The sequence below is a fragment of the Spinacia oleracea genome, chromosome 2 (genome assembly GCF_020520425.1).
Source record: "Spinacia oleracea cultivar Varoflay chromosome 2, BTI_SOV_V1, whole genome shotgun sequence".
Taxonomy (NCBI): Eukaryota; Viridiplantae; Streptophyta; class Magnoliopsida; order Caryophyllales; family Amaranthaceae; genus Spinacia; species Spinacia oleracea.
Genome location: NC_079488.1, coordinates 53965780 through 54037868, shown reverse-complemented (window position 1 = coordinate 54037868; position 72089 = coordinate 53965780). Strand labels below are relative to the sequence as shown.

Here is a 72089-nt window from a genome sequence, read left to right as displayed (position 1 = left end):
AAAGTACGTAGTTTATGAGAACATACCTTAGTAAGATCTTGACTATTAGCATGATTCATTATTATGTCGTACATAAAACGCATGACGTAGTAGCCACAATCTAGTGATCCCGGTTGTTGAGCACACTAAATGCATTAAAATAAATAACACAAGTAAAATTTCTATCACATTGTATGTTATAATTTTGAAAAACTTATTTCTTAGGTAAATAATAAACTAATTATATATATATATATACCTGTGCTGGAATCCATGTTAATTTAGTTCCCTTAGATTGTCCACCTAGTCTCTTGTAACTCCGAAAAGCACTACACATTCGATAAAATATGCAATTATATATACTTTGTTTACACATGTAAATGCAAAGAATATTTTACATGTAAGTGCAATTATATACTTTGTTTACACATGTAAATGCAATTATATACGTAGTAGTCACATTTAAGGCTAATTGGGTCGTACGTTCTAGGTCATTTTTAGGCAAAAATGATGTTTTTGAACCCAACTTTGAACCAAAGAACCTAAGGAATGTTTTCAAACTTATTACACGTCTCATATGCATAGTTATAACTTTCTAAGGCCCTTTACAATCTATTATTTCACATTTAAGGCTATTTGGGTCGTCCTAGGTCATTTTTAGGCAAAAATGATGTTTTCGAACCCAACTTTGAACCAAAGAACCTAAGGAATGTTTTCAAACTTATTACACGTCTCATATGCATAGTTATAACTTTGTAAGGCCCTTTACAATCTATTATTTCACATTTAAGGCTATTTGGGTCGTCCTAGGTCATTTTTAGGCAAAAATGATGTTTTCGAACCCAACTTTGAACCAAAGAACCTAAGGAATGTTTTCAAACTTATTACACGTCTCATATGAATAGTTATAACTTTGTAAGGCCCTTTACAATCTATTATTTCACATTTAAGGCTATTTGGGTCGTCCTAGGTCATTTTTAGGCAAAAATGATGTTTTCGAACCCAACTTTGAACCAAAGAACCTAAGGAATGTTTTCAAACTTATTACACGTCTCATATGCATAGTTATAACTTTCTAAGGCCCTTTACAATCTATTATTTCACATTTAAGGCTATTTGGGTCGTCCTAGGTCATTTTTAGGCAAAAATGATGTTTTCGAACCCAACTTTGAACCAAAGAACCTAAGGAATGTTTTCAAACTTATTACACGTCTCATATGCATAGTTATAACTTTGTAAGGCCCTTTACAATCTATTATTTCACATTTAAGGCTATTTGGGTCGTCCTAGGTCATTTTTAGGCAAAAATGATGTTTTCGAACCCAACTTTGAACCAAAGAACCTAAGGAATGTTTTCAAACTTATTACACGTCTCATATGCATAGTTATAACTTTCTAAGGCCCTTTACAATCTATTATTTCACATTTAAGGCTATTTGGGTCGTCCTAGGTCATTTTTAGGCAAAAATGATGTTTTCGAACCCAACTTTGAACCAAAGAACCTAAGGAATGTTTTCAAACTTATTACACGTCTCATATGCATAGTTATAACTTTCTAAGGCCCTTTACAATCTATTATTTCACATTTAAGGCTATTTGGGTCGTCCCAGGTCATTTTTAGGCAAAAATGATGTTTTCGAACCCAACTTTGAACCAAAGAACCTAAGGAATGTTTTCAAACTTATTACACGTCTCATATGCATAGTTATAACTTTCTAAGGCCCTTTACAATCTATTATTTCACATTTAAGGCTATTTGGGTCGTCCTAGATCATTTTTAGGCAAAAATGATGTTTTCGAACCCAACTTTGAACCAAAGAACCTAAGAAATGTTTTCAAACTTATTACACGTCTCATATGCATAGTTATAACTTTGTAAGGCCCTTTACAATCTATTATTTCACATTTAAGGCTATTTGGGTCGTCCTAGGTCATTTTTAGGCAAAAATGATGTTTTCGAACCCAACTTTGAACCAAAGAACCTAAGGAATGTTTTCAAACTTATTACACGTCTCATATGCATAGTTATAACTTTCTAAGGCCCTTTACAATCTATTATTTCACATTTAAGGCTATTTGGGTCGTCCTAGGTCATTTTTAGGCAAAAATGATGTTTTCGAACCCAACTTTGAACCAAAGAACCTAAGGAATGTTTTCAAACTTATTACACGTCTCATATGCATAGTTATAACTTTCTAAGGCCCTTTACAATCTATTATTTCACATTTAAGGCTATTTGGGTCGTCCTAGGTCATTTTTAGGCAAAAATGATGTTTTCGAACCCAACTTTGAACCAAAGAACCTAAGGAATGTTTTCAAACTTATTACACGTCTCATATGCATAGTTATAACTTTCTAAGGCCCTTTACAATCTATTATTTCACATTTAAGGCTATTTGGGTCGTCCTAGGTCATTTTTAGGCAAAAATGATGTTTTCGAACCCAACTTTGAACCAAAGAACCTAAGGAATGTTTTCAAACTTATTACACGTCTCATATGCATAGTTATAACTTTCTAAGTCCCTTTACAATCTATTATTTCACATTTAAGGCTAATTGGGTCGTCCTAGGTCATTTTTAGGCAAAAATGATGTTTTCGAACCCAACTTTGAACTAAAGAACCTAAGGCAAAAATTTTGGCAAAAATGGCATTTTCATATGCATACTTTACTTACTTGTTTAGTGGCTCCTTAATCATCAAATTTCTCTTCTTCTGTTGAGAATCAAATATGTAGACCTCACGTTTAGACAAGCAAAGAACTAAAAGCATCCAGTGACTCCTACATACAAACAATAAACGTATGTAGTTAGAAAAAAAAAAGTTAAATTTATAACAATCAATTAAAAACGAAGTTCAAAGTAATTTTCATACTTTTCGTAGTATGGACATAAGATGAATGTCTTAGAACTAAGTGCACTCATGGACCTCGTGATGTACAATAGAATTCGATCTGCATCGGACTTTAACATGGTGGCCGAGATCATCTCCGGGCACATGAATCCAATACTATTGGGGTGACAATCATCGTGAAAACACAACTCACTCAAAGCCCTATAATATAGAGTGTAAGAACGTTAAGACAATCATAAAAATCAAATTTAGGGGCAAAATATGAATTTAGGTAACTCACGTAGCAAAAACTTGTATTATTGATATATTGAGCCATGCTCCCGAGAGAAGTTGATCGGTGTCTTCAACGGTGACACTAATTTCAAAGTCCTTTTCCATATTGAATGTCCTTTTAGTGCAATGTACCTTAACGTGCTCCCCTTCTTTTAATCCCAACATCATAGTTTTCATCACATTGCACTTACCACTCAAATTTTGCACTTTATAATTTTCAAGGAAATAGGTTTTTGATTTAGTGTTGGACGCTTTTGTTCCACTTCCCCCAACCACTATCTCTTTCCCTTTGTTCCCTTTCCCTTTAGGCTCTTTACTTGTAGGCTTGTTTACCTGAGGTATGATTTTCAAATAACGATATACATATTAGTGAGCATACATGGTATAATAGTTCTACTTCAAATTATCATGCATATGTTAGTTACCTCCTCATTCGTAAGCGACACCAAATGTTTTGGCCACTGAGTGAAGGTACCATGAGCTTGAGCAAGTTTCTTAATATATTGAGAAGGCACGGGGACGGGAGCTTCTTTGTACGCGGGCTCAAAATCATCAACGCTCACTTTCACGTTATCGGACGTGACGTCGTTGTGGTGATCAAGGAGCAACTCTGGACATATGGTACCATAGGCAACAAAGACTTTCTCCGAGCCTATGTTCAGGTATAGATGGCACGGGACAGGTTCCTTATTATTTATTTTGAACAATAACGCAAATACAATGTAACATGTTAGAAAAGTTCAATAGAATTAACTAGAAACAAAGTACTTGAAAAACACAAATTATCATACCGTAATGTCGGCAAATGGATCTAAACCCCCGGAACGACAACTACTATGAACATTTGCGTCTATCCTCATATGGCTTGGTATTTGGACACCAAGTTCTTTAGCAAATGTGATAAATTTCTCCATGACCATGGCATCCATCTTGGAGTTCATCTCTTGTATTGTCTCATCTTTGACCCTTTTGGTCACTCTTGCTTCCATTTCCTCCATCTCCGCATCTCCATACCGTCGAAAGCTACGCCGCTCTCCGGTCCCCCACACAGCTTTGATGCCTACTCCACCACCAAATGTTAGTGGTCTCCCTTCTTTAGTCTTACCAAGTGCACGAGATAAGACATCATCTCGTGCACTTTTGGGAACAAATTCCCCTTCATCTTGTTTCCTTTTCCATTCATCCTACATGAAATCAAATGGTTTTGAGAAAAGTTCAACACTTGGTTTCATATTTAAGAACATATATGAAATTAGAGGAATCACAACATTACGCAAAATTGTTAAATGAACTTACAATATTTTCTTTGACCTTTTGTGTGCCCTCATCCGGCAAGTAAGGATTTCCTTTCTCATCTGGTTTCGATCTTGCAAGAAGCCATAAACATGTCCTACTCGGCAAACTTGAAGAAATTGTAGACGCAGAGGAACCTTCAGATGACGAAGAAACTGAGGGAATGTACCCTTTTCTCTGCCATTCACTTGTCATTTCAGCATATGATTTCTGTCCCATATGATGAGGATATATGTTGAAAGATTGACTTTGTCTTGCTTTCTCACTTATTTCCTAATTTTAGGGGGGTAAAAGAAATTATTACAACAAAATAAAACTTAGATTATAACAAGACTTTAAATAAGAATAATTTTTATACCTCAGCTTCTTCGGAGGTACGTATCTTCACAAATTCCTTCCATATATCCTTAGTTATATAACTATACAAATCATATGGCATCTTTTCATCTTTTGGCCTTTTCCTTGTACCCCGAATCCAACCAGTCGTCAATCTTGATTTGAATTCCCTCCAACGCTTATCACAACTCTTTAAGACAACTTCTTTCTTAGTTTCATCTGTGATATGAAATTCTCTCTAAATGAAAGAAAAAGAAAAGGAACAAGAAAGTCTTTTAGCACATGAAAAAGACACGTAGATATGTACAACTGAATTTCCAAAATAAAACCGGTTACCTTGACGTCTTCCCACAAAGTGTCTTTTATTCCTTGTGAAACATCTTCCCAGGTTCTGATCAATATTGAAACCTTTGCGCGACTTATCTCGCCAATGTGATTCTTGTAATCCGTTGCCCATTTCCCTGTGGGTCGGTCCAAGTGATCCCATTCAATTTTTCTTGGAACCCCGGGCATGGATTTTATTCCTTTTGTAGGGCCTCTTGGCTTCTTTTTTTGCTTTTGGGGCACTTGATTTGGTGATTTGTTAGAAGGACCTGAATTTGCGTGTTGATCTTCATCCATGCCTGACGCTACTGCATTGGAAAATCATTAAAATTACATACCTTCAAAAGCAGGATTTTAAAATAAAAATAAAGTTCTGATCAGTTCTGTGCACTGATCTGCACAGCTCAGATCAGAACTGTGCAGATCAGTGCACAGAACTGGTCAGAACTGATCAGTTCTGTGCACTGATCTGCACAGCTCAGATCAGAACTGTGCAGATCAGTGCACAGAACTGATCAGAGCTGACCAGTTCTGTGCACTGATCTGCACAGCTCAGATCAGAACTGTGCAGATCAGTGCACAGAACTGATCAGAGCTGACCAGTTCTGTGCACTGATCTGCACAGCTCAGATCAGAACTGTGCAGATCAGTGCACAGAACTGATCAGAGCTGATCAGTTTTGTGCACTGATCTGCACAGCTCAGATCAGAACTGTGCAGATCAGTGCACAGAACTGATCAGAGCTGACCAGTTCTGTGCACTGATCTGCACAGCTCAGATCAGAACTGTGCAGATCAGTGCACAAAACTAATCAGAGCTGACCAGTTCTGTGCACTGATCTGCACAGCTCAGATCAGAACTGTGCAGATCAGTGCACAGAACTGATCAGAGCTGAATATGAAAACCCTCAACCCTCCTTTCACTTTCACGTGAATATGCAAACCCTCAACCCTCCTTTCACTTTCACGTAAAAACTAAATTCTCCTCCTGCTCCCTCACGCTGTTGCCGCCGCCATCGAGCCACCACCGCCGGCGTTCCTCCCTCCTCCGTCGTTCCGGTACTCCGTCTCTCTTCCCCTCCTTCTCTTATACTTTCCTTATCTCTTTCGTTTTGATTTATTTAACCATGGTTCTGTTTGGTTTTCTCCTTGCTCGCAGCCACCGTGCTGCCACCCGCACAACGACCGAGTGCCACCACCACTTGCGCCCCCATTCTGCGCCGCGCCCCAACCATCGCTGTTGCCTCCGCGGCCAGCATTGTTCTTGCTCCTTCTTTCGTTTCCTTCGTGATTGCCCCTTTCTCACGTCGCTGCAGACGCACCACCACCACCAGCGCGCACAGCCAGCCGTGCGACGCCACCAGCCACCGCCAACCTGCTGCCGCGCCACCTTACCGCCGGCCAGCACTTCCTTTATTCTCTCTTTTTGGTTAATTTCTTTAACCCTATAACTAATTAATATTTTATTTTTGTTTATGTAATTTAATTAAGGTTTTCATAATTTAAATTATTAGTTTGATAATTTATATTTAGAATTCAGATTATATATTATAAACTAATTTGTTTTCAGATTTGCTAATTATGTTTAAGTTAGTTTTAATTATGTTATTAATTCAATTCATGTTTTCTTGAATTAAATTTATAGTTTTATGATTTAATTATGAATTTCATATGAATATGTTTTGCATAATTAAATTTTTAATTTTCAGAATTATATAATTTGATTGAAATAAGGGTTTGAATTATTTAAAGTATGAATTTTAAGGTTTTAATGGTTTTAAATCATGGTAGGACGATTGTGGATTATTAAATTTATTGTTTTGATGTACTAGGAACGTAGATTGACCTTGGTGAAGTTTTTAAATGAACTTATATTGCTGAAAATTTTGAAGTACGATGTTTGCAAAAAAGTTTTCAACGAATTTCAATCACTAATTCAATAAATATGATGCTAGGAAATCAAATGTTTAACTTTTGATATTGGGGAAAGTTCTAAATATGTTTAGGATGCATTTAGAATGCTTTATTATGGTTGCCAATGATTAGAAATTGATTGGGATTACTTGTTGGTTGTTTTAGGCGGAGAATTCTCTTTAGGCGACTTTTGAAAGTGTTAAAGTGGCCTATCAGTTTGTTCACACAAGGTACGTACATACCTGTGTGCTTGGAATGTGTGCTAATTGTTGAAACCATGTTGAATTTGTTGTTGAACTTGGCTATGTTGAAATTTCATGTTTAATACTGTTGGACGGACATATTGAACTTATATTGCATTATGAGAATTGTAACATGTTAGTATGGATGATTGATACAAACATGTTGGTTGGGAACACTAGATTATTCTATACGTTGGTTTGGATCGATTGATTATTGTTCCCTTTCTAGCTTTTCACTACTTTATGAGGGCGGTGGACCTTGTTTAGTAAGTTGAAACTTTATACCCATATACAGGGTTGATCATGGTTAAAGGAAAGGTTGGTTAAATTGGAATGAGTCTTGATTGATGCCTTTATGATCACGTACTTAATTCCAAGATAAAAACAGTTGTGAACGAATGTGGATTATATGCCTTATGTGATTGTTGAGTCATAACAGAGTCTCAATTTGTAAATCATGTAAAGTGAAACTGAGTAGCAATAGCTTTAGACTGTGCACGTCTAAAGTGACGGACAAACAGGAGTTGGGGTTCATGGTGGTAGCCCATGGCCTTTTCTGGGACCGGATTGATCACCGTGTTCTATTTTTATTCAAACGTTCCTCGTTTTTAAGTTGAGCTGATTCTTTAAGAGGAGTCCGCTTGCTTGATATCGCAGGTCAGTGAGGTTACGGAGTCGCGCCCGTACCTCGTCTTCCTTAGTGAAGACTGTTGGACGGACAACTCGGTCCATTGTCTATTTCAACTAAAATAATATTATTGTTATAAGTCTAGCCTAGTCTAGTCAAGTATGGTCGTCAAAATTATCATGTTTTGTCTGCCCTTATTTATGTTCATTAGTATCATGTTAGGGTTGTTCGTTTAATAGTATCTTGTTAGGATTATTATTGTTTTAGTATGTAGTACTCAGCTTTGCTGATTACGTGCTTTGTTTGTGTGTGTTGATCATGGCTATGCCTTATTGATCCTGTGATGACCCATCTTTGGTGAGCAGTCTCTAAGGATCAATAAGCGTTGCCCATCTACAGGTTTGAAGATGATGCATCATTGGGATCGGGATTAGAGAGCTTGTAGTTAGATTTGTTTTGTTAAATGATTTGGTTTGTTAATTTGGATTTGAAATTTGTCGTACTCTTCGTATCTCCTTATTTCCGTTAATTGGTTTTGGGACTTAATATGTAATCGATTATTTTGGAACCTAAAAGTTAGTTTTATGTTTTCCGCTGTAAAATTCTGAATAAGCAGTTACGTTTTCACACAGGCGATAATGCCTTGATAGTTCTCTACGTTTTATATTAAAAGGTTATTTTAGAAAAGAGAGAATTGTCGGGGTGTTACAAAGTGGTATCTAGAAGCTAAGGTTTTACTTTAATAAATTTTTAGGCGCCTAACTATCTAGTTATTTAAAATAAATTTCTTAAATATCGAGCTTCTACGTATTATAGTGTTCAAAAATTGGTACTTTTTTTTGGGGGGCCGATTTCCTTTTTATCTTGTTTGAAAGTATATAATATTTCTTATTTAAGTTCGAACTCAAATTATTTATTCGAATTAAAGTGACTTTCAAAAATTTTATTCTTTTTCTTATTATTTATTATTCAAAAAAAAAAAAGAAAAATGAGTACAATTTTTTTTAGAAGTTCAAATTTTTTCTTTAAGTTGTTTCAAGAGTTAGAATTCGTTATTTAGGAAATATAAATCTTTTTCGAATTAATAACTTTATTTTCGAATTTATTCGATACGCATTTCCTTAATTTATTTTACTTTATCTATTTTATATTTATGTTATTATTTTATGTTATAATTTTCTTATATTATCGTTCTTTTACCTTGTCATTTAAATTATTTCAATGCTTTAGTTTATGAGAGATGGGTAGTATAAGAAGGGCATATAAGATAGAATTATATGTGCATTAGTAGCTAGTCAATGCTAGCATATGAAATTGATTGTTATGTACGTGCGTGTGCTAATTGTTTAATGTTACATTTAAATGTGCATAAAGAATTGTTTGCTTCCACCAAACTTATTGCATTATTGAACTTTGTTTATGATTTGGTTGGAAAATCGTTAGTGAGACATGTAATTGTTTATTTCAGGAATAAAATGTTTCTTTCCAAGTATACCAACATAGGATCTTTCGAGAAACTTGATATAGAAACCCCTGACATTTACGTGAAGAAAATTGTGTTTGGATGTGAATATCATGCTAAAGTTCAAGGGCAACCTATCTTAATGAGAAAGGATACCATAGCAGCCACTATCATTAATTGCTTACCTAACAAATTTCCATACCTAGAACTCAAGGAAAAGTTTAAAGACATGCATTCTGATAATGGAACTCCAAACTTGGCTAAGTATGTGACTTGGGATGGTAGATGGAAATATGACTCAGAAATTCTGACCACCATTATTGAGGCGGCAGAAAGTGGGTTTAGAAACGGTAAAATCGTAGGGAGTCATGTTGGGGATGCAGTTACAGAAGAACCTATGGGAGTAAGTGTAAATAATGACCTAGAGGAAAAATGATGTAGCTGTGGATAATGAGAATTTAGGTGTTGAGGCAGAGAATCCTAACCCAGCGGCCCATGAGCTAACCATTGAGATTTCTAGTGATTCAGATGCAGAGCTCGAAAGTGAACAGAAGATTGCAAGTGAGCCTAATCAAAATGAAGACATGGAAGAAGATGAAGACCCTGAGGAAGAGTTTGATGATCTTGAGATCTAAATTTCACTCCGCAAGTCTCAGGAGCAATGGATAGGCAAGAGGCCACAAATATTTTGAAGTCATAAATAGTTAATTAGCTCTTTTATGTTTTAAAGAATAAGTAGCAAAGCTACAACAGTTTAAGGTTAAAATTTATTGAAGTTTGAAATGTTCTTTATTATTTTGAAGGATGTAATAAACTTTTATGGAGTTAGCAATAAAAGTTAAAGTTTTCAAGGAATTGTTCTTTATTCTATTTTGAGGATTCCATAATACCCCAACCTTTAGGTAACACGTCATGGATAAATTTTTCTATTGGTTGCATACTTAGTGTGAATTGTGGATCAATTTAATTGCCACAATAATATTAAATGATTTGAGTACATAAAGGAAGTGAGGGTCAATCTAGACCCTCATGACCAATATGATTCAAAATTTTATGCCTTATGTGCAGTGTGTGAATGTCTTTCGTGGATGATTGAGGATGATTATTTTTCAATGATTATTGCAGCTTGTAGACGATCGTTGCACCTTCGTAAACAATTGTCGTGCCTTCGTAAATAATGTGTATTACTGTGAACATCGTTGGTTGAGGCGATCTTTATGATCAATTCAAGTATTAAATTGTATGGGATAACGTATAGGTGATGTTTCAAACCTAAAGTAGAGTATACTAATTGCAGGTCGCGTTCTAGAATGGCCAACAATAATGATCTAGCCGTTGCTATTCGCCTCTTGGCGAAAAAGCTGACTCAGGAAAGAACTGAGCGCCCCAATTCTGCAGGGGAAATGTTTGAAAGACTTGCTAGGGTTAAACCACCATACTTCAAGGGGCAATCAGACCCTACCTTCTTAGAAAATTGGATTAGGGAGTTTGAGAAACTGTTTGAGGCTGTGAGTTGCCCTAGGAGTATGAGAGTAGGTCAAGCTGTCATTTACCTAAAAGATGAAGCCGGCCTGTGGTGGAGAGAGAATGAAACTAGGCTAAGTACTGCCGAGGGATTTCATTGGGACTCATTTGTTGTGGTATTGAGGGAAAAGTTTTATCCTCCTTTTATAACAAAACGAAAAGCGCAGGAATTCATAAACCTTGGGATGGGGAGTATGACCATCGCTGAATACTATAGAAAATTTATAGCGCTGTCGAGGTTTGCACCTGAGGTTGTAGCCACAGAGGAGATAAAGGCTCAGAGGTTTGAGCAAGGGTTGACTGATGAGATCCAGTTGGGATTAGGTGGAGAGACCTTTACATCTTTAGATAATGTGTATAAGAAACCGCTCATATTTATGGTTTGCAGTCCAAAAGGGACAAGAAAATTGTTGTTGGGGAGAAAAGAAAAAAGTTTAATGCTGGGGAAAACCAAGAGAATTTCAAGAGGAATATGAATCAGAATAGGAATGGGAATGGAAATAGAAGTTTTCAAGGAATGAACAATCAGGGGCACAACAATAGGAACCAATCTGAGAGAGTGCATCACTGTAAGATGTGCAGTAACAACCATCCTGGTAGAAACTACAAGGGAGAATTAGTGACATGCAACTATTGTCAGAAAAGGGGGCATAGGGAGTATGAGTGCTTCACCAAGCAGAAAAAGGAACAAAATGGTAATGGAAGTGGAAATCAAGTGAGGTTTAACCAGTCTGGAAGTCAAGATTCAAAGCCCGGAGGGGCACAAAACAATAAAGGAAACTATAATAAGCCTGCAAATGATAACAACAACTAGAATAAGGCTCCAGGAAAACTGCCTGTGATAAGTCAAAATGAAGCTGAACGACATGCTGACTTAGTTTCTGTTACTTTTCTATCAACTCCGTGCTAGTTAGAAAGTTATTTGATCCGGGGAAAGCTTATTCTTTTGTTTCGTCATCTCGTATTAAGAGTCTGAAGTTAGTAGATTTTGAGGTGATTGATTTACCTGTTAGTATACCTACTGGTGTAACCTTAAGGTGTACCAAGTTATTTAAGAACTTTCCTTTGAAGATAAAAGATTGCGTTTTCTTTCTGACTTGATAGAGTTTAATGGAAACCTAGATGTAATTCTGGGAATGGACTGGCCAAGTTTTTGCAAGGCTAAGGTAGATTGTGAAATTCCGAAAGTAAGTTTAAGGAACCCTATGGGAAGGTTGACCTCATGTGGATGTTTTGAGAAGTCCAAGAACCTTTAGTGATTTCTGTAATGCAAGTGGGGAAATTGATGAATAGAGAGTGTGAACTATTTTTCTGCAGTATGTTAGAGGTGAGTAAAGAAGTTGGAGTGAAAATTGAGGATGTTCCCATTGTGATTGGAATCATTGATGTGTCTACGAGAGGAATTGCGAGTATGTCACCTGCTAGAGCCCTTGAGTTCATTATAGAGTTAAATCCTGGAACGACACCTATATCCAAAGCACCATTTGCCTAGGATAGATGACATATTGGATTAATTGAATTGGGCGAGTGTGTTCTCGAAGACTGAATTGTGTTTGAAGTACCACCAATTGAGAATAGCTGATAAGGCCTAAGATCTCATTAAGATTCGTATTGTCATTATGGGTTGAAAGAAATGCCTTTTGGGTTAACCAATGCACCTGCCATAGTATGGATTTGAGGAATAAGATTTTCTACGAATTCCGAATTAAGTTCGTTATTATGTTATTGATGATATCCTGATTTATTCAAGGAATGAGAAAGAGCATGAAAAACACTTGAGGATTATTTGGAGACTCTTAGAAAGAATCTAGTTTTATAAATGAAGTATACAACCTTGAAGTTATGTGTGTATAAGTGACACCGACGGAAAAGTGAAGGATTGAATTGATTGAAAACTACGTTACGTAAGGGAATAAATATAAGAGAAGATTTGAGTGGTCCAGGATCGTTTGAAATCAATTGTTGTCTTGAAAAGATGGGAATGTATGAATTGGTGAAAGTGCTAAGAGTTAAGCCCAAGAGTTATACATCCATGAAAGGCGTAATGAGGTTCAGTAGAAGGGAAAAGTTGATCAGAAGGAGTCTCTGTAGATTGATTGAATTTTCGAGCATCAATAGTTACCATGTGAGCATTACGATGTCACATGTTGAGGCATTGTATGGAAAGAATTGTAGAAGTCCTACTTGCTGGAATGAGTTTAGTAAGAATATTGTATTGAGGACATAATTCGTCGAGAAAGAAATACCCAAAGTTATGCTCTGAGATGAGTTACGAGGGCGTAACTCGTTTGCTTTAAGAGGGGTAGAATGCGATATAAATTCGCGCTTTTTACCTATTTTTATTGCATTTTTATGCATTTTTATGCTTATTTTTAGCAACTTATTCATGTTGATGCAAAGTACATAGATTCTCCGCATAAGAAAATGTGTTCGTGAATATTACAAGTAACTTTAAGTTGGCAAAAGAGTACACATGAGTGGCACAAGTACTTCTCCAATAGGAATAAGTTGAAAACTTTTGAGAAATAGGTGAATTTTCGTGTCAAGTTTTGGGACGAAACTTCTTTTAAGAGGGGTAGATTGTAATCCCCCGTAAATTTATAATTTTATTAATATATTTTAACGTATAGTTATTTATATTTAATAGAATTTACGAGTTTTAATAATAAATATATAATTAACGAATATTTATTTTAGTTAATTACATTTTAAATATTTTAACGATTTATGAAACTAAAAATAATTTTAGAATTTTATGTTGAAAAGAACTTGAATTACCAAAACACATTGAAATTTGGAAAATATGCCTAATCGATTTTGGATTCAAACGTAAAAGTTCAATTCTAATCCTAGCCCAATTTGATAAAGCCCAACACAAATAACCCCCATCCTAATTTCAATTTTCACGTGAAACAACTCATTGAACTTCACGTGAATATGCAAACCCTCAACCCTCCTTTCACTTTCACGTAAAAACTAAATTCTCCTCCTGCTCCCTCACGCTGTTGCCGCCGCCATCGAGCCACCACCGCCGGCGTTCCTCCCTCCTCCGTCGTTCCGGTACTCCGTCTCTCTTCCCCTCCTTCTCTTATACTTTCCTTATCTCTTTCGTTTTGATTTATTTAACCATGGTTCTGTTTGGTTTTCTCCTTGCTCGCAGCCACCGTGCTGCCACCCGCACAACGACCGAGTGCCACCACCACTTGCGCCCCCATTCTGCGCCGCGCCCCAACCATCGATGCTGCCTCCGCGGCCAGCATTGTTCTTGCTCCTTCTTTCGTTTCCTTCGTGATTGCCCCTTTCTCACGTCGCTGCAGACGCACCACCACCACCAGCGCGCACAGCCAGCCGTGCGACGCCCAGCCACCGCCAACCTGCTGCCGCGCCACCTTACCGCCGGCCAGCACTTCCTTTATTCTCTCTTTTTGGTTAATTTCTTTAACCCTAAAACTAATTAATATTTTATTTTTGTTTATGTAATTTAATTAAGGTTTTCATAATTTAAATTATTAGTTTGATAATTTATATTTAGAATTCAGATTATATATTATAAACTAATTTGTTTTCAGATTTGCTAATTATGTTTAAGTTAGTTTTAATTATGTTATTAATTTAATACATGTTTTCTTGAATTAAATTTATAGTTTTATGATTTAATTATGAATTTCATATGAATATGTTTTGCATAATTAAATTTTTAATTTTCAGAATTATATAATTTGATTGAAATAAGGGTTTGAATTATTTAAAGTATGAATTTTAAGGTTTTAATGGTTTTAAATCATGGTAGGACGATTGTGGATTATTAAATTTATTGTTTTGATGTACTAGGAACGTAGATTGACCTTGGTGAAGTTTTTAAATGAACTTATATTGCTGAAAATTTAAAGTACGATGTTTGCAAAAAAGTTTTCAACGAATTTCAATCACTAATTCAATAAATATGATGCTAGGAAATCAAATTTTTAACTTTTGATATTGGGGAAAGTTCTAAATATGTTTAGGATGCATTTAGAATGCTTTATTATGGTTGCCAATGATTAGAAATTGATTGGGATTACTTGTTGGTTGTTTTAGGCGGAGAATTCTCTTTAGGCGACTTTTGAAAGTGTTAAAGTGGCCTATCAGTTTGTTCACACAAGGTACGTACATACCTGTGTGCTTGGAATGTGTGCTAATTGTTGAAACCATGTTGAATTTGTTGTTGAACTTGGATATGTTGAAATTTCATGTTTAATACTGTTGGACGGACATATTGAACTTATATTGCATTATGAGAATTGTAACATGTTAGTATGGATGATTGATACAAACATGTTGGTTGGGAACACTAGATTATTCTATACGTTGGTTTGGATCGATTGATTATTGTTCCCTTTCTAGCTTTTCACTACTTTTTGAGGGCGGTGGACCTTGTTTAGTAAGTTAAAACTTTATACCCATATACAGGGTTGATCATGGTTAAAGGAAAGGTTGGTTAAATTGGAATGAGTCTTGATTGATGCCTTTATGATCACGTACCTAATTCCAAGATAAAAACAGTTGTGAACGAATGTGGATTATATGCCTTATGTGATTGTTGAGTCATAACAGAGTCTCAATTTGTAAATCATGTAAAGTGAAACTGAGTAGCAATAGCTTTAGACTGTGCACGTCTAAAGTGACGGACAAACAGGAGTTGGGGTTCATGGTGGTAGCCCATGGCCTTTTCTGGGACCGGATTGATCACCGTGTTCTATTTTTATTCAAACGTTCCTCGTTTTTAAGTTGAGCTGATTCTTTAAGAGGAGTCCGCTTGCTTGATATCGCAGGTCAGTGAGGTTACGGAGTCGCGCCCGTACCTCGTCTTCCTTAATGAAGACTGTTGGACAGACAACTCGGTCCATTGTCTATTTCAACTAAAATAATATTATTGTTATAAGTCTAGCCTAGTCTAGTCAAGTATGGTCGTCAAAATTATCATGTTTTGTCTGCCCTTATTTATGTTCATTAGTATCATGTTAGGGTTGTTCGTTTAATAGTATCATGTTAGGATTATTATTGTTTTAGTATGTAGTACTCAGCTTTGCTGATTACGTGCTTTGTTTGTGTGTGTTGATCATGGCTATGCCTTATTGATCCTGTGATGACCCATCTTTGGTGAGCAGTCTCTAAGGATCAATAAGCGTTGCCCATCTACAGGTTTGAAGATGATGCATCATTGGGATCGGGATTAGAGAGCTTGTAGTTAGATTTGTTTTGTTAAATGAGTTGGTTTGTTAATTTGGATTTGAAATTTGTCGTACTATTCGTATCTCCTTATTTCCGTTAATTGGTTTTGGGACTTAATATGTAATCGATTATTTATGAACCTAAAAGTTAGTTTTATGTTTTCCGCTGTAAAATTCTGAATAAGCCGTTACGTTTTCACACGGGCGATAATGCCTTGATAATTCTCTACGTTTTATATTAAAAGGTTATTTTAGAAAAGAGAGAATTGTCGGGGTGTTACAAAGTGGTATCTAGAAGCTAAGGTTTTACTTTAATAAATTTTTAGGCGCCTAACTATCTAGTTATTTAAAATAAATTTCTTAAATATCGAGCTTCTACGTATTATAGTGTTCAAAAATTGGTACTTTTTTTTGGGGGGCTGATTTCCTTTTTATCTTGTTTGAAAGTATATAATATTTCTTATTTAAGTTCGAAATCAAATTATTTATTCGAATTAAAGTGACTTTCAAAAATTTTATTCTTTTTCTTATTATTTATTATTCAAAAAAGAAAAGAAAAATGAGTACAATTTCGTTTAGAAGTTCAAATTTTTTCTTTAAGTTGTTTCAAGAGTTAGAATTCGTTATTTAGGAAATATAAATCTTTTTCGAATTAATAAATTTATTTTCGAATTTATTCGATACGCATTTCCTTAATTTATTTTACTTTATCTATTTTATATTTATGTTATTATTTTATGTTATAATTTTCTTATATTATCGTTCTTTTACCTTGTCATTTAAATTATTTCAATGCTTTAGTTTATGAGAGATGGGTAGTATAAGAAGGGCATATAAGATAGAATTATATGTGCATTAGTAGCTAGTCAATGCTAGCATATGAAATTGATTGTTATGTACGTGCGTGTGCTAATTGTTTAATGTTACCTTTAAATGTGCATAAAGAATTGTTTGCTTCCACCAAACTTATTGCATTATTGAACTTTGTTTATGATTTGGTTGGAAAATCGTTAGTGAGACATGTAATTGTTTATTTCAGGAATAAAATGTTTCTTTCCAAGTATACCAACATAGGATCCTTCGAGAAACTTGATATAGAAACCCCTGACATTTACGTGAAGAAAATTGTGTTTGGATGTGAATATCATGCTAAAGTTCAAGGGCAACCTATCTTAATGAGAAAGGATACCATAGCAGCCACTATCATTAATTCCTTACCTAACAAATTTCCATACCTAGAACTCAAGGAAAAGTTTAAAGACATGCATTCTGATAATGGAACTCCAAACTTGGCTAAGTATGGGACTTGGGATGGTAGATGGAAATATGACTCAGAAATTCTGACCACCATTATTGAGGCGGCAGAAAGTGGGTTTAGAAACGGTAAAATCGTAGGGAGTCATGTTGGGGATGCAGTTACAGAAGAACCTATGGGAGTAAGTGTAAATAATGACCTAGAGGAAAATGATGTAGCTGTGGAGAATGAGAATTTAGGTGTTGAGGCAGAGAATCCTAACCCAGCGGCCCATGAGCTAACCATTGAGATTTCTAGTGATTCAGATGCAGAGCTCGAAAGTGAACAGGAGATTGCAAGTGAGCCTAATCAAAATGAAGACATGGAAGAAGATGAAGACCCCGAGGAAGAGTTTGATGATCTTGAGATCTAAATTTCACTCCGCAAGTCTCAGGAGCAATGGATAGGCAAGAGGCCACAAATATTTTGAAGTCATAAATAGTTAATTAGCTCTTTTATGTTTTAAAGAATAAGTAGCAAAGCTACAACAGTTTAAGGTTAAAATTTATTGAAGTTTGAAATGTTCTTTATTATTTTGAAGGATGTAATAAACTTTTATGGAGTTAGCAATAAAAGTTAAAGTTTTCAAGGAATTGTTCTTTATTCTATTTTGAGGATTCCATAATACCCCAACCTTTAGGTAACACGTCATGGATAAATTTTTCTATTGGTTGCATACTTAGTGTGAATTGTGGATCAATTTAATTGCCACAATAATATTAAATGATTTGAGTACATAAAGGAAGTGAGGGTCAATCTAGACCCTCATGACCAATATGATTCAAAATTTTATGCCTTATGTGCAGTGTGTGAATGTCTTTCGTGGATTATTGAGGATGATTATTTTTCAATGATTATTGCAGCTTGTAGACGATCGTTGCACATTCGTAAACGATTGTCGTGCCTTTGTAAATAATGTGTATTACTGTGAACATCGTTGGTTGAGGCGATCTTTATGATCAATTCAAGTATTAAATTGTATGGGATAACGTATAGGTGATGTTTCAAACCTAAAGTAGAGTATACTAATTGCAGGTCGCGTTCTAGAATGGCCAACAATAATGATCTAGCCGTTGTTATTCGCCTCTTGGCGAAAAAGCTGACTCAGGAAAGAACTGAGCGCCCCAATTCTGCAGGGGAAATGTTTGAAAGACTTGCTAGGGTTAAACCACCATACTTCAAGGGGCAATCAGACCCTACCTTCTTAGAAAATTGGATTAGGGAGTTTGAGAAACTGTTTGAGGCTGTGAGTTGCCCTAGGAGTATGAGAGTAGGTCAAGCTGTCATTTACCTAAAAGATGAAGCCGGTCTGTGGTGGAGAGAGAATGAAACTAGGCTAAGTACTGCCGAGGGATTTCATTGGGACTCATTTGTTGTGGTATTGAGGGAAAAGTTTTATCCTCCTTTTATAACAAAACGAAAAGCGCAGGAATTCATAAACCTTGGGATGGGGAGTATGACCATCGCTGAATACTATAGAAAATTTATAGCGCTGTCGAGGTTTGCACCTGAGGTTGTAGCCACAGAGGAGATAAAGGCTCAGAGGTTTGAGCAAGGGTTGATCGATGAGATCCAGTTGGGATTAGGTGGAGAGACCTTTACATCTTTAGATAATGTGTATAAGAAACCGCTCATATTTATGGTTTGCAGTCCAAAAGGGACAAGAAAATTGTTGTTGGGGAGAAAAGAAAAAAGTTTAATGCTGGGGAAAACCAAGAGAATTTCAAGAGGAATATGAATCAGAATAGGAATGGGAATGGAAATAGAAGTTTTCAAGGAATGAACAATCAGGGGCACAACAATAGGAACCAATCTGAGAGAGTGCATCACTGTAAGATGTGCAGTAACAACCATCCTGGTAGAAACTACAAGGGAGAATTAGTGACATGCAACTATTGTCAGAAAAGGGGGCATAAGGAGTATGAGTGCTTCACCAAGCAGAAAAAGGAACAAAATGGTAATGGAAGTGGAAATCAAGTGAGGTTTAACCAGTCTGGAAGTCAAGATTCAAAGCCCGGAGGGGCACAAAACAATAAAGGAAACTATAATAAGCCTGCAAATGATAACAACAACCAGAATAAGGCTCCAGGAAAACTGCCTGTGATAAGTCAAAATGAAGCTGAACGACATGCTGACTTAGTTTCTGTTACTTTTTTATCAACTCCGTGCTAGTTAGAAAGTTATTTGATCCGGGGAAAGCTTATTCTTTTGTTTCGTCATCTCGTATTAAGAGTCTGAAGTTAGTAGATTTTGAGGTGATTGATTTACCTGTTAGTATACCTACTGGTGTAACCTTAAGGTGTACCAAGTTATTTAAGAACTTTCCTTTGAAGATAAAAGATTGCGTTTTCTTTCTGACTTGATAGAGTTTAATGGAAACCTAGATGTAATTCTGGGAATGGACTGGCCAAGTTTTTGCAAGGCTAAGGTAGATTGTGAAATTCCGAAAGTAAGTTTAAGGAACCCTATGGGAAGGTTGACCTCATGTGGATGTTTTGAGAAGTCCAAGAACCTTTAGTGATTTCTGTAATGCAAGTGGGGAAATTGATGAATAGAGAGTGTGAACTATTTTTCTGCAGTATGTTAGAGGTGAGTAAAGAAGTTGGAGTGAAAATCGAGGATGTTCCCATTGTGATTGGATTCATTGATGTGTCTACGAGAGGAATTGCGAGTATGTCACCTGCTAGAGCCCTTGAGTTCATTATAGAGTTAAATCCTGGAACGACACCTATATCCAAAGCACCATTTGCCTAGGATAGATGACATATTGGATTAATTGAATTGGGCGAGTGTGTTCTCGAAGACTGAATTGTGTTTGAAGTACCACCAATTGAGAATAGCTGATAAGGGCCTAAGATCTCATTAAGATTCGTATTGTCATTATGGGTTTAAAGAAATGCCTTTTGGGTTAACCAATGCACCTGCCATAGTATGGATTTGAGGAATAAGATTTTCTACGAATTCCGAATTAAGTTCGTTATTATGTTATTGATGATATCCTGATTTATTCAAGGAATGAGAAAGAGCATGAAAAACACTTGAGGATTATTTGGAGACTCTTAGAAAGAATCTAGTTTTATTAAATGAAGTATACAACCTTGAAGTTATGTGTGTATAAGTGACACCGACGGAAAAGTGAAGGATTGAATTGATTGAAAACTACGTTACGTAAGGGAATAAATATAAGAGAAGATTTGAGTGGTCCAGGATCGTTTGAAATCAATTGTTGTCTTGAAAAGATGGGAATGTATGAATTGGTGAAAGTGCTAAGAGTTAAGCCCAAGAGTTATACATCCATGAAAGGCGTAATGAGGTTCAGTAGAAGGGAAAAGTTGATCAGAAGGAGTCTCTGTAGATTGATTGAATTTTCGAGCATCAATAGTTACCATGCGAGCATTACGATGTCACATGTTGAGGCATTGTATGGAAAGAATTGTAGAAGTCCTACTTGCTGGAATGAGTTTAGTAAGAATATTGTATTGAGGACATAATTCGTCGAGAAAGAAATACCCAAAGTTATGCTCTGAGATGAGTTACGAGGGCGTAACTCGTTTGCTTTAAGAGGGGTAGAATGCGATATAAATTCGCGCTTTTTACCTATTTTTATTGCATTTTTATGCTTATTTTTAGCAACTTATTCATGTTGATGCAAAGTACATAGATTCTCCGCATAAGAAAATGTGTTCGTGAATATTACAAGTAACTTTAAGTTGGCAAAAGAGTGCACATGAGTGGCACAAGTACTTCTCCAATAGGAATAAGTTGAAAACTTTTGAGAAATAGGTGAATTTTCGTGTCAAGTTTCGGGACGAAACTTCTTTTAAGAGGGGTAAATTGTAATCCCCCGTAAATTTATAATTTTATTAATATATTTTAACGTATAGTTATTTATATTTAATAGAATTTACGAGTTTTAATAATAAATATATAATTAACGAATATTTATTTTAGTTAATTACATTTTAAATATTTTAACGATTTATGAAATTAAAAATAATTTTAGAATTTTATGTTGAAAAGAACTTGAATTACCAAAACACATTGAAATTTGGAAAATATGCCTAATCGATTTTGGATTCAAACGTAAAAGTTCAATTCTAATCCTAGCCCAATTTGATAAAGCCCAACACAAATAACCCCCATCCTAATTTCAATTTTCACGTGAAACAACTCATTGAACTTCACGTGAATATGCAAACCCTCAACCCTCCTTTCACTTTCACGTAAAAACTAAATTCTCCTCCTGCTCCCTCACGCTGTTGCCGCCGCCGTCGAGCCACCACCGCCGGCGTTCCTCCCTCCTCCGTCGTTCCGGTACTCCGTCTCTCTTCCCCTCCTTCTCTTATACTTTCCTTATCTCTTTCGTTTTGATTTATTTAACCATGGTTCTGTTTGGTTTTCTCCTTGCTCGCAGCCACCGTGCTGCCACCGGCACAACGACCGAGTGCCACCACCACTTGCGCCCCCATTCTGCGCCGCGCCCCAACCATCGTTGCTGCCTCCGCGGCCAGCATTGTTCTTGCTCCTTTTTTCGTTTCCTTCGTGATTGCCCCTTTCTCACGTCGCTGCAGACGCACCACCACCACCAGCGCGCACAACCAGCCGTGCGACGCCACCAGCCACCGCCAACCTGCTGCCGCGCCACCTTACCGCCGGCCAGCACTTCCTTTATTCTCTCTTTTTGGTTAATTTCTTTAACCCTAAAACTAATTAATATTTTATTTTTGTTTATGTAATTTAATTAAGGTTTTCATAATTTAAATTATTAGTTTGATAATTTATATTTAGAATTCAGATTATATATTATAAACTAATTTGTTTTCAGATTTGCTAATTATGTTTAAGTTAGTTTTAATTATGTTATTAATTTAATACATGTTTTCTTGAATTAAATTTATAGTTTTATGATTTAATTATGAATTTCATATGAATATGTTTTGCATAATTAAATTTTTAATTTTCAGAATTATATAATTTGATTAAAATAAGGGTTTGAATTATTTAAAGTATGAATTTTAAGGTTTTAATGGTTTTAAATCATGGTAGGACGATTGTGGATTATTAAATTTATTGTTTTGATGTACTAGGAACGTAGATTGACCTTGGTGAAGTTTTTAAATGAACTTATATTGCTGAAAATTTAAAGTACGATGTTTGCAAAAAAGTTTTCAACGAATTTCAATCACTAATTCAATAAATATGATGCTAGGAAATCAAATGTTTAACTTTTGATATTGGGGAAAGTTCTAAATATGTTTAGGATGCATTTAGAATGCTTTATTATGGTTGCCAATGATTAGAAATTGATTGGGATTACTTGTTGGTTGTTTTAGGCGGAGAATTCTCTTTAGGCGACTTTTGAAAGTGTTAAAGTGGCCTATCAGTTTGTTCACACAAGGTACGTACATACCTGTGTGCTTGGAATGTGTGCTAATTGTTGAAACCATGTTGAATTTGTTGTTGAACTTGGCTATGTTGAAATTTCATGTTTAATACTGTTGGACGGACATATTGAACTTATATTGCATTATGAGAATTGTAACATGTTAGTATGGATGATTGATACAAACATGTTGGTTGGGAACACTAGATTATTCTATACGTTGGTTTGGATCGATTGATTATTGTTCCCTTTCTAGCTTTTCACTACTTTATGAGGGCGGTGGACCTTGTTTAGTAAGTTGAAACTTTATACCCATATACAGGGTTGATCATGGTTAAAGGAAAGGTTGGTTAAATTGGAATGAGTCTTGATTGATGCCTTTATGATCACGTACTTAATTCCAAGATAAAAACAGTTGTGAACGAATGTGGATTATATGCCTTATGTGATTGTTGAGTCATAACAGAGTCTCAATTTGTAAATCATGTAAAGTGAAACTGAGTAGCAATAGCTTTAGACTGTGCACGTCTAAAGTGACGGACAAACAGGAGTTGGGGTTCATGGTGGTAGCCCATGGCCTTTTCTGGGACCGGATTGATCACCGTGTTCTATTTTTATTCAAACGTTCCTCGATATCGCAGGTCAGTGAGGTTACGGAGTCGCGCCCGTACCTCGTCTTCCTTAGTGAAGACTGTTGGACGGACAACTCGGTCCATTGTCTATTTCAACTAAAATAATAGTATTGTTATAAGTCTAGCCTAGTCTAGTCAAGTATGGTCGTCAACATTATCATGTTTTGTCTGGCCTTATTTATGTTCATTAGTATCATGTTAGGGTTGTTCGTTTAATAGTATCATGTTAGGATTATTATTGTTTTAGTATGTAGTACTCAGCTTTGCTGATTACGTGCTTTGTTTGTGTGTGTTGATCATGGCTATGCCTTATTGATCCTGTGATGACCCATCTTTGGTGAGCAGTCTCTAAGAATCAATAAGCGTTGCCCATCTACAGGTTTGAAGATGATGCATCATTGGGATCGGGATTAGAGAGTTTGTAGTTAGATTTGTTTTGTTAAATGATTTGGTTTGTTAATTTGGATTTGAAATTTGTCGTACTATTCGTATCTCCTTATTTCCGTTAATTGGTTTTGGGACTTAATATGTAATCGATTATTTATGAACCTAAAAGTTAGTTTTATGTTTTCCGCTGCAAAATTCTGAATGAGCCGTTACGTTTTCACACGGGCGATAATGCCTTGATAATTCTCTACGTTTTATATTAAAAGGTTATTTTAGAAAAGAGAGAATTGTCGGGGTGTTACATACTCGACCCGGTTTGACCGGCACAGAGTTTAAGGGACTTGAATTGACTTATTTAATTTAATAGGTAGTAGTTGATAGTGGGATATTATTTTAATGTTGTTAGTGGGAGGTGGGTTAAGAGGTGGGGTTGGGGGAGAGTAGGGGTTGAATTTTTTATTATTTTTTGAATGGAGTAGGGGTATGTGGGTTAATAAGGGTGAAGTGAGAAATAATATAATATTGTTAGAATATTTCCATTTTTAGAAACAGATCAAGTATTAAGGAACGACCCGATAAGAAAAACAGGTCAAGTACGTATTCCGGGACGGAGGCAGTATTAAACTAGATCGAGAACCTCCTTCTTGGTATAGGGTACATATTGTCCTTGGTTCTTTGTTAGTCGGGCAAATAAAAGAGGTCAGCATGAAAGCCAACTACGATCGATCTGCTATTTAAATAGAATAGAGATCATGCTTTAGAGAAATATCTTGCGGATTTAAATTAGTCCAATAAATAGAGTAGGAAAGTTAGAGAAGGAAAATAATTAAATACTTCCTCAGTTATTTTTAATCATAATGTTGGTCAATTTTACGTAAGTTAATGTACAATTTTTATCATTAATATTGTTTTTTAAGCAAAAATTATAAAAAAAAAATTGATATTCTGAAAATACACTTTGAGACGAATCTAACAAGATCTCACATGACTATGTTTTATCTTACATATAAATCACCTGACTATGTTTTAAGTCACATGACTATGTTTTTTTATCTTACATATAAATCACCAATAACAATAAAAGTACGAAAATGATAAAGGTCGCAACATGCGACCTTTAAGCCGTGTCACAATGATGACATGTCATGCTTATATGTCATGATTAAAATTGGAAACTAAAATATATAACTTATATAATCTATTATACATGTTTCAAAAAAGGTAGGAAAATCTTAATATTCTAATTTGTTTCCTCATTTATATCGATTATCTTATCTACATATTTTCATAGTAAAAGTATTGCATTGACAGTAAAAATATTATGATGACGCATAACCTACGTAGCGCTTATATGTACCAATCACACCGCGACACGTAAGATTGCGACAACTAAATGTTGTCGCAACTTGCGACCTTTATCATCACCCATAAAAGTATGTCATACTAGATGAGGGGTCAAGGAGGAAACAAAAGCCCACTAACATAGCCCAAGTGAGGTTCCATCCTAGAACCAATTGGCAATAGGAGGAGTAGCCCACTTAGGTTATAATATAAAAGTTCTTTGCTTCATCTTCCGATGTGGTACAATTATTCACACTTACTTTCTAACAAAGTAAAAATATATGCGTAGTGTAAAACTAGTATATCACCTGTGTGCCACACGGTTTACAAATTATAACGAATAATTTTACATATCTATTGCTATATACTAAAAGAGACACCAGAAATGACACGTGTCAATTCCTGGTGCGGTTTTTTCCCGCCAAAAACCACTTTCCCAAAAAAGTGTATCTGTTTTTTTTTTATTTTTATTCTCAACCTTTTTTTATATAAATTCTTTATGTATGGAAACGAAATTTAGTTTATAAATGATGGCAATAATAGATACGACATAATAATAATTATTCTAAATTGGTAATATTTTAGTCAAATCGCTATATTAATAATGGAAAATACATCACTCAATATTTTGGTCAAATTACCATATTAGCATTTTAAATATGCATATTAAATGAATAAATTTAAACGAGTATGTTAAAAATATTATAAATATGAAGTAGTTTGGGAGATATTCAGTTAAATATTTTGTGAAAAAGAATAATCAAAATCCGTGCGTGCACGGGATCTAATTTAGTATAGTATAATTTAATGTGTAATATTCGACATCTTTACACTTAACATATTAATCACGATTGGTTGTAATGTTGATTACCAATTAAATATGAACTCTCAAACTATTGCATAAAGATACGTATATAGGTTTAGTGGTGCATATATTAAAATGTGTTTCTAAGAAAGTTCATACACATAAAAGTTGTTAAACATGGTTTGCATAAGATTTGAACCTCTAATCTTGAGTTTAAATAATAAAGCATTTACCACTAATATATTACATGTTTCATGATATCATGCTATCATTACAACAAGAAAATATATAAGTAAATATGAATGTTATTAATGTAGTAACTCGGGGCATCGCGCGGTTCGGTATCGTTTTTTGTTTTCAGTTTTCTGTTTACTACAAAATTAAAAACAAAAATATGAAAATTGTAACAAGAAGTTTTCAGTTTTTTGTTGTCAGTTTTAAAAATCAATATGATTACTATAAGTATGGCTATTTTCTAATTCATAATTTTGTAACACCCCGACAATTCTCTATTTTCTAGAATAACCTTTTAATATAAAACGTAGAGAATTATCAAGGCATTATCGCCTGTGTGAAAACGTATCGGCTTATTCAGAATTTTGCAGCGGAAAATATAAAACTAACTTTAAATTTATAAACAGTCAACTACGAGATTAATTCCAAAACCAACCAACGAAAGCAAAGTCGATGTAACTAGTTCAACAAGTTTAAAGTCCAATTAAACAAACCAAAGTTACTTTAGCAAATAAAACTAAACTACAAGCTCTCTAATCCCGATCCCAATGATGCAACATCTTCAAACTTGTAAATGGGCAACACTTATTGATCCTTAGAGACTGCTCACCAAAATGGGTCATCACAGGATCAATAAGGCATAGCCATGATCAACACACACAAACAAAGCACGTAATCAGCAAAGCTGAGTACTACATACTAAATCAATAATAATCCTAACATGATTCTAATGAAACATAAGTAAGGACGACCCAAACATATTAACTTGAAAACCACATTTGACTAGACTAGACCTTTGTATCATTAACATTATTTTAATTGAAATAGTCAATGGACCGAGTTTTCTACTAGAAGCCTTCACTACGGAAGACGAGGTAGGGGCGCGACTCCGAAACCCCAATGACCTGCGATATCGAGGAACTTTTGAATAAAATAGAACCAGTGATCAATCCGGCCCCAGAAAAAGCCATAGGCGACCCATGACCCCAACTCCTAATTGTCCGTCACTTCAGATGTGCACAGTCTAAATCTATTGCTACACGGTTTCACGTTACTTTACATGATTTACCAATTAATACTTTGTTACGACTCATCAATCACATAAATCATACAATCAACAAGTATTCACAACAGTTTTAATCTTGGAATTAACTAAGTGATCACAAAGTTGTCAATCAAGAATTTATTCCAATTAATTCAATCCTTCCTTTAATAATGGTTAACCACCTTTATATAGGTGCAAAATATCAACTTACTAAACAAGGTCCCCGGCCCTCATAAAGTAGTGAAATGCTAAAAGGGAACAACGATCAATCGATCTAAACCAATATATATAAAATAATATAAAGTTTCCAACTGACATGCTTGCATCAAACATCCATGCTAACATGTTATAATTCTTATAATAAAAATATATGCTCAACGCATTCATCCAACGACATTGAACATGAAATTCCAACATAAACAAGTTCATAAATACATTTCAACATGATTTCAACAATAACACACATCCACAAACACACAGGCATGTACGTACCTTGTGTAAACAAATTGAGAGGTCACTTTAATAATCCAAAAGTCGCCTACGGAGAATTCTCCACCTAAAAACAACCAATATAGATTCATATCAATTTACATTGAATTTTCAGCAACATTAGGGTGCTTCAAACCCTTCCTAAACATAATAGAGCATTCCCCAATATCAAATATCAACTACTAAACCTCCTAACATAGTGATTACTACACTAATGATCGCCAATTATCATAAACTCCAATAAACATGCCCATTCACAATTTCCAGCAATATACATTAATTCCAAACTACTCCAAAATATATCCAACATACTTAAAACCATAAAAATAATAATTCGATAACTTATAACCATCCTACCATGAATTTAAGATATTAAAACCTTAAAATTCATGCTTTAAATAATTCAAATCTCGTTTCACACAGTTTATGAAATCTGAAAATTAATAATTCAATTATTCAACATTAAAATCTGAAATTCATAAATAAATCATAAAAATCATAAATTTAATTCAATCCAAACATAAATTAAATTAATAACATATAATTAAAACATTTAATTTACTTAGGGTTTAAGAAATAACCAAATAAGGAGAGAAGGGGTTGCTGGCCGGCGGCAGTGGCGGCGCGGTAACAGGCGGGCAGGTGGCGCAGCGCGGCTGGGCGACGCTGCTGGTGGTTGCGGTTGCCGCACATCGGCGGCTGGGCGACGCTGTTGGTGGTTGCGGTTGCCGCACATCGGCGGCTGTGTTTGCGGGGCAGGAAGAAAGAAGCAACGAGAGGAGGGGATGTTGTTTGCGTGTAGGAGAAGCTACCGTGCAACAATTGACGAAGAGGACGCAGAGACGAAGGCTGAAGCAAGGCCGCTAACGCTGGTGGCAGCGTGGTGGTGGTGCTATGCAAAAAGCAATATACGGAGTAACGTGAGAAGAAGAACTAAAGGAAAAACGAGTGAGAGAAGAAGGAGGAGTACCGACGGCGGAGGGGACTGGTGGCAGGAGGTCGGTGGTAGTGACGTGGTCCAGCGTGGCTGCTGGCTGGCGGCTGAGCAAAGGGAGGAAGAGGAAGCAAGTTCCACGTGAAGGGGGAGGAAGAGGGTTGAGGGTTTTTGTTTCTTTTTTTTTGTTTCACGTGAAAGTGAAGGAGAAGGGATTGAGAGTATTTTTACGTGAGATTGAAATATGGGTAGGGGATATGGGTTTTCTTGTTTTGGGCTTTGCCAATTTGGGTTAGGATTAGAATTGAGTTTGTTTGAATACAAAGCCGGTTAGGATTGTTTTCCAAATTCAATTGTGTTTTCGTAATCCAAATTCTTTTCAAATTAGAATTCTAAAATTATTTCAGATTGCATAAATCGTTAAAATATTTAAAATATAATAAAATAAATATACGTTAATTATATATTTATTTCTAAAATGCGTAAATTCTATTTAAATGTAATTAACTATACGTTAAAATATATTAATACTACAACAACAACAACAACAAAGCCTTAGTCCCAAAATGATTTGGGGTCGGCTAACATGAATCTTCGTAGGAGATCGTCATTGGCACCAATCAAACTAGAAAAGAGCAGGAAGTAAAAAGCAAAAAACAAGGAAGAGAAAGTGAAATTAATGAAAGTAGGATAAGAGAAAATGTATATATATATAGAATAGAAGAAATATTGTAAGAGATAATAAAAATAAGTAAAATTTAAAATAAATGAATAAGTAAAATAAGTGCATTTCAAAATAGTATGTGAAATTAAAAAAATTGAAAGAATTTTAAAAATAAAAGTAAAATAAAAATAAAAATACAAATAAAGAGAATCAGAAACATTGAAGTTGTGTAAGTCAAATGAAGTCATCAATGTATATTCTCTCCCTCCACTCTGTCCTATCCAACGCCATATTTTCCTCAATCCCAAGAAAGCTCATATCGTGCTCAATCACCTTCCTCCAAGTTTTCTTAGGTCTTCCCCTACCCCTTGCAATCCTATCCCTTTGCCACCCTTCTATCTTCCTAACTGGGGCATCATTTGATCTTCTGCTTACATGTCCAAACCATCTTAAACGATTTTCCATCATCTTAAACTCAATCGGTGCAACCCCTACTTTCTTCCTAATAATCTCATTCCTCAAACGATCCTTTCTTGTATGCCCACACATCCAACGTAACATGCGCATCTCCGCCACATTCATCTTGTGCACGTGACAATGTTTCACTGCCCAGCATTCCGTGCCGTATAACAAAGCCGGTCGAATTGCCGTGCGGTAAAATTTTCCCTTCAATCTTTGGGGCATGCCTGAGTCACATAGGAACCCCGTGGCACCTTTCCACTTCAACCAACCTGCTTTGATTCTATGGGCCACATCGCCATCCAATTCTCCATCCTTTTGGATAATAGATCCTAAATAACAGAACATTTCAGAGCCTTGGACAATTTTCCCATCTAAGGTAATCGCCCCTGTCTCTCTGTCTTGGACTCCACTAAACTTACACTCCATATATTCCGTCTTGTTTCTACTCAGCCTAAAACCCCGAGATTCCAAAGTTTGTCTCCATAATTCCAATTTACTTTCCACTCCTTCTTTTGTTTCATCAATCAACACAATATCATCTGCAAACATCATGCACCAGGGTATACCATCTTGGATTGACCTCGTCAATTCGTCCATGACTATAGCAAAAAGAAACGGGCTAAGTGCGGAACCTTAATGCACTCCGATCGTAATAGGGAATTCTTCAGTTTTACCAACACTAGTTCTCACACTCGTACTAACTCCCTCATACATGTCCTTGCTGATATCAATATACTTCCTCGGAATTCCTTTCTTACTTAATGCCCACCAAAGAATTTCTCTTGGTACCTTATCATACGCCTTCTCCAAATCAATGAAAACCATATGTAAATCCTTCTTCTTATCCCGATAATTCTCCATTAGTTGCCTTATAAGATGAATGGCCTCCAAAGTCGATCTCCCAAGCATAAATCCAAGCTGGTTCTCCGAAATTTTCACAGTTCTCCTCAATCTTTGCTCAATAATCCGCTCCCAAAGTTTCATAGTATGACTCATTAGTTTGATTCCTCGGTAGTTGGCACAATCCTGGACATCACCCTTATTCTTGTACAAGGGGATGATAGTACTTTTCCTCCACTCTAATGGCATCCTATTACTTCCCCAAATCTTGTTGAAAAGAGTTGTTAACCATACAACCCCTCTCTCTCCCAAGCATCTCCAGACTTCGATAGGTATATCATCGGGCCCCACTGCCCTCTTGCGTCCCATCTTTTTCAGTGCTATTTCGACTTCTCTCTTTTGAATTCTTCGCATAAAGTCTAGGTTAACCATATCTCGAGGGATATCCGTATCCCCAATATCGCGTACTTGGTCCCCGTTGAACAAGTTATCAAAGTAGAACCTCCATCTATCCTTGATTTCCTTATCTCCCACCAAAACTTTTTGATCAACATCTTTCACACATTTAATCCTCCCGATGTCTCGCGTCTTTCTATCTCTCATTCGAGCAAGCCTATAGATGTCTTTCTCCCCTTCTTTTGTATCTAATCTTGCGTAAAGATCCTGATTCACCTTTGCTCTAGCCTCTCTTACGACCTTCTTTGCTTCCCTTTTAGCCTCCTTGTACTTCTCGTAGTTCTCATCACTTCTACATTTTCCCAACTCTTTATAGCACTCTCGTTTTCTCTTTATAACTTGTTGCACAACTTCGTTCCACCAGGATGTGTCCTTACTTGGTGGCATGATTCCTTTAGATTCCCCTAGGACCTCTTTCGCCACTTCCTTTATGGTGTGCTCCATTCTTGTCCATAATGAGTCTATATCCAAATCCATATCCCCGGCCCAAATTCCTTCACTTGCCACATTTTCCACGAATTTTAGTTGTTGCTTCCCTTGAAGTTTCCACCACTTGATCCTAGGCTCCACTAGTGGTCTTCTCCTCCTTATATAACTTCTACCTCGAAAATCAAGGACCACAAGCTTATGTTGGGTTGCTGTACTCTCACCCGGAATCACCTTACAATTGGTGTAGCACTGTCTCAAAGCATTCCTTACTAAAAAGAAGTCAATCTGACTCGTATTATCTCCACTCCTATAGGTTACTAGATGAGAGTCTCTTTTCTCAAACCAAGTGTTCATTATTCCCAAGTCATATGCCAATGCAAAATCCAAAATAGCGTTTCCCGCTTCATTCCGCTCCCCATACCCAAAACCACCATGAATGCTTTCAAACCCATCACGACTCGAGCCTACATGTCCGTTGAGATCCCCACCAATGATCAGTTTCTCACTTCTAGGGACACGTTGCACCACTTCTTCTAAATCCTCCCAAAATTCTTGTCTAGTTGAAGCATCTAGTCCTACTTGTGGTGCATAGGCACTCACAATAGTTACAACTTCATCCCCTATCACAAGCTTAATACTCATAATTCGATCACTCTTTCGGGACACGTCACTACATCATCAATATATTCTCGGTCAATAAGGATACCTACCCCATTCCTACCCCTAGTTTTTCCCGAATACCAAAGCTTATAACCCCATGGAGCTATTTCTCTTGCCTTGTTTCCAACCCACTTAGTCTCCTGCAAACATAATATGTTAATTCTCCTCCTTCTCATAACCTCTACTACTTCGACTAATCTCCCTGTCAAAGAACCAATGTTCCAAGTCCCAAACCGCATCCTACTACCCTTACCCTTACCTCTCCCCTTACCATGAAACCTTGGATAGTTAACACCACCCTTGGGTGGCGCGCCGCTTCCGGGCGACGGCCTAGCAACCCTTGCATATTTTCCACTACACCCGGGCCTAGGAAGTGTAGCGCACCCTTGCATATTTGACACCACCCCCAGGTGTAGGGGTGGCGCGCCGCTTCTGGGCGACGACCTAGCAACCCTCACATATTTTTCACTACACCCGGGCTTAAGAGGTGTAGCGCGTCGCTGAGAAGGGGACGCCCCCACGATTTTCCATTGTCGATTCATGTCATGATATGTGACTTAGTTTTACGCTGGCCGCCACCAACCTACCGCAACCCTCCTCCTTTATCCGGGCTTGGGATCGGCAGTGAATGCCGCATACGCGACACTCACAAGTAAGTGCCGCATAAGCGACACTCACAGGCGGAGTTAAAATATATTAATAAATTTTATAAAATTACGGGGGATTACAGATTTAATCTAAATCATATGACTATCAAAATCAAAAACAAAAACCAAAAACTAATAGATACACTTCATATCCAGCTCTCTGTTTATGTTGCTTTAAGCAATTCTAATGCTCTCTTCGTATTTAATTACAATTAAAAGATACAGTTTACCTAATCGGCCGTATTTAATTAAAAGATACACTTCATATTTATGGCATGTTATGATTCTCATTTCCAATTATACTTCCTCCATTTGGAAATACTCGCAACGTTGGTCACTTTCACGCATGCCAATGCACAATTTTGAGCGTTAATATCTTAAATTCTTTCCAAGCAAAAATTTTAAAAAGTTGATATTTTGAAAATACGCATTGAGGCAAATCTAACAAGATCTCACATGACTATGTTTTATTTAACATATAGTCAAAGTTGAATATGTTAAAATAGTGTAAAAAGTTGAAACGTTGCGAGCATTTCTAAACGGATGAAGTATTAATCTTTCTCTCCCTCTTGTGGTCTCCACACTTACTCGCATCCTCTTTTTGCTACATTAAATAGTTCACTCACTATCAATATCTCACAATAAATAATAACTTAATACCCATTTTTACCTTACTTTAATAAACTAAACTAACTCTTCTAAAACTACATGCCGATTAAACTGTGTCTTTTAATTAAACAGGCAGAGAATAGTCGTAGTTGGCTATTACACTTTACTATACTACAAGAATTTGTATCTTTAACGACAACCTAATTACGACGGGTCAAAAATCCCGTCGCAAAAGCCTTTTGCGACGGGGCTAACAACCAAACAATGACGGGAATAATCGTCGCAAATGTCTTTTACGACGGGTTTACAACGGATTTACGACGGGATTTCTATTAACGACGGCCCCCTTTTATGATGGGTTCGCGACAGAAAATCCCGTCGTTAATCAACGATTATTGGCCTTTCGCGACGGGAAATCCCGTCGTTAATAGTACGATTTCTTGTAGTGCTAGTACATCAATTCAATCGATACATATTAGGGAAAGGGGCAGAGAAGATAAATTTTGGCAAGATGATATGCAATTATGCAAACCAAGGGTAGGGACATTGCTTGATCAATACTATTACTAACATATGCGGGAGTATTATTACACTTTGTTGGCTTTGTGTTACTCGCCTCATGAATTAAATTAAACCAGCATTTTGATCGTGTAATGTACGGCAGTATTATATATATAAAGTGTTAAAAATTTACATCGCTCAACATATAATTTTTAAGTATCATAAGGTATAAATTTTTTATGTACATTTCTCAAATATTTGGTTAGTGTAAGCTGTATATAAATAGAAACACTTTATGTGTATTACCCTTTTATTACTTCAAGGTAATTATAAAATCAACCTAAATAAAATTCAAAAGTAACAATTAACGACAATGATAATGTGATATGCAATATAGTTTCTCCTAAAATAGAAAAAAAAAATGATTATTAATTATAATTATAGAAATAAATGGGAAAAATTAAGCCATAGTCATAGAAAATGTGGAAAATACATAGAATAAAAGCATATTGCCTCTAAAATGTATGTTGATATAATCCGTAGTTGATTGTGTAAATGATATAACTGAAAATGGTTGGTAGTCAAATTTGTGATTATTTATTTCTATGTATTTATTATGGGTGTCTTTTGAGTTGTTTAATTAATTTTTTTCATATACTTTGAGTTCCGCAATTTTAACACAAGTGTTAGTATTGAACTAGTATAGCACCCGTGCGATGCATGGTTTATAATTTTAATACTCCATCCGTATTTTAAAAAGAGATACACTTTCCTTAAACAGTCGTATTTTAAAAAGAGATACACTTTCCTTTTTTGACATGTCTTGGTCTCTACTTCCAATTATATTAATATTTCTCTCTTTCTTGTGGTACCCACATTTACTCACATCATCTTTTTATTATAATAAAAAAATTCACCCATTACCCCACTTTCATCTTATTTTAATAAATTCAACTCATTCTCCTAAAACTACGTGTCGGTCAAAGTGTATCTCTTTTTAAAATTCGGAGGGAGTATTAATTTTACATGAAACCTAAACTATAATTATAAACAATTATCATCAGAATACAACTTACATATATTTTTCTGATTAGAATTAATGATTGATAGATATGTTATTTCCCCATTCTCTATCTTAATAAAAAACAATATACAAACATAAATAAAATTAATTTCATCGTCGTTCATCACCCGTGTCATACATAAAGTTATGCTCATCCAACCTTTACTTTGATGGTCATATCCACCATTGAACTCATTACCCGTTCACAAACACCTCCGGAGTACTCGACCATCTACTTTATTCAGCTAGGGGGCAGGAGTGGGATGTCCCCTCCACGTCCTTAACCATCTAAAAATTCATTTCCATCATATCCACTCCACGTCCCTATTTAAATCATTGTCTCGCGAGGTGCAAGATAAAATACATCCTCGCTCCAACACCCACCTCAAACCCACTCCTAAACCCAACGATTTTTTTTGTAAGAGAGTTTAGAATTGTAAAACTCTATGATAGAGTATTTGGCAATTCAATTGTCTGGTTAGTGTAATTAATTGAGCAAATAAACAAATCATTATAATATGTAGGTTAATAGTAAAAAAACAAATGTTGATACATACATAATCCGTAGATGAAAGTGAAGGAAATATGTCCTTCACCCAAGGTGCATTTAGTCTAATACCAAGGTTCAGATTAATTGCGAACAATTAATTCAGTGAGATCAAGTCATCGGAACAGCTAGCTGGAGCAATGCTTCCGATCAGTGAGTTCTAATGAATATTAAGCTCACAACTTACTCTTGACTGAACCTACAAGGTCACACCAATGGCATGTAACTGATCACTGGATTAAATGAATCGGAAATTCATTTAATAGCTTTTCGGGAATTAGTTTTGGAAAACGTATTATACGATACGACCTTGTATCGGAATCGTATATCGTATCGCGAATATTCGTAAGCTGGACGAAACGAATAATCGTATCGTACGACGGTGATTCGTCGGATACGATACGATAAATAATAGCCGTAAGGTATAAGTCGCGAATACGAAGAGCATCGGAGCTGCCGGCCCGTCGAGCCGAGCGCGCAAGGCCCAACGAGCCAGCGAGCTACCGAGCAAGCGAGCAAGCGAGCAAGCCAGCCCGCGGGGCGTGGCAGCGCGCGCGCAAACGCGCAGCAGCACAGCAGCAAGCCAGCGAGACCCATGGCCCATGCTGCTCTGCTGCGCGCTGTGGGCTTCGGCCTGCAGTGTGGGATGTGCGCGAGTAGTGTCCGTGTGTGTGGTGTGGCCGGTCAAGGCCACTTGGTCTTGGCCAGTTATACTAAATATAATTAGGTTAATTATATTTTTTCCAACACACAACACACAATCAGTTTTCCACCCAAAAACCTAATTCTGAATATTACATTCTTCAGTTTTCTCCTTTGTGAAAACTGTTCTTCCCAAAAAGCAAAAACCTTGTACTTTGTCTAAGCTACAATAAATAAGGCGGATCTGAACATGTCGGTGAACCAAGTAGAGGAATGACAAGTGGAGTTCTTTGTTCGTGTTCGTTGACAGATTACTTGGGAAAACACGCTTCGAATGTAAGGTGCACCAAATTAAAGAAAGTGTGCAAGGGGAAGATAAGCAAGGCTGGATCTTCATCCACTCCCGGAGGGCAACTGGCGCCTTTCAAGAGCAAGATGAGGAAAAATGCTTCTCCTTCAACATCGCAATGCTTCAATTATAATGAAATTGGTACAAGCGAGATTGCCCTAAACTAAAGGAAGAGAAGAAGGACGGAAACGTTGCTTCTCCTTCAGGTATGTATGTTATACATTGCAATCTTGCGAATTCTACTTCTTGGGTATTAGATACTGGTTGTGGATCACACTTATGGTCCAATTCACAGGGACTAAGGAGAAGTAGAAGGCTTGATAAAGGCGAGATGGATCTACACGTGGGAAATGGAACACTGATTGCTGCATTAGCCGTAGGATTTTATTTTATTTCTTTGCCTAGTGGTTTTGTTTTGGAACTAGAAAACTGTTACTATGTTCCTAGTATCGCCAGAAACATTATTTCCGTTTCAAGTTTGGATTCTAATGATTTTGGTTTTCAATTTAAAGACAATAGTTGTTCTTTTGCTTTGAATGGAATGTTTTATGGTTCAGCACAACAAGAAAATGGTGTATATGTGCTAGATACGAGCAAACACATTTATAACATAAATACTAAAAAGGCTAAAACTGGTGATTCAGATCTCACATTTCTGTGGCATTGTCGATTAGGCCATATAAACACAAATCGCATGGAATTACTTCAATGGAAGGGAATTCTAGAATCATTCGACTTAGAGAAGATTGATCAATGCGAATCTTGTTTACATGGCAAAATGACAAAACAACCTTTCTCAAAGGTGGGAGAAAGAGCAAGCAAACTACTATAGCTAATACATACGGACGTATGTGGGCCTATGAGTACGAAAGCTAGAGGTGAGTTCAGCTATTTCATAACATTTACGGACGATTTCAGTATATATATGGCTATATTTACTTAATGAAACAAAAGTCTGAATCGTTTGAGAAATTTCGAGAATTTCAAAATGAAGTAGAGAATCAACATGGTAAGAACATCAAAGCTCTAAGATCAGATCGAGGAGAAGAATATCTTAGCCACGAGTTTGATGACCATCTAAAAGAATGCGGTATTATTTCTGAATTGATTGCTCCAGGGACACCTCAATGGAATGGAGTGTCGGAACGGAGAAACAGGACCTTACTCGATATGGTCAGATCAATGATGGGTCAGGCCGAACTTCCTTTACAGTTCTGGGGACATGCGTTGCAAACTGCAGCACTCACACTGAATCGTGCTCCGTCAAAAGCTGTTGAAAAGACTCCATACGAATTATGGACTGGGAAACTTCCAAAGTTGTCTTTTCTGAAGATTTGGGGTTGCGAAGCATATGTCGAGCGATTAATTTCGGACAAGCTACAACCTAAATCTGACAAATGTTTCTTCGTTGGGTATCCAAAAGAAACAAATGGGTATTATTTCTACAACAAGTCAGACAACAAGGTTTTCGTTGCTCGTGACGGTGTCTTTTTGGAAAGAAATCATATTTCCAAATTGACAAGTGGGAGAATAATAGACCTCGAAGAGATTCGAGACGAACAACAGACTCAGAACTCTTTAGAAGCAGTTCAGGTTGATGAACCTCCAAGGTCTTTAGAAGAGCCAGTGGGAGTAGTTCCTCAAAACGTTGTTGCCCCTCGTAAGTCAAGTAGAACTATTTTTCAGCCGGACAGATGGACAGGCGTCCTCTTGACTGAAAACTTAGACGTTCTCATATTGGATAGTGAAGAACCTATGACTTACAAGAAAGATATGACGAGCCTAAGCTCCACTAAATGGTTAGAGGCCATGAAATCTGAAATAGACTCCATGTCTGAAAATCAAGTCTAGGATTTGGTAGATTTTTCGGATGGGTTTACACCTATTGGATGCAAATGGGTCTTCAAATTGAAGAAAGACAAAGATGGAATTGTATACATATACAAAGCTAGATTGGTAGCAAAAGTTTACAGGCAAGTTCACGACGTTGACGACGATGAAACCTTTTCTCCAGTCGCGATGCTTAAGTCTATTCGGATAATCATTGCGATTTCCGCTTTTCATGACTATGAAATATGGAAAATGGATTGTAACACCCCGACAATTCTCCCTTTTCTAAAGTACTCTTTTAATATAAAACATAGAGAATTATTAAGGCATTATTGCCCGTGTGAAAACGTAACGGCTTATTCAGAATTTTGCAGCGGAAAACATAAAACTAACTTTAGGTTTATAAATAATCGATTACATAGTTAATCCCAAAACCAATCAACGAAAATAAGATCAACTAACAAGTTTAAAGTCCAATTAAACAAACCCAAGTCAACTTAGCAAATCAAAACTAAATACAAGCTCTCTATTCCCGATCCCAATGATGCAACATCTTTAAACCTGCAGATGGACAATGCTTATTGATCCTTAGAGACTGCTCACCAAAGATTGGGTCATCACAGGATCAATAAGGCATAGCCATGATCAACATGCACAAGCAAAAGCACGTAATCAACAAAGCTGAGTACTACATACTAAATCAATAATAATCCTAACATGATTCTATTAAACGAACAATCCTAACATGATACTAAATAAAACATAAGCAAGGATAACCAAAACATATTGACTTGAAGACTATATTTGACTGAACTAGACCTTTGTATCATTAACATTATTTTAATTGAAATAGTCAATGGACTGAGCTGTCTACTAGAAACTTCTTCTTCTTCACTAAGGAAGACGAGGTACGGGCGCGACTCCGTAAACCCCAATGACCTGCGATATCGAGGGACTTTTGAATAAATAGAACCGGTGATCAATCCGGCCCAGAGAAAGCCATAGGCGACCCATGACCCCAACTCCTGATTGTCCGTCACTTTAGACGTGCACAGTCTAAAGCTATTGCTACTCAGTTTCACTTTACATGCTTTACCAATTAAACTCCGTTATGACTCAACAATCACATAAGTCATACAATCAACAATTATTCTCCACTGTTTTTATCTTGGAATTAAGTAAGTGATCACAGAGATGTCAATCAAGACTCATTCCAATTAAATCCAACATTTCCTTTAATACTGATCAACCCCTCTATATGGGTATAAGGTTTCAACTTACTAAACAAGGTCCTCGGCCCTCATAAAGTAGTGAAAAGCTAAAAGGGAACAACAATCAATCGATCCGAATCAATATATATAAAGTAATCTAGTGTTCCCAATCAAACTTGTTTGCATCAATCATCTACTAACATGTTATAATCCTCATAACGAAATATATATGTTCAACATGTCCATCCAACAATATTAAACATGAAATTCCAACATAATCAAGTTCATCAACAACTTTCAGCATGGATTCAACAAATAACACACATTCCAAGCACACAGGTATGTACGTACCTTGTGTAGACAAACTAATAGGCCACTTTAACACTTTCAAAAGTCACCTAGGGAGAATTCTCCGCCTAAAACAATCAACAAATATTCCCAATCAATTTCTAATCTTTCGCAACCATAATAAAGCAATCTAAATACATCCTAAACATATTTAGAACCTTCCCCAATATCAAAACTTGAATATTTGATTTCCTAGCATCATAATTATTGTATTCGATGTTTGAAATTCGTTGAAAACTTTTCGCAAATACCATACTTAAATTTTCAGCAATATAACTCGTTTAAAAACTTCACCAAGACCAATTAACGTTCTTAGAACGTTGAAACAATCAATTTCAAAATCCCTAATCATCCCACCATGATTTCCAACCATTAAAGACTTAAAATTCCCGCTTGAACTAATTCAAATCGTATTTCAATGCATTATATAAACTGAAAATTAAATTTACTATTTAAACATAATATAAAAATATGAAATTCGAATTAAATCATAGAAATTCTAAATTCAATTTAATTAAAACATAACTTAAATTAATAACATAAATTTATAATATTTAATTGAATTACTTAGGGTTCAAGAAATTAACCAAATAAAGATTCAAGGGAAGGCTGGCCGGCGGCAATGGCTGGTGCACGCGGCGGCAGGTGGTCGTGGCTGGCGGCGAGGCTGCAACAGTGGTGACTGACTTCCGCAAGATGTAAAGAGGAGCAAAAGAGGAAAGGAGAATAGAATTAACTAGCTACTAATGCACATATAATTCTATCCTATATGCCCTTTCCTATATTACCCATCTCTCATAATAAATCATAATATGTCAAACATTGAAAAATTTAAAGAATAACAAGAACGATTAGTAAGAAATAATTTTATTAAACGAATAAATAAAATAAAAGATTTTGTTTTTTTTATTTTATTATTTCGAATATATTTAATTAAATTCGAAAAGAAAAAGAACATACTTAATTCGAATAAACGAAAAGTTTCAAAAAATAAGTCAATTTCGAACTTACATAAGAAATATTAATATGCTTTCAAACAAAATAAAATGAATTTGATCCCCCAAAAAAAAAGGTACGCATTTTTGAATAATATAGTGAGTAGGAGCTCAATCCTAGAAAATTCATTTTAGGAAACTAGCTAGTTTAGGCGCCTAAAAATTATTGAATTAAAACCATAAGCTTCTAGATACCACTTTGTAACACCCCGACAATTCTCCCTTTTCTAAAGTACTCTTTTAATATAAAACATAGAGAATTATCAAGGCATTATCGCCCGTGTGAAAACGTAACGGCTTATTCAGAATTTTGCAGCGGAAAACATAAAACTAACTTTAGGTTTATAAATAATCGATTACATAGTTAATCCCAAAACCAATCAACGAAAATAAGATCAACTAACAAGTTTAAAGTCCAATTAAACAAACCCAAGTCAACTTAGAAAATCAAAACTAAATACAAGCTCTCTATTCCCGATCCCAATGATGCAACATCTTCAAACCTGCAGATGGACAATGCTTATTGATCCTTAGAGACTGCTCACCAAAGATTGGATCATCACAGGATCAATAAGGCATAGCCATGATCAACATGCACAAGCAAAAGCACGTAATCAGCAAAGCTGAGTACTACATACTAAATCAATAATAATCCTAACATGATTCTATTAAACGAACAATCCTAACATGATACTAAATAAAACATAAGCAAGGATAACCAAAACATATTGACTTGAAGACTATATTTGACTGAACTAGACCTTTGTATCATTAACATTATTTTAATTGAAATAGTCAATGGACTGAGCTGTCTACTAGAAACTTCTTCTTCTTCACTAAGGAAGACGAGGTACGGGCGCGACTCCGTAAACCCCAATGACCTGCGATATCGAGGGACTTTTGAATAAATAGAACCGGTGATCAATCCGGCCCAGAGAAAGCCATAGGCGACCCATGACCCCAACTCCTGATTGTCCGTCACTTTAGACGTGCACAGTCTAAAGCTATTGCTACTCAGTTTCACTTTACATGCTTTACCAATTAAACTCCGTTATGACTCAACAATCACATAAGTCATACAATCAACAATTATTCTCCACTGTTTTTATCTTGGAATTAAGTAAGTGATCACAGAGATGTCAATCAAGACTCATTCCAATTAAATCCAACATTTCCTTTAATACTGATCAACCCCTCTATATGGGTATAAGGTTTCAACTTACTAAACAAGGTCCTCGGCCCTCATAAAGTAGTGAAAGGCTAAAAGGGAACAACAATCAATCGATCTGAATCAATATATATAAAGTAATCTAGTGTTCCCAATCAAACTTGTTTGCATCAATCATCTACTAGCATGTTATAATCCTCATAACGAAATATATATATTCAACATGTCCATCCAACAATATTAAACATGAAATTCCAACATAATCAAGTTCATCAACAACTTTCAGCATGGATTCAACAAATAACACACATTCCAAGCACACAGGTATGTACGTACCTTGTGTAGACAAACTAATAGGCCACTTTAACACTTTCAAAAGTCACCTAGGGAGAATTCTCCGCCTAAAACAATCAACAAATATTCCCAATCAATTTCTAATCTTTCGCAACCATAATAAAGCAATCTAAATACATCCTAAACATATTTAGAACCTTCCCCAATATCAAAACTTGAATATTTGATTTCCTAGCATCATAATTATTGTATTCGATGTTTGAAATTCGTTGAAAACTTTTCGCAAATACCATACTTAAATTTTCAGCAATATAACTCGTTTAAAAACTTCACCAAGACCAATTAACGTTCTTAGAACGTTGAAACAATCAATTTCAAAATCCCTAATCATCCCACCATGATTTCCAACCATTAAAGACTTAAAATTCCCGCTTGAACTAATTCAAATCGTATTTCAATGCATTATATAAACTGAAAATTAAATTTACTATTTAAACATAATATAAAAATATGAAATTCGAATTAAATCATAGAAATTCTAAATTCAATTTAATTAAAACATAACTTAAATTAATAACATAAATTTATAATATTTAATTGAATTACTTAGGGTTCAAGAAATTAACCAAATAAAGATTCAAGGGAAGGTTGGCCGGCGGCAATGGCTGGTGCACGCGGCGGCAGGTGGTCGTGGCTGGCGGCGAGGCTGCAACGGTGGTGACTGACTTCCGCAAGAAGTAAAGAGGAGCAAAAGAGGAAAGGAGAACGAGTGAAGGAAGGACGCAGCCTGGCTGGGAAGCAGCGACGGCTTACGCAACAATGTGGACGGTGGTTGGCTAGGGGGGCAGCGCGGTGGTGCGTGCGGCGGCTGCGGTGGCTGTGCGAAACAGAATCCGCGATTAAGGGGGGATAAAATGGAAGAAAGAGAAAACGAAAGAGAAGAGGAAGGAGGTGAAATTACCGGGCGCAGGAGGAGGAAGAACGACGGTGGTCGGTTGGCGGTTGGTCGACGGCGGCGGCTGGGACCAAGAGACCTGAGTGTTTTTTTTTCTTTTGCAGGTTCACGTACGTGAATGGAGGGTTTGGTGGTTTTTCTGTTTTGATTTTCACGTGAAGGGAAGGGGAAGAGAATTATGGGTAATTTTGTTTGGGTTTATTTATTGGGCTTTGCAAACTTGGGCTAGGATTGGAATTGATGTTGTTTGAATCCAAAACCGGTTAGGATTGTTTTTGAAATTCAATCGCGTTTTCGCAATCCAAATTCTTTTCAACATAGAATTCTAAAATTATTTTAGATTGCATAAATCGTTAAAAATATTCAAAATGTAATAAAATAAATATACGTTAATTATATATTTATTTCTAAAATCCGTAAATTCTTATTTAAATATATTAACTATACGTTAAAATATATTAATAACATTTATAAATTTACGGGGGATTACATGGATGTCAAAACTGCCTTCTTGAATGGTGTTCTTGAAGAGACTGTGTTTATGACGCAGCCGGAGGGTTTTGTCGATCAAAAGAACCAAGGAAAGGTATGCAAGCTTAAGAAGTCCATTTACGGGCTAAAGCAGGCATCAAGGAGTTGGAATAAACGATTTGATGAAGCAGTCAATAAGTTTGGCTTCATCAAGAATCAGGACGAATCTTGTGTATACAAGAAGGTCAGTGGGAGTAAAATTGCATCCCTAGTCTTGTATGTTGATGACATACTACTTATTGGAAACGACATTCCTATGTTGGAGTCTGTAAAGACTTGGCTTGGAAAGTGTTTCTCAATGAAGGACTTAGGAGAGGCACAATACATATTGGGCATCAAGATCTATAGGGATAGATATAAGAGGATGATTGGACCAAGCCAAAGCACTTACATTGACAAAGTGCTAGCTAGGTTCAATATGATGGAAGCCAAGAGAGGTCATCTACCCATGTCACATGGCACATATCTAAGCAAGAGTTAGTGTCCCAAAACATCTGGTGAGCATAGAAAGATGAGTGGAATTCCATACGCTTCGGCTATTGGATCCATCATGTATGCTATGATTTGTACAAGGCCGGATGTTTCGTACGCACTCAGTGCAACGAGCAGGTACCAGTCAGAACCAGGTGAGGCACATTGGACTGTTGCCAAGAATATCCTAAAGTACCTGAAAAGGACTAAGGACCAGTTTCTGGTTTATGGTGGTACAGATGAGTTGATTGTTAAGGGCTATACGGACGCAAGCTTTCAAACCGACAGAGATGATTTCAGATCACAGTTTGGGTTTGTGTTCAGCCTCAACGGCGGAGCAGTAAGCTGGAAAAGTGCTAAGAAAAGCACTATTGCGGATTCTACAACTGAAGCCGAGTACATTGCTGCCTCAGAAGCAGCAAAGGAAACTGTTTGGATTCGGAAGTTCATCGAAGAACTTGGGGTTTCCCCCTGCATTAAAGGACCAGTGGCTTTGTATTGCGATAATAGCGGAGCCATTACCCAGGCAAAGGAGCCTAAGAGCCACCAGAAGTCCAAGCACGTACTGCGGCGATTTCATATACTTCGAGAGATCGTTGAAAGGAAAGAAATCGAGATTCGCAAGGTTGGAACTGACGAAAACGTCGCGGATCCATTGACTAAACCGTTGCCACAAGTGAAACACAACGCACATGTAGCAACCATGGGAATCAAGCATGTTGGAGACTGGCTTTGATTTTCTACGTTTTATTTTAGAAAATTTGTTAGATCTATGTTTAAAACAATTGGTTTAACCATTTCATATTTATGAAATTTGTTATTTCATATTCATTAAATTTTGGTTTAGTATTAAATGATAAGTCCATGTGATTCAAAACATTCAAATGGGATGTCAAGATAGATTCTTCGACAAAGAAACACCCATAAGTGAACTTGAATATTGAAGTCACAAAGGATCCCTAATCCAGGTCATTGAAAGGTGGACGGCTAATGACTAATGAAGATTAGATTGCAAGTAGATTTTTGGTTCTTTTTCTTGAACCAGCTTGACTGGATGTCAGAATCTTTTGCATAGATACTTATTGGATCTTGTATCGGATTGACCATGAGAACACTTTCAGAGATTAAAGTCATGTCATAAGTAGTTCTCATTAATGGTGATTAGAACCATTCCTTAGAACATGAGCGATTATGTCTGCTCGTTTGAGAATTAGTTCGCTTTGATGCTAGATAAACGTCACACCGTAAAAGGAGGCTATAAAAGCAGTTATTGGGCGTACTTGTTAGGTTATGATACATATGAAAAAACATAAATCATGCGGAAAACCTTAATTCCAGGAAACATATTATTTACACATATTCATTTAGCATAATTCAGATGCATACACTTTGTAGCGTGCCCTCCCTAGCTGCGCCCGAACCGAACAAGAACAAGTCTTTAGGACTCCAAGTGTCGTCCCTTCGTAGATAGTCCACAGCACGTCCAGATCCGCCTTAAGCTTGACCAACTAGAATCGCCCTTAAGGTTCCTAAGATTTTCGGCTAAATAGGTTGCAAGTGTTTGATTGATTTTGTTCCAAAATCTTACCTTTGAATACTTCAATTGTGTGTATAAATCTGTGACCCTAGGCACCTATTTATAGTGTTATGGAAAAGGAATTGTAATCCTATTAGAATACAAATTTATTTAATTATAATCCTACTAGGACTCTAATTAAACAAACTTTATCTATTAGGATTAGATTTAATCATATGACGAATCCCGGTAGCCTTAGGATTCCGAGTAACACACACGAGTGGCGCACAAGCACCGCACGGAGGCCTTACGGCCCATGCACAACGCAAGGCCCACTCGTAGCAGCCCCTTGCTCCGCATGCGCGCCCAAGGCTTCGGCTGGGCCTGGCTTTTGCGCTGGGCCTGGTGGACGCTTGGCGTGTGTTTGTTGCGCCTTGGCTTGCTGGGCGATGGCCCGGCTTCGTGCTGGGCCTTCGTCTGGGAGGCCTCGTCCGATGATAATTCGTACGATACGCTTCCGATTAAATTCTCGATTCCGGAATTTATTTCCGATACGAACAATATTTTATATTTCCGATTCCGGAATTAATTTCCGTTTCGAACAAAATTTAATATTTCCGTTTCCGGAATTATTTTCCGATTTCGATAATATTTCCGATTCTGACAATATTTCCGTTTCCGGCAATATTTCCGATTCCGGCAATATTTCCATTTCCGGCAATATCATCGTTTCCGGAGTATTCACTTGTTTGCCTTTGACGATCTCAGCTCCCACTGAAACCAAGATCCGTCGATTCCGAATATCCATAGATGGAGTATTTAATGCCATTAAATACTTGATCCGTTTACGTACTATTTGTGTGACCCTACGGGTTCAGTCAAGAGTAAGCAGTGGATTAATATCATTAATTCCACTTGAACTGAAGCGGCCTCTAGCTAGGCATTCAGCTCACTTGATCTCACTGAATTTATTAACTTGTCAATTAATACTGAACCACATTTATTAGACTTAACATTATATGCATACTTGGATCAAGGGCATTATTTCCTTCAGTCTCCCACTTGTCCTTAGGGACAAGTGTGCATTTCCTAATTCCTTTGTCGCTCGATGCTTGCTCTTGAACATAAGGTAACAGTTGTCATCCTTATTACGTCCATAGGTGTTTCTCGGTTTCAGAGTTCAACTGATCAAATAAATAGATAATCATAGCCTATGATTCATCTGAGCACGACCATGCATTTTACAGTTTCTAGCTCTCCGAGTGGCCTTGTACAACTTTCAGCATCTCATCCCGATTTATGGGAGGACAATCCCAATCTTGCGATCTTGAGATTAGACTTTGTTTGATAGGTGATTACCTGAGTGTTGCCTTTATAGCCTCCTTTTACGATGCGACGGTTGGTCAACATCAAAGTAAGCAGTTCTCAAACAAGTAATCTCAAATAACTCTGGTATTGAGGATTTAGTGTCTAATAATTTTAATGACATTTACTTATGACAGATTTTCATCTCTTACAGTAAAGTTTCATAGGTCTGTCCGATACTAGTCTTCCCAAAGTAAGTATCTATGCAAATGATTACGACATTGCCATGTCCACATAGTTCAAGAAACAGAACTACTAGTCATCTTGCATTCTAGTCGTCTAACGTTTTCTATTCGTCCATCTTTATAGAAAACTCCGACCAGGGACCATTTTCAACTTTTGACATTCAAGTTCACTTGATAGACATTTCTTAGTCACAGGACTGGTCCTGACAGTCTATCTTGAATATTTCGTCAAATTGAAGGGACTCATCATTTAATAAACCACAAATTAAATGGAAAATGAATTCTATTCATTTATTGTGAATGATTAACCAATAATGTTTTACAAAGTATTAAACTCTAAAACTTTAAAACAATAAACAAGGACATCAAATCCATTCTCCAATATGCTTGATTCCCATAGCTACAGTGTGCGAGTTGTGCTTCGCCTGCGGCAGAGGTTTAGTCAATGGATCTGAGATGTTGTCATCAGTTCCAATCTTGCTTATCTCGACTTCTTTTCTTTCAACGAACTCTCGTAGAAGGTGAAATCTACGAAGTACATGCTTGACTCTTTGGTGGTGTCTAGGCTCCTTTGCCTGTGCAATAGCTCCGTTATTATCACAATATAGGCTATTGGTCCTTTAATGGAGGGGACTACACCAAGTTCACCTATGAACTTCCTTAGCCATATAGCTTCTTTTGGTGCTTCATGTGCAGCAATGTACTCGGCTTCAGTTATAGAATCCGCAATGGTGCTTTTCTTAGCACTTTTCCAGCTTACTGCACCTCCGTAGAGGCAGAAGACAAACCCAGACTGTGATTTGAAATCATCTTTGTCGGTTTGCGTCCGTATAGCCTTTAACAATTAATTCATCATCTCCACCATAGAACAGGAAGTCATCTTTGTGCCTTTTCAGGTACTTCAGAATATTCTTGGCAGCAGTCTAATGTGCCTCTCCTGGGTCTGACTAGTATCTGCTCGTAGCACTGAGTGCGTACGCAACATCCGGGCGTGTACATATCATAGCATACATTATTGAACCAATCAATGATGCATATGGAATCCCACTCATTCGTCTATGCTCATCAAGTGTTTTTGGGCACTGAGTCTTGCTTAGAGTCATTCCATGAGACATGGGTAGGTAGCCTCGCTTGGAGTCTGCCATCTTGAACCTTTCAAGCACCTTATTGATATAAGTGCTTTGACTAAGTCCAATCATCTTCTTAGATCTATCTCTGTAAATCTTGATGCCCAATATGTACTGTGCTTCTCCTAGATCCTTCATCGAAAAACATTTCCCAAGCCAAATCTTGACAGAGTTCAACATAGGAATGTCATTTCCGATAAGTAATATGTCGTCGACATATAATACTAGAAAATCAATTTTGCTCCCACTAACCTTCTTGTATACACAAGATCCGTCTGCGTTCTTGATGAAACCAAAGTCACTGACTGCTTCATCAAAACGTATATTCCAGCTCCTTGATGCCTGCTTCAATCCGTAGATTGATTTCTTTAGCTTGCATACCTTTTTAGCATTCTTTGGATCCTCAAAACCCTCAGGCTGTGTCATAAACATAGTTTCTGTTAAAACGCCGTTTAAGAAAGCGGTTTTGACATCCATCTGCCATATTTCGTAATCGTAATATGCAGCGATTGCTAACATTATCCGAATAGACTTTAGCATTGCAACTGGTGAAAAGGTTTCATCGTAATCCACACCGTGGACTTTCCTGTAACCTTTTGCAACCAATCTAGCTTTGAAAACTTCAAGTTTCCCATCCTTGTCCTTTTTCAGTTTGAAAACCCATTTGCTTCCTATGGCTTGGTAGCCATCTGGCAAATCGACCAAATCGCATACTTGGTTTTCTGACATGGAGTCTAATTCAGATTGCATGGCTTCTTGCCATTGCTTGGAGCTAGGGCTCGTCATAGCTTGTTTGTAAGTCGAAGGTTCATCACTTTCAAGTAACAAAACGCCATAACTCTCGTTCGTCAAAATACCTAAGTACCTTTCCGGTTGAGATCTATATCTTTGCGATCTACGCGGGGTTACATTTCTAGATTGACCATGATTCTCACCAGATACTTCTAAAGATCTCTGAGTTTCATCCTGAGTGTCATCTTGAGCATTTTCTAGAGTTTGTTGTTCGACTCGAATTTCTTCGAGGTCTACTTTCCTCCCACTTGTCATTTTGGAAATATGATTCTTTTCCAAAAAGATACCATCTCGAGCAACAAACACCTTGTTCTCAGATGTATTGTAGAAGTAATACCCCTTTGTTTCCTTTGGATAGCCCACAAGGATATATTTGTCAGATTTTGGATGAAGTTTGTCCGAAATTAATCGTTTGACGTATACTTCACATCCCCAAATCTTAAGAAAAGACACATTTGGAGGCTTTCCAAACCATAACTCATATGGAGTCTTTTCAACAGCTTTAGACGGTGCTATATTTATAGTGAGTGCAGCTGTATTTAGTGCATGTCCCCAAAATTCTATTGGAAGTTTGGTCTGACCCATCATTGATCTAACCATGTCTAGGAAGGTCCTGTTCCTCCGTTCCGACACACCATTCCATTGCGGTGTTCCAGGAGGAGTCAATTCTGATAGAATTCCACATTCTTTCAGATGGTCATCAAATTCATAGCTTAGATATTCACCGCCTCTATCAGACCGCATTGCCTTAATCTTCTTGCCTAATTGATTCTCTACTTCACTCTGAAATTCCTTGAATTTGTCAAAGGATTCAGACTTATGCTTCATTAGGTAGACATAACCATATCTACTGAAGTCATCAGTGAAAGTGATAAAGTAGCTGAAACCACCTCTAGCATTTGTACTCATTGGTCCACATACATCTGTATGGATTAAACCCAATAGTTCGGTTGCTCTTTCTCCAACTTTAGAGAAAGGTTGCTTTGTCATTTTGCCAAGTAAACATGATTCGCACTTACCATAATTCTCTAAGTCAAATGGTTCTAGAATTCCTTCCTTTTGAAGTCTTTCCATGCGTTTCAAGTTAATATGGCCTAATCGACAATGCCACAGATAGGTGAGATCTGAATCATCCTTTTTGGCCTTTTTGGTATTTATGTTATAAACTTGTTTGTCGTGATCTAAGAAATAAAGTCCTTTGACTAATCTAGCAGATCCATAAAACATCTCTTTAAAATAAAACGAACAACTATTGTCTTTTATTAAAAAGGAAAATCCCTTAGCATCTAAGCAAGAAACATAAATGATGTTTTTAGTAAGACTTGGAACATGGAAACACTCTTCCAGTTCCAAAACTAGCCCAGAGGGCAACGACAAATAATAAGTTCCTAAAGCTAATGCATCAATCCGTGCTCCATTTCCCACTCGTAGGTCGACTTCATCCTTGCTTAACCTTCTACTTCTTCTTAGTCCCTGTGGATTGGAACATAAGTGTGAGCCACAACCTGTATCTAATACCCAAGAAGTTGAATTAGCAAGTATACAGTCTATAACGAAAATATCTGAAGATGGAACGACTGTTCCATGATCTTCCTTTAGCTTCAAGCAATCTCTCTTCCAATGCCCCTTCTTCTTGCAATAGAAGCATTTGGATTCAGAAGTGGGTTGACTGACCTTCCTCTTTTCAGACTTGGCGCCAGTTTGCTTAGTTGGGCTGGCCTTGTTGCCACCTTTCTTAGCATTCCTCTTCTTTCCAGATTTCTTGAACTTGCCCCCACGCACCATAAACACATCTTTCTTATCACTTTTGAGCATCTTTTCAGCGGTCTTCAGCATACCGTGAAGCTCAGTGAGCGTTTTGTCCAGACTATTCATACTGTAGTTCAGCTTGAACTGATCGTACCCGCTATGAAGAGAATGGAGGATGGTGTCTACAACCATTTCCTGAGAGAACTGTTGATCCAGCCGACTCATATTCTCAATGAGTCCAATCATTTTGAGAACATGTGGACTTACGGGCTCGCCTTTCTTAGGCTTGGTCTCAAGAATTTTCCTATGGGTCTCGAACCTTTCGACTCGAGCCAGATCTTGGAACATGTTCTTTAACTCACTGGTGATCGTGAAAGCATCTGAGTTGATGAACGTTTTCTGCAGATCTGCACCCATGGTTGCAAGCATTAGACATTTCACATCCTTGTTGGCATCAATCCAACGATTGAGGGCTGCCTGAGTGACCCCTTCGCCTGCGGCTTCGGGCATCGCCTCTTCCAGGACATACTCCTTTCCTTCCTGCATAAGAGCTATTTGCAAGTTCCTTTGCTAGTCAAGGAAGTTTTTCCCGTTCAACTTCTCCTTTCGAGAATTGATCGAATGTTGAATGAATTGTTGTTTGCCATAATTAAAACTACAATTGTAAAAGAATAAACAAATAAATAATCATTCACAGTTTCTCTTAATAAACTTAAATTCTAGCATACATGCATAATTTAAAGTTCATTAAGCATTTTATTCAAGTTATGTGTTCCGGCAGGTGTGAATAAAATGATTCCAAGATCCTAAAACCCATTGAAGAATTAAGCACATTATGTATTTAGACCCAATTCTAAAATCTTTTAGGTAAGCAAAAGCCTTTTGCTAATAGTCTAGAAACTATCCTTGGTTAATAGGTACGTCTAAGAGCTTATTAGGTAAACCTATCAATTTTTCCACGACATAAAAAGACTCCTTACTTATATCGTTGAGTTTTACCAAAACTAACATGTACTCACAATTATTTGTGTACCTTACCCCTTTAGGATCAATAAGTAACACCTCGCTGAGCGTAAAACTATTACTAGATTGATGTAAAGGTTATCCAAGTAAGTGTTATTTTGGCATGACACCTTTTAACTCAATTTTTAAGTTTGGAACTTAAGGCTCTGATACCACAGTTAGGTTATGATACAATGACAAAACATAAATCATGTCATAAGTAGTTCTCATTAATGGTGATTAGAACCATTCCTCAGAATGAGCGATTATGTCTGCTCGTTTGAGAATTAGTTCGCTTTGATGCTAGATAAACGTCACACCGTAAAAGGAGGCTATAAAAGCAGTTATTGGGCGTACTTGTTAGGTTATGATACATATGACAAAACATAAATCATGCGGAAAACCTTAATGCCATGAAACATATTATTTACACATAATCATTTAGCATAATTCAGATGCATACACTTTGTAGCGTGCCCTCCCTAGCTGCGCCCGAACCAAAAAAGAACAAGTCTTTAGGACTCCAAGTGTTGTCCCTCCGTAGATAGTTTACAGCACGTCCGGATCCGCCTTAAGCTTGACCAACTAGAATCGCCCTTAAGGTTCCTAGAATTTTCGGCTAAATAGGTTGCAAGTGTTTGGCTGATTTTGTTCCAAAATCTTACCTTTGAATACTTCAATTGTGTGTATAAATCTGTGACCCTAGGCACCTATTTATAGTGTTATGGAAAAGGAATTGTAATCCTATTATAATACAAATTTATTTAATTATAATCCTACTAGGACTCTAATTAAACAAACTTTATCTATTAGGATTAGATTTAATCATATGACGAGTCCCGGTAGCCTTAGGATTCCGAGTAACACACACGAGTGGCGCATAAGCACCGCACGGAGGCTTTACGGCCCACGCACAGCGCAAGGCCCACTCGTCGCAGCCCCTTGCTCCGCATGCGCGCCCAAGGCTTCGGCTGGGCCTGGCTTTTGCGCTGGGCCTGGTCGAGGCTTGGCGTGTGTTTGTTGCGCCTTGGCTTGCTGGGCGATGGCCCGGCTTCGTGTTGGGCCTTCGTCTGGCAGGCCTCGTCTGATGCTAATTCGTACGATACGCTTCCGATTAAATTCTCGATTCCGGAATTTATTTCCGATACGAACAATATTTTATATTTCCGATTCCGGAATTAATTTCCGTTTCGAACAAATATTTAATATTTCCATTTCCGGAATTATTTTCCGATTTCGATAATATTTCCGATTCGGACAATATTTCACTTTCCGGCAATATTTATGATTCCGGCAATATTTCCATTTCCGGAGTATTCACTTGCTTGCCTTTGACGATCTCAGCTCCCACTGAAACCAAGATCCGCCGATTCCGAATATCTATAGATGGAGTATTGAATGCCATTAAATACTTGATCTGTTTACGTACTATTTGTGTGACCCTACGGGTTCAGTCAAGAGTAAGTTGTGGATTAATATCATTAATTCCACTTGAACTGAAGCGGCCTCTAGCTAGGCATTCAGCTCACTTGATCTCACTGAATTTATTAACTTGTCAATTAATACTGAACCACATTTATTAGACTTAACATTATATGCATACTTGGACCAAGGGCATTATTTCTTTCACTACTATGAATCAAAGTCAGTGTTCATAGATTGCAAGAATGGATTGTCCTCCTATCTTTGACAGGATATGGTGTTGTTGTGTAACAAGGCCTCTCGGAGAGTTAGATACTTGAAAATGCATGGCCGTGCTCAGAATGGTTAAGGCTTAACCTTCTGTAAAAGTTTAACAGTTGAGCTCTGTAATCCGAGAAACTCTTTTGGACCTAATAAGAATGGCTTGGATCTTACCTTATGTTTAGTAAGTAACACTAAGCGACAGAGGAATGTGAATGCACACTTGTCTGAATGACAAGTAGGAGACTGAAGGAAATATGTCCTTCACCGAAGGTGCATTTAGTCTAATACCAAGGTTCATATTAATTACGAACAATTAATTCAGTGAGATCAAGTGATCGGAACAGCTAGCTGGAGCAATGCTTCCGATCAGTGAGTTCTAAGCTCACAAGTTACTCTTGACTGAACCTACAAGGTCACACCAATGGCATGTAACAGATCACCAGATTAAATGAATCGGAAATTCATTTAATAGCTTTTCAGGAATTAGTTTTGGAAAACGGATTATACAATACGACCTTGCATCGGAACCGTATATCGTATCGCGAATATTCGTAAGCTGGGCGAAACGAATAATCGTATCGTACGACGGTGATTCGCCGGATCCGATACGATAAATAATAGTCGTAAGGTATTAGTCGCGAATACGAAGAGCATCGAGCTGCCGGTTCGTCGAGCCGAGCGCGCAAGCGCGCAAGGCCCAACGAGCACGCTTGCAAGCCAGCCCGCGGGGCGTGGCAACGCGCGCTAACGCGCAACAGCACAACAGCGAGCCAGCGAGACTCATGGCCCATGCTTCTCTACTGCGCGTTCAGGGCTCTGGCCTGAAGTGTGGGCTGTGCGCGGGTAGTGTACGTGTGTGTGGTGTGGCCGGTCAAGGCCCTTTGGTCTTGGCCTGTTACACTAAATATAATTAGGTTAATTATATTTTTAACAACACACAACACACAATCAGTTTTCCACCCAAAAACCTAATTCTGAATATTACGTTCTTCAGTTTTCTCCTCTGTGAAAACGGTTCTTCCCAAAAAGCAAAAACCTTGTACTTTGTCTAAGCTACAATAATCAAGGTGGATCTGAACGTGTCGGTGAACCAAGTAGGGGAACGAAAAGTGGAGTTCTTTGTTCGTGTTCGTTGACAGATTACTTGGGAAAACATGCTTTGAATGTAAGTTTGCTTAATATGTGCTTTATACATGTTTCTGTTAGGTTATGATACATATGAACAACATAAATCATGCGGAAAAACCTTAATGCCAGGTATCATATTAATTGCACATAATCATATAATTAGTCTAGGATGCATACACTTTGTAGCATGCCCTCCCTAGTTGCGCCCGAACCGAACAAGAACAAGTCTTTAGGACTCCAAGTGTTGTCCCTCCGTAGAAAGTCCACATCACGTCCGGATTCGCCTTAAGATTGACCAACTAGAATCGCCCTTAAGGTACTACTTATTTTTGGCTAAATAGGGCAAGTGTTTTGACTGATTTTTCTGCTTAAAAATCCTAGCTTTGAATACTTGAAAACGTGTGTATAAATTTGTGACCCTAGGCACATGTTTATAGAGTATGGAAAAGGATTTAGAATCCTATTAGAATACCAATTAGTTTAATTAGAATCCCTTTAGGACTCTATTAAATAAATTCTATCTACTAGGATTAGGATTTAATTATAGAACGAATTCCAATAGCTTTAGGATTCGTATCGCACACAACCGCACACGAGCACGAGCACCGCACAGCCCGCGCAAGCCTCCCGGCCCACGCGAGCTACACATCTCGCAACCCTTTTTCTCGCAGCCCACATAGCTCGCGCGCGCGCCATGCCTTGCTGGGCCTGTCCTTGCATTGGGCCTGGCGAGGCTTTGGCGTGTGTGTTGGGAGCTTGACTTGCTGGGCGCGGGCCTGGCTTCGTGTTGGCCTTCGTCTAGCAAGTCTCGTCCGATGCTAATTCGTACGATGCGCTTCCGATTAAATTCCTTTTTCCGTCCGACACGAACAATATTTAACATTTCCGATTCCGGAATTAATTTCCGTTTCGAACAAATATTTAATATTTCCGTTTCCGGAATTATTTTCCGATTCCGATAATATTTCCGATTCTGACAATATTTCCGTTTCCGGCAATATTTCCGATTCCGGCAATATTTCCATTTACGATAATATTTTCCGATACGTACCATGTTTCCGTTTCCGGCAACATCTACGACTTGGATAATATTCATATTTCCGATACGATCCATATTTCCGTTTCCGGCAATATCATCGTTTCATGAGTATTCATTTACTTGCCTTTGACGATCTCAGCTCCCACTGACACCAAGATCCGTCAATTCCGAATGTCCATAGATGGAGTATTTAATGCCATTAAATACTTGATCCGTTTACGTACTATTTGTGTGACCCTACGGGTTCAGTCAAGAGTAAGTTGTGGATTAATATCATTAATTCCACTTGAACTGAAGCGGCCTCTGGCTAGGCATTCAACTCACTTGATCTCACTGAATTATTAACTTATTAATTAATACTGAACCGCATTTATTAGACTTAATATTAAATGCATACTTGGACCAAGGGCATTATTTCCTTCAGTTTCGTGGCTTTGGGGATTGTTCCGCACATGTTATGTATGTTTAACTGTATTCCCCTACAGAAAGATCAGCGACGCAAACAGGTCTAATCTAAAATATATCATCGCTCCGTCAACTGCGGTAAATATGTTACTTAATTATCTTCATCACCCACCAAAGTATATATATATATATATATATATATATATATATATATATATATATATATATATATATATATATATATATATATATATATATATATATATATATATATATATATATATATATATATATATATATATATATATATATATATATATATATATATATATATATATATATATATATAATCGGGATCTGGTGAGAACCACCCCTTAAGATGAGAACTGAGAACTAATCTTAGCCGTCGATGCATTCAATCTAACCGCTCACGTTTCACCCGCCCAATTCAATCATTAAGGGTATTTTCGTAACTTTTGCTACTGAATGACCTATGAACCTTCCTGAGAGTTTCTCTCTCCTCCCGCGTTTCTCTTTCTAGACTTTCTCTCTCCTCTTTTCTCATCTGCTTTCTTTCTTGAAGTTCATCCGCTCTTGCTCGTTGATCTTCAGTTCTCGTGCTCGCAAATTTGGTTCTTGTAAGTGAATTTGATTCTACTTTTTTGTTCATTTGCTTTAATTAGGTTTTAAATTGAACTTTTTTCCATTTGATTTTTCGTTCTGATTTTACTAGAATTAGGGATTTGCTTTTGATTTCCTTGATTTGCAATTTTGGAGATTCAATATTCGTGGTTCTCCAATTGCGTTCTCGTAGGTGATTGGATTCTGATTCTAATTGTTGATTTACTTTAATTGGGTTTTATGTGCGTTTTACTTGGATTTCATTCTTATTTTCTTGAATGAGGGTTCTGCATTAGGTTCCCTCGAATTGGACAAATGTATTCGAGCTGAGTTGATTTCATTGAATTTGTGTTTTTTTTTCTTTCATGAAGTATGCGGTATACAGGTGCTGAGTATGGTTACATTGGTGACTCTTGCTAGTTGCTATTTCTATATTTAAATTCTCGAAATAATATAAACTCAAGTAGTTTTGCTCCTGGTTCTTTATTTTCCTAGTTTGATTCTATGTAGTTTGTATTTTGAGTACTAATAATGTCTGTTTGAAATTTGGGATAAGGCTTGACTGTTTTAGTACTAGCAATGTCATTTTTAGAGGAAAGGAGATTGTGAATGGAGATGATTTTCTCTTTCTCTTTCAACCTCATTTAAGACCAATAGTGTTGATACATCAATTAATTGTTGATCCAGCGGATGGCGTTATCCAGTGGGGTTGTTTGTTGTTTTAAGTTCTTCTCCTTGTGTTGTTGGTTAGTGCATAATGATTTCTTCTAAAAAAATGTCTTGCAGGCTTTGGGACATGGAAATAGTTTTACATTAAATCCAGGTTGTAAGATGTGAATTTTACTATCATTATAGTGAATAGTAATGTTAAAGTCTAGCTTATCTAGGCTTTGTTCGCTTTATGTTGCACAATGGTTGAAAATGTTTGAACATAAGCTTTTTAATCCAAGAGCAGTGATGGGATTTGGCATTCTGAATGGAATTCAATTGGACTTTTGAATCTTAGCTTGTGATTCAATTATGTGCTCTCGAATACGTAAGTGGCAGTAGAGTTGGATTTTGTGAAGGTCCGATTACTTGGGTGGGTGCTAGCAGTAGCTTACTGTTGAATTCACCTTGTACTAATTTGAAGCAACTTCTTGTTGCTCGCCAGTATCAGGATTGTTGGTGGAGATCATAGGCTAAAGTAGCAGGATTATTGGTGGAGATCATAGGCTAAAGTATGGCACTTACTGTCAATTATCTGACGGATATGCGGCGAGATCAACTACTTCCATAGTAACTACATACTCTGAACTTGTCCAAGTGTCTGGTATTGTAGCTGGTGTTAGTATCTTAATGATCCTATTAGACTTAGTAGCGTTTATCTCGTTTTTTATTATCTTTACTTTTAATCGATTCTATTTACTTTTACCGGTTTTTTTATCTACTTTAAAATTGCACAAAACGAAAAATATGTGAATGCTTTCTAATTACCCCGAATCTATCTTTAGATAATAACCTACTAGCTCAATTAGAAGAGCATTTTGCAAAAGCGCAAAAGATGTGGGTTCGAATCCCACGTAGGTTATCTTTACTTTTTGTATCGTTTTATTCACTTTTAGTGTGAAAACATTTACTTTATGCTAATTTATCGATTCAGACCATTTAATTGTTCATACACTTTGATGTTTTCTGATTTACTTTTGAATATTATTAGTTTACTTTTGATTTTGTTTTATTTACTTTCCGTGTATTTCGGATAAATAATGTAACAAAATTCACAAAGTTTCTTAATCTCTTTGCTACAACACAGTCACAACTCACAGGGACTGTTGTCACAACCAATCAACCATGAGATATTAGTTTATTTTAGTCAGATTTAATAATCCTTACCTCTGTTGTATTAGTGTTGGACATTTACTTTTAAGTTATTATGATTTAATTTTGAGGTACTTTGATTTACTTTTAATTTTTTGTAATAACTTTCGAGTTTTTTTTTTGAATTTACTTTAGAGACAACCTATGTAGGAATCGAACCTACATCCCCTATGCATTTGCGTAGTGTTCTACCATTTGAGCTAATAGGTTTAAAGGAAGAAAAATGTTGACGCTTCATTATTATTATTATTAATAATAAGTTTACTTTTAAAGTGATTTAATTAACTTTTAGATTAAATTAGTATACTTTTGGAAAACAAAACAAGAAACAACAAGTAAACTTTGTCCAGGCTACCAAAGTTGACTTACAAAACCGAACCACCAGCCCTACACAACAATCCAAGAGCCTACTGTCAGGATCCACCCTCAATGAAGACTTACTGTGTCCCCAAATCTGACAACCAACACCCGCGGCAAACCAGAAAACTCATTTACTATCAACCTATTAGAACTGGAGTACCACTTTAAAAGACAAGTTAAAAGAAAAACAGCTAAGTAGCATCCCAACCGTGCTGGCCAACAACTAGCCTGGCCACAACCCTACACAACAATACCCCAATTTCATCCACCAACACCCACTGCACAGCGGGAACATCGGAACACAAGAAATAACACCGCATCAACCTCAAAATAGCACCGTAACCATGTTAACCTGACCAACAACTGCCTGCACCTGGTCATCACCGTCAACACAAGAAGCAGCACAACTTTGCGAACTAGCTTAGCTTATGTAAACTAACTGCAACCATGACTCACCGCACAGATAACTAGAAAACAACAACCAACATTGCAAATTTGCAATAGTGCATAACCACCAAAACTAACCAGCAAACACAATCAACTTGAGTTAACTAATTAATGTCAAAACCATCCTACAATTTCTGCATAATAAAGAAACCGGCAACCAACAAGTAAGCAGACACCAGGCCACTGCCTTTTTTTATTTACTTTGGAGTTTACATTATTTACTTTTGGGTTAGTATATCAAATTTACTTGATACCACCAGAGAATATATTTCTAGAGATTTAATTTTTACATTTAGAGAGGTTTAGTTTACTTCTATAGAGATTTAATTTACTTTTAGAGAGGTTTAGTTTACTTTTATAGAGATTCAGTTTACTTTTAGCGATAATAAGTTTACTTGTGCACAATTTCAGCTTACTTAAACACATTTTAATAGAGCTAAATTATTTCACTTCTGTCAAGCTTAAATCGATCAGAAAGTCAATCAGATCATTGTATGAAAAATATATATCGTATTCAGCGATATGCGAAGTTCAAGGAAAAAAGTTACAGAAATTTAAAACCTAGAAATCTTATTGAACTTTCCTCAAAAAAGAAATCCAATTGAACGAAATTAGCATCTTTACCTCCATCTTTGAGAAACTTTGGAGTGACTTCACGAAATTATGGTCGAATTGACAGCAATTAGAGACGAACTTGCAAGTTTAAGCTGAAATCGCACATCAAACTTTAGGAATTAGAGAGAGCGGTGAAAACCTAATTCGAGCATAATATTGAAGTTAAAAAAAATTGCAATGAAACTTAAGGAAAATATAACAATCAAAGTTCCATTATTATTCAGTTCACTTTTAGAGAGATTCATTTACGTTTAGAGAGTTTCAGCTTACTTTTAAAGAATTTCAGTTTAGTCTTGCAAAATTTAGTTACTCTATCTTTTTGGTTTAATTGGGTCTAACACGCCATCTTAATTAAGCCCAAAGATGCAAAATATGATGACATTTATGGAAAAGGCTCATAAGAATTCACATTCATCTTCACCAATGAATTAATTTTGAGCCTATTTAATTTACTTTTACCAAGCTACGATCTACTTATTAAATAAGAGAAAAGAAAACCAAAAGAGCTGAAATCCCTATCTTAAACAAACTGCAGGCAAGATAACCTCAGCAGTCAACTGGGATTGACACGTCTTGAACAAAATCGAGCATTCCAAACCAAACCATCAGCACATCCCCTTGCAGCAACAATGCACAGATAGCACTGCTGACAACAGCCATATAAAACATTCACAGCATTGTATGCAGCCACATTAACACCCAACCACGCACAATCCAAACATACAACAGGCCTAACACTTAGCATACAAGCCAGCACCCACCCCAGCTCACAGCCACCCAAAAACCACCAAAAACACCACAACTTTACTGCAATAACACATGATCAGGCCTGACTTCATGGCTGAATCAATAAGAAGTTGCCAACAACTCTAAATCCAGTCCAAAAGTAAACACAACAACGACAAAAATTAAAGACATTACCAGCATAAGTAAACACTATCGAGTAAAAGTAAACACAGTATCATCAAAAGTAAATACAACATCCACAAAAAGTAAACACAAAATCAGCAAAAGTAAACACAACATCAACAAACGAATAAGATTAGAAAACCTAATTTAACTTGTTGGAAAATAGCAGAGTACCTGATTTTTATCTCGATTTTACAGTGTGGCAGTAAAATTTGAAGTAGTTTCCCCAAATTAAACAATTAGCCTTTGATTTTTCCCCAAAACGTTGACGAACCCCTAAATTGAAGGTGGAAATCAATGTAAATCGTTAGAAATTTTGATTTTGCGAAGAATTCAAGTGTAATTGCAGCTATTGGTTGATATATTATACCTAAATTTGCGAGAAATTAGAAGAAAATTCTTCAAACTACCTTCGAAATTTGATTTGAGTCAATAATGGTGTGCCGCAAAAATTATAAGCAAATTCTTCAAATTACCTTGGAAATTTGCAGCAAAACCTTGAAGGCCTCCAAAACTTGAAGCTGCAAATTGATATCAACCATTAAAGTGTCGTTGTATATTGACAATTTACACCTACTTAGTAATAATTTGTTGGAATTCGAAGAAAATCGAAAACAACGACTTGGAAGAGAGAAATAATGTCGGGGGAGTAGAGAGAGAAAGGGCTGGCATTTGAGATTTTATGAGATTAAATCCCATCCGTCCATTCCATCTAAATCATACGGTTGTTAAAGGTTCTCATTATAAGAAAAGTTCTCATCTTAAGAGAGGTTCTCACCAGAACCTGGTCCTATATATATATATATATATATATATATATATATATATACATTTATTACTAAATTAAAATCAATTTTATTATTAGCTACAACATTGATACAAAAAAAAAAAACTTAAAAGTGACTATACATATAGGTTGGGGAGAGTATTTCTAAGCCAATAAATCCAAATTAAACACGCCCCATTGGGGAGTACATGTTATCCTTAATTACTTATACCCGTCCACCAACATATATTCTCTATTTATTATTCAATATTAGTCAACTATCTATATTTGTTTTCATTTTCAGCCGAATCTAAATCTAACCAACCCCATAACCAAGGTGTGATCTACGGTTTACGTATCAAAATATTGGATCAAACTTTATATAAAAGTGATGTTATAATCCTTTACATTAATATTTACAATAATATTTTGTTGTAAACATATTTATAATAATTCGTTATAATATAAAATACTACAATATAAACTCTTATATAAAAAATACTTATATTCCATTACAAAGTCTCTTGTGATGTTGCAAAATTTAAAATTATCTCTGCCCCACTGCCCCAAAAGAAGTCCACCCACTATATTCGACCAAAGATTCATTTTACCAACTACCTTTTAATCTACAGATAGGTAAATATGTATTAAGTGAGTTTGGAACCCCAAACTCAGTCCTCCCATATATATCACCCACTGTAATATACTTATAAACTCTTATAAGATACTTATATTATAAAGTCTCTTATGGAGTTACAAAATTTAAAATTATCTCTGCCCCACTGCTCCAAAAGAAGTTCACCCACTATATTCGGCCAGAGACTCATTTTACCAACCATGTACCTTTATATAGATGGGTAAATATGTATAAGGTGAGTTTGAAACCTCAAACTAAATCCTCTCATATCACCATATTGAGTATTTTTTCCTATTCTTTCTCCTCTACCCATCTAGCTAAGATGGATGTGAGACAAATAGAAATACAATTATTTTTTCATACAGTTCTATATATATATATATACACACGAGTGTTGGATATGTTAATTCTTTATTATATATAAATATTTTATAATTGATGAATAGTTTATTTGTGAGAAAAGATGATTTTAGTATGTGTTGGACCATGGGAGTGAGGGAGATAGTAAACAATGGGAGAGTGGAAAACTTGGGTACAATATTTTAATGTCGAATTTACCAAAAAGGGAAATTGTCCTCTTACTATATTGATTTGTTTTTATTTTATTATCTACTTTGGAATTTTTTTTTATTTGTCCAAATATGTATCCCAATTATACCATTTAGATATCCAAATAACCCACTTATGTACTCCAATTTAGGCACATTTTTTTTGGCTTAACTGCAGTTTCAGGCCTTGTTTCGTAGTTCAGTTCAGTTAATTTCAGTTCAGTTCAGATCAGGAGCAGTCTGTTCAGTTAAGTTCAATTAAGTTATGTTCAGTTCAATTTAATTCAACTTATTATTATTATTATTATTATTATTATTATTATTATTATTATTATTATTATTATTATTATTGTTATTGTTATTGTTATTATTATTATTATTATTATTATTATTATTATTATTATTATTATTATTAGTATATATATTTTATTGTTTAATATTTTTTTTATTTATTATTATTATTATTATTATTATTATTTATTTTTATATATAACTAAGTATTTTCTATTAATTGATTATTAATTACAATAATTTATTATTTATAATTTATTACGGATTATTTTTTAGTAATTAATTATGGATTATTAATTATTATTATTTATTTCTTAATTATTAATTATTTATTAGTTATTAATATTTATAATTTATTATTATTATTATTTAGTAAATAATTACAGATTAAGTTAATTATTATTTTTATTAATTATTATTTAGTAGTTATTAATAAGTAATTATTTAGTTATTAATTCTCATTTATTATTATTATTTAGTAATTAATTACAGATTACTAATTAGTAATTATTAATTATTTAGTTGTTAATTATTAATTATTAATTATTAATTATTAGTTAATACTTATTAATTATTACTTATTAATTATTAGTTAATACTCCATATTTATTAATTATTAGTTATTTATTATTATTCATTATTTATTATTTATTATTTATTACGGAGTATTTATTATTTATTATTTATTATTTATTATTTATTATTTATTATTTATTATCTATTATCTATTATTTATTATTTATTATTCATTATTTATTATTTATTATTTATTATTTATTATTTATTATTTATTATTTATTATTTATTATTTATTGTTTATTATTTTTTGTTTATTATTTATTATTTATTAATTATTATTTATTATTTATTATTTATTATTTATTATTTATTATTTATTATTTATTATTTATTATTTATTATTTATTATTTATTATTTATTATTTATTATTTATTATTTATTATTTATTATTTATTATTTATTATTTATTATTTATTATTTATTATTTATTATTTATTATTTATTATTTATTATTTATTAGTTATTATTATTATTATTATTATTTATTATTTATTATTTATTATTTATTATTTATTATTTATTATTTATTAGTTATTATTTATTATTTATTAGTTATTATTTATTAGTTATTATTTATTATTTATTATTTATTATTTATTATTCATTATTCATTATTCATTATTCATTATTCATTATTCATTATTCATTATTCATTATTTATTATTTATTATTTATTATTCATTATTCATTATTCATTATTCATTATTCATTATTCATTATTCATTATTCATTATTCATTATTCATTATTCATTATTCATTATTCATTATTCATTATTCATTATTCATTATTCATTATTCATTATTCATTATTCATTATTTATTATTTATTATTTATTATTTATTATTTATTATTTATTATTTATTATTCATTATTCATTATTCATTATTCATTATTCATTATTCATTATTCATTATTCATTATTTATTATTCATTATTTATTATTCATTATTTATTATTTATTATTTATTATTTATTATTTATTATTTATTATTTATTATTTATTATTTATAATTTATTATTTATAATTTATTATTTATTATTTATTATTATTATTTATTATTTATTATTTATAATTTATTATTTATAATTTATTATTTATTATTTATTATTTATTATTTATAATTTATAATTTATTATTTATTATTTATTATTTATTATTTATTATTTATAATTTATTATTTATTATTTATTATTTATTATTTATTATTTATTATTTATTATTTATTATTTATTATTTATTATTTATTATTTATTATTTATTATTTATTATTTATTATTTATTATTTATTATTTATTATTTATTATTTATTATTTATTATTTATTATTTATTATTTATTATTTATTATTTATTATTTATTACGGAGTATTTTCTATTTATTATTTATTAGTTATTATTTGTTACTTATTGTTTATTATTTATTACGGAGTATTTTCTATTTATTATTTATTAGTTATTATTTGTTACTTATTGTTTATTATGTACTCCCTCCGTTCCATAATCTTCTTGACTTTTCCATTATGCGCGGTCTCCAATGCACTACTTTAATCGTTAAAAATTTTAATTTTGTATTAGTAAAAATTATAAAAAATTGATATTTAGAAAATTGATATTGAAACGAATCCAATGATATCCCACAAGTTAACAGTTATACTCTTAATCATACTATTAATTACAGTCAAAGTTTAAAAACTTTGACCGTATGAATAGTAAACATGAGGAACACTATGGAACAAAGGGAGTATTTTTTGTTATTTATTTATTTATTTTACTAATATTTAGTTAAGTTAAGTTAAGTTATGTTAAGTTAAATTTAGTTCAATTCAGTTCAGTTCAGCTCTAAAGAACAGGGTGTTAAACACTTATCCCCGTTATATCCTTTAAATATCCAAATGACCCACTAACTGACTTTCATTAAAAAATTTATCTCCATTAAATCCCTCAACTATTTATCTTCCGTACCCACATGGATTAGATTATATTGAAACTCATATGTCAAGTCTGATTATATTGGATTGTCCTACATTCTAAACGTGACTAACATTGAAAAACGGAGGTAGTAAAAATTTACGATAAGAAATGATATATGTAACTCCTAAAAAAGTACAGAGTAAGTAATGGAACATTTCATAAGTATCAATTTGCCTATTTACAATAGACCCAAAATGGATTAGTAATGACAAGAAAAAAAGACTTCGGATTATTTTGAGAAGGTAATCCCTAAAGTTTGGATTATTCTAAAATAAAACAAAGTTGGGATTATTTTTAGAAGATGTGTGAAAGTTGGGATTATTTATGTCAATTTTTCCAAAAAAAAATAAAGTTTGATTTTTTTTTAGGAAAATTTGGTAATATTAATCCAACCTTTGACCGATTTTCTTTTATTAAGCCCACCTACGACATATTTTTTAATAATCCCACATTTATTACCCAACAACTTTTATTGGGCCCAACATGTCATAAAACTGTTGTAAGCGGCATTATTTCTCTACATGGCAGTACTCTCTCTCGATATATTCAGTCATCATCATCAATTCATCACCATCTCGTTGACTTTTTCACCGATTACCGGCCACTTAAGCCCAATAAAAGTCGTCGGGTAGTAAAGGTGGGATTATTAAAAAATATGTCGTAGGTGGGATTAATAAAAGAAAATCGGCCAAAGGTTGGATTAATATTACCAAATTTTCCTTTTTTTTAAAGTGTGTGAAAAGTGTATGTTGTAACTGTAAGTAAATGGAGTAAGTTTATGACTCAGTGTAATACCTCGTATTTGTAAGTAATTTTAAATATATTTATTTATATTTATGAAGCATTTTATTATTTTTATAAATTTAAGTCGAATTTAAATATTTATTTAAATGTATTTTATTAATTAAAAAATAATTATTATTATTAATTAGAGAGAAAACGAATTTATTTTAGTTGGGAATGTAGTTGAGTTTTGAAAAGCAAAAACAATTTGAATTATTCTAGGCCAATACAATTTTTATTGTGAGCCCAAACGAATAATTCAAGCAAAATTCCTTTAATTCAAGCCCAAATTTTATATTTCCAATCCTAACCCACCTAAGATACGAAACCTATAAATACCCTTTCATAATCCATTAATCCCCACTTTCATTAAATTCCACAAAACCTCAAATTCTCTCCCTCACCTTTCTCTCTCCTCCACCCGATTTTTCTCTCTCCTCCTCGGCCGAGTGTCGCGCCCAGCTCCCGCATCCACTCGCCCCTCGTCGTTGTTGCTTATCCCGTGTCGCTACTCGCCCACCGTGGCCAGCGCCCCTGCTCGCCTTGCACAACCCAACAATGCACGCACGAGCCGCACACAGCAGACCTGCACGCGCAGCGCACTGATGTTGTGTCTCCTATTGCTCTCTTTTGTTCATCCGGTCACTCAACCACCACCGCCGCCACTTCCGTGTCCTATTTTGGTCGGTTGGTATTTTTCTCTTCTTTCTAATCTATCTCTTTTTAAATTATGTTTAAATTATGAATATTTATATTATTTATTATGATTATTTTTTTAAAATTATATTTAGGATTGTTTATAAACACCAAAGTTGAAGATTTTGATGATTAGATTATTGAGGGTGATTTTACTTGAAGTAGTAGGAATTTTCAGATTTGAAATATATTTAAAGCTTCAATTTCTATGAGTTTAATTGTATTTATCGATGAATTAGGGTTAGGATTTTTATTAAACTCATATGGTTCATTGATTAGCATAATTAGATGTCAATTTTAATTATGATAATCAATAATAATTTTCAGATTCCTTTTAAGTATTAAAGCGTCAATTTTTAATATTTTATGCATGAAATTAATTAGAGCATGCTAGGGTTTTAAACTATTAATTAGAATTCTTAATTTTATTATTAACAATTAATTTATAATTAATTCAAGTGATTCAAAACTAAATAAAGTTTATGGAAATTTAATGAACATGGATAATAATTAAGTTCTATTTATTGTATGACAGGAGAAGACTTCTAATTTAGTGGATTGAATCACAAAGAGGCTCCTTTATTTAGATATTCAAGGTACGTACAAGTCTAGGGCCTAGGGTGACCCAAGTTAATCATGTGAATGCATGTTATGTTTATGTGTTGTGATTCATGTTACTTTGATTATTATTGATTCATGTTTGAGTTTGTGAGAAAGCATGTCATTATTGGTTATATTTGTTGAATTAAATAACAAGCATGCTGTCCAAGTATGTGTTATGCATGTATGGTTATTCACATGCTAGGAATGATTTATGATATTGTACGTAAGGTCTGACATTTTATAAGTGAAGTCTATTCGTGCCTCGTTGCACTATTTCAGTAACCACATATGGAGGGTATGCTCATTGCTAGCCACTGCATGTGTAGGGTATACTTTTGAGTCATGTTTAGTAAACCACATATGGAGGGTATGATAATTTAAGCCACCGCATATGTAGGATATAGAATAAATAGTCAAGGTGAATTGAATTAGGACACATTCATGCCTAGTGCACAACCAGCATGTTAACCGACATGTTTTGGACTCAAGATCATGGTGAGAGGGAACAATGGAGTAATTTCATATGAGTCTTGAACGCATTGATCACAAGTCCTAATGATTCTAAAAGAAGTATTGTTTGGTTGTTCGTTATTAAATGCCTTATGTGATTGTGTCTTGAGTCGACTTTTCAATAAAATATTAATAAAAGTAAAGTGCAACCTAAATAAGCTTCATAACTCTTGGAACGTAGATACTTTGAGTATGAACAATGGAGGGGAGTATGTTTTTCTATGAGGCAGTATTCTTACTAGTGATACAAGACGTTGTTTCACTTCTTTGATGCGCAGAGAATTTCGTCAGTATGGTCTGACACAGGTTGCTATTATTTCTTTTGGTGTTTGGTTGGCTCCCAACACCCGACCAATGGACATCTCTTTTCTAGGCTCATTCGATGCTTATTCGAATTAATCTATGAGTCAAGAGTCGAGTCTTGTCTTCATGATTAATGGTTTATTAGTTGGCTTTTGCATGTGGTTTAAATTATTCTTGGAATGAAGCATGTTAGTTCTAAGAACCGTTTTATCTTGTAGTACTCTGCTTTTGTTGATTACGTGCTTTGTGTTTTGGTCATGGCCTTTGCCTTAATGACCTTATCATGATCCATCATTTGCACTTGCATTGTTGGGGAGTAGATTTTTAATAAGTAGGATTCTAGAGGTGACTTGCAAGTGAAGTTATCTAGCAATGAGATTGGTTGAGAGCGTTTATTTTCACTTGCATTGTTTTAAACTCTATTCCCTTTGTCCCTTAACACGCTTCCCAATGCACAACTTTGAACACCAATTTCTTTAACTACATGTTATAAAAACTTAAAAAAATATTAATATTTTGAAAATATATATTAAGATGAAACCAACAATATATTATATACTAACATTTGTTTTCATATTATAGAAATAAAATAGGGTCAAAGTGAATTATGTGAATAGTGTAAAAAGTCAAAATGGGTCGAGTATTAAGGGACGAAGGGAGTATTTATTTTATCTCGTCTAGACTATTACTATTACAGGTTTGGTTAATGGATTTGTTTTAAATTGTTTTGGTTTTGGCTTTTATGTTTCCAATTTGTAGAGGAGGTCATTAACTAATATTTAAGTATATTTAAAAAGTTAATTATTTTCGCTGCGTAATTCTGGTACTAGTCTAAAGCATTATCACGGTAGCTATATATCGGTACTTTAGTGATTATAAACACAAGATTTGGCTAAGTAATAGGGAGTAAAAGTTAGCAAAAAGAGACAGAGAAAGAAGAGAGAAAAAGGACATGACTTTTGATTATTTTTGTGTTACCTTTATATTTGAACCATGTGCAACTCTGCTGAAGCTTTTATAAATTTTCCTTTTTCTTTTTTACAAAAAATTCAATGGTTAGGCCATCCCAAGGTTTCTCTTTCTATCTGGTACACCATGTGTTTGGATATAATTATGCATTATTATTATTTTAGTCTAATGTTTTGTCCTATGGCCCCAAATCACTCACCTCATCAACTCCTTCGTTCATCTACTATTTTTAATTTTATTTTTGCGCATGAATATAATTATTGATTTGTAATAAACTTTTTTTGCCCATCTCACCAATTAACAAAAGGACGATAAAAAAAGTTGGACTGAAACGATTCCTCTTCTCAAGTTGACCGTATTTGAAATTGACATAAAGTTAAAACAAGTAACAACCCCCTCTTATATTTTGGGTGGCATGTTTTATTATTGGGTTACCTTTTCATATTTACTTGATATATTTTATTGTGTATCGTTATTCGACGCCCGCCCACGCTAAAATCGCCCTATTATTTATAGCGAAAGTACAGAACTACCCTTATATTTTTTTTACCCCTCGCTTTCATTTTTTTTTACCCTTCTCACCTCACCTTTCCCTCACCTCTTTCTCATCCCCCCCTCCCCACCAATCTGGATGCCGGAAAATCGCCGGAAAAATGAAATTCCGACGAGAATTTTTTTACCCTTTTTATAATTCGCCGGAAAACTGATATTCATACCTGTTTCTTCATAATTCGCCGGAAAACTGAAATTCTGGAAAACGTTAGTATCTTCATAATTCGTGTGAGAGTTCGCGGTGTTTATAGTCAAGGAAGTTGTCCCGGAAAATCGCTCCCGGAAAGCTCGTAAGCTTCAATGGAGGAGGTAAAAATGGTGTTTTTTTTATTTATTTTATTCATTTCTGGCGCACAAGATTTGCACCGTTCACATGTACCTGGCGCACGAAATTTGCGCCAGTTCCATGGACCTGGCGCATGGAATTTGCGCCAGTTCCATGAACCTGGCGCAAAATCTGTGCGCCAGGTCCATGAAACTGGCGCAAATTTCGTGCGCCAGGTCCATGGAACATATGCAAATTTCGTGCGCCAGGTAAGGATCGGAGATGGGGCGGCGTTGAGGCCGGCGGAGATGTTTATAGCCGGCAGGAGGAAGGGAGGGAGAGAGCAGAGAAGGAGAAGGCTCATGAAGGAGGGGGGTGAATTTGAATTTAAAGGGTAAAATCGTACTTTAACGTAATAAATCAGGGCGTTATTAACGAAACAGGGCGTCGAATAAAAATCCCCATTTTATTTTATCCAGTTGTCTAAGCTATCATAAAGGGGTTTCCTATCTATGAACAAGATCTCATTTCGGTAAAATGTTAGTAACTAGAGCTGTCAAAAGTTTACCCAAACTGAAAAACCGACCTGTATTTATAAGGACCCGGATCCGACATGAGATCCAAAATGTTCTTAAAATAGGAAACTCGTAACCCGACCGTATCCAACCCGTTAAAATCGACGATTGATTTTAACCCGTTAATGCATGATTCGGACCCGAACCTGGCACCCGACTGAAACATAACCGGTAACAGAACTGAGTCAACTGACCCAACCGAAAAATGACCCGAACCCGATTCAACACCCGACCCGATGTCAACCCAAAATCGATTATAACCCGATGAAACATGTTATTTACCCAACTCGTGGCAACGAGTTACCTGATTTTACGCGACCTGTTGACAACCCGATTTGTCATTGACCTAACTAAATAATAACTTAAATCAAGTTAATATTTTTGTTATAATTACCTAATCTAGAACAAGTGAAAAGCGTTAAACCAAATTTAACCAAATTTATAAAAGTTAATTATAAGGTTAAAACTTGACTAGACCTGATAGTTATCAGACTCGATCTTAACTCGTGTTCGATAGTGAACCCGACCTGAATTTTGACCGACCCAATAATTATCCGATCCAAACTTGACTGCTACAAGTCTAACTCAAATCCGACTCGTTAAGACCCGAACCCGAAATTGTACCCGACTAGAAAAAGACCCGACCAAACCCGACCGGAACCCGACTTATGTCGAAATGAAAAAATAACCCGACATGATCCGACAAATAATCAACCTGACCTAACCCGACCTGAACCCGACCTGCACCGGGTGATAAATAACCCGACATGACCCGGCCATATCATGACCCGAGATGACCAGACCCGGACCCGACTCGAGTAACTGTTTTGACAGCTCTAGTAAAAATATGTTAGGTTATGACAAATATAAAACATATATTTCATGCAGAAAAACCATAAAGCCAGGAATCCAAATTAATTGCCACATAGTACATTAGCATAATTTAGGATACATACATGTGAAGCGTGCCTTCCCTAGCTGC

At 35.5% G+C, this 72089-nt stretch overlaps 2 protein-coding genes and 1 long non-coding RNA gene across 4 annotated transcripts in view; all 3 read right to left on the bottom strand.

Annotated features, from left to right (window-relative positions):
• The window catches only part of LOC130466933 (ubiquitin-like-specific protease 1), a 3784-nt gene extending 359 nt beyond the window's left edge, over window positions 1-3425 (bottom strand). Inside the window, exons 1-5 of the mRNA XM_056835484.1 lie at window positions 3111-3425; window positions 2852-3031; window positions 2655-2759; window positions 239-308; window positions 27-125 (exon numbers count right to left, since the gene is read on the bottom strand). Coding sequence (XP_056691462.1) covers window positions 27-125; window positions 239-308; window positions 2655-2759; window positions 2852-3031; window positions 3111-3280 — 624 coding nt within the window. The 5' untranslated portion in view covers window positions 3281-3425. The remainder of the gene's footprint in view (window positions 1-26; window positions 126-238; window positions 309-2654; window positions 2760-2851; window positions 3032-3110) is intronic.
• Window positions 3426-31560: 28135 nt separating this feature from the next.
• LOC130467425 (uncharacterized) lies at window positions 31561-32482 on the bottom strand. Its single transcript, XM_056835930.1, has 3 exons — window positions 32172-32482; window positions 31662-32100; window positions 31561-31599 (listed from the first exon to the last, which is right to left on the bottom strand). Exons 1-3 carry the CDS (start codon window positions 32480-32482, stop codon window positions 31561-31563), a joined length of 789 nt encoding a protein of 262 aa, XP_056691908.1.
• A 6137-nt stretch (window positions 32483-38619) lies between these two features.
• On the bottom strand, window positions 38620-61688 carry LOC130466932 (uncharacterized). 2 transcript variants are annotated; one of them, XR_008927093.1, is made up of 6 exons: window positions 61534-61688; window positions 61232-61333; window positions 60158-60240; window positions 40425-40519; window positions 39841-39905; window positions 38620-38873 (listed from the first exon to the last, which is right to left on the bottom strand). It is a non-coding gene; the product is annotated as an uncharacterized lncRNA (long non-coding RNA). The 2 variants fall into 2 exon arrangements; XR_008927094.1 differs by lacking the exons at window positions 38620-38873; window positions 39841-39905; window positions 40425-40519 and adding exons at window positions 41116-41369; window positions 42337-42401.
• Window positions 61689-72089: the final 10401 nt, after the last annotated feature.

What these genes read in the sequence shown, in the direction of transcription:
- LOC130467425 (XM_056835930.1), bottom strand. Translation starts at nt 32,482, where the DNA reads ATGCAAGGGTGCGCTACACTTCCTAGGCCCGGGTGTAGTGGAAAATAT. An exon ending in CCATGGGGTTATAAGCTTTG is followed by an intron (nt 32,101 to 32,171) that starts GTATTCGGGAAA and finishes TTGATGATGTAG; the next exon opens with TGACGTGTCCCGAAAGAGTG. An exon ending in AGTGCTACACCAATTGTAAG is followed by an intron (nt 31,600 to 31,661) that starts GTGATTCCGGGT and finishes TTTTCGAGGTAG; the next exon opens with AAGTTATATAAGGAGGAGAA.